Source organism: Impatiens glandulifera, chromosome 7 (assembly GCF_907164915.1).
Source record: "Impatiens glandulifera chromosome 7, dImpGla2.1, whole genome shotgun sequence".
Lineage (NCBI taxonomy): Eukaryota > Viridiplantae > Streptophyta > Magnoliopsida > Ericales > Balsaminaceae > Impatiens > Impatiens glandulifera.
The window spans coordinates 44,659,320-44,731,408 of record NC_061868.1 but is presented as its reverse complement, the minus strand read 5'-3'; the positions used below and the strand labels follow the sequence as shown (position 1 = coordinate 44,731,408).

The following is a 72,089-nucleotide window of genomic DNA, read 5'->3' as shown; positions in this document are numbered from 1 at the left end:
TATTCATTAATTCATTCTATCATTATTCGTTCTAGCCAAATTAGATAAAGAACATAACTAGCCAAATTAGATCAAGAACATAAAAAAATGTCTAATCATATTCTTAAAAATTATTATAAACTTAAATCTCAATAGATTGACATAGAGAAGGCTCTGATACCACTTGTTAGATTCTTTTAATCTAAATCTTTATTCTTTAGTTCTAAAATCTTAACACTCTATGTCGATAAATTGAGATAAATATAAGTTGCGGAAACGTACCTGAATCTGGAATGAAGAACGGTTCATTAAGTCGTTCTTCGTTATTCTCTTCTTCTTGATCTTCTCTTGATCTTGGATCTGGACCTGAATCTGAATGTGGATCTTCTTGTTCTAGATCTGAACCTGGATCGGATTGTCTGATGTGGGTGGGGTTTAAGTCTTCCAACCCTATATCGATATCCCTTTAGGTTCTTGAGAGATGAACCGAAACATTTTGTCTGATGAGAGAAACAAATTGGTAGGTTATTTATATGGGTTGGGGACCTAGCCCTAATATACCCATTTATTATTCGGCACATCAACGAAATAATAAATGGTATTTCTGTTTCTACACAAATATATCCCCATATTTATTACAGATGTCTAAATAAGCTCCATAATCTTTATACTTTAATATATCACTTTAATTGGGCTTTAATCTTTATTATGATAACAACTAATATACAATTATTAAATAATATATGTACCCAAATATTGGAAATAATTTCAACACTCACTAGACCGAGGATCAAACATGTCCTTAACTGTGATATTTTTACATATAGCAATGGAAGCAAACTCATGATACGTCGTAGCTAGACTTTGGATACTACACCAAATGTCGTCCCAAAATCTAATCGAAGGATCATCCCCAATAATGAATTTAGAATGCTCACAAAAACTTTTCCACATATGATAAATTCTCCTCCAAATGTTATACCCCGCTGGATAATTAGACATTTTGGTGAACCAACCAGACCAATCTTTTTCATACTACATCTAATTATCGATGTCCAAAGAATATTCGGTTCCATTGCAAATCTATTACACCATTTTGATAGAAGAGCTTTATTAAGAGAAATAAGATCTCGAATATTTAGACAATCTTGATCTCTAAAATATTTAACTTTATCCCAATTAACTAAATAACAAAATGATTAGTTAGAAGATCCCCATAGAAATTTACGCATTATTCTTTTCATTTTCACCGTCACACTCTTGGGTAGAATGAATAACGACATCATATATGTGGGCATATATGACAACACAATTTTAATGAGGATTAGCCGACCCCTTTTCGAGATTATTTTACTTCTCCATTTAGATAATTTAAATTCCATTTTAGTGATAATTTAAATTCCATTTTAGTGATAAGTGATTAACAGGTCTCAAAGGGACATTGGATTGTAATTTAACAAAAGACATATCATGATAACGAGATATGTTTACGGAAATCTACTAATTCTAAACCCCCACACATTTGATCACTCTCTTCTGTTTTCAAGTCATACACATAATTAACTTTAGCGTGGAATTTTTTGTTTTTAATTTAACCTATAAAATTTTACAATTTTATGATTTTTTAAGTTTGTAAATTACTTCGATATTACGATTTCATAGAAACAAACTTATAAATTCAAAAATAATTTATTTGAATAATCTAATTGATTTTACAATTATGAGATTTTTAAATGTTATTTATTTATTATTTCTTAAATTGATTGTATGGTTAATTATATATAATAAATATTCTTTACAACGATTTTAGGTACTGGATTTGAAGACTCTAAAGAGGAGACTGGACTTGTTTTTTAATGGGCTGAATAAAAATAAAAGGGAAAGAAGAAATGGGCTTCTTAAACTTTTATAATAATGGACTAATGGTCTTTATGAAAGTATTCCATAATAATTTATTATTATTTAGTTGTCAATATGAAAACAATGCTTATAATAATGGCTAAAATAATGTAAAAACGCATTTACGATGGTAATTAAAAAATATTAATATCATTTCATTAGTCACATAGATGGACAAGGTTAGGTTACAACTTGGTCAAATTTGTATTTTAAGGTAAATGAAATTACAATACATATAGTACAATTTTACTACAATATATATTAGCCCACAAATTATAATGAGAACCATATTGAATCATATATATTTTTCTAGTCTAATATCAAATCCTAAATTATACAATAAATTGAAATATTGATTTTTCAACCACATATAGGTTTTTGAAAATTAACGCAAAGAATTTAACACATTTTGTCGCATCATTGCTATCGGCAACCGAGCTAAATATACTTTCCTAAGATATAATAGAATTAGTTATGTCTCATTCTTAAAAAAAAATATAATAAAATTAACTATAAGCTATAAAGATGTTTATCTAAATAAGTAAATAACAACAATTGAAATCTAATATTAAATTAGTTAGTTATAAAATAAATAGAAATTGACATTTTATTGATAAATAAATTGAAATGAAGATCAATAAATAATATATATATATATATTATATTATATTATATTATATGATGCTTAATTTTGAAGTGTTTGGATTGCCGTGTTGAGAGTTGTGGTTAATTTGAATATATATATATGTGAGAGTAAATGGATATTTGGGTCGGATTTTGGGTTAACCCGCCCATAAACGATTAAAAATAAAATAAAAAATGTTATACATATGTTTCAAACTCGCAACCTAATAAAACAATCGCAACCTAATAGAACAAGTACAACTCGTTAACCAATCAGGCTAATAATATTATATATTTTAAATTCAACATCAAATTTATGAACGCGGACATTATAATAATATATTTTTATCCGTGTATGCACAGGGATCTTCCTAATTAATTTAATAATATTTGTAGTTTCATTTCTGATTAATTCTGCATATGATGTATTTTTTTTATTGTTTTATTTATTTATAACGCTGCATTTAAACCCTGTAAATTTATTATCTCATTCAATAAATATTTAATAAAAGTAAACTTATTTTAGAGGAAATCACGAAAAAAAACGACAAATAATTAAATATTTTTGAGGAAATCTTTAGAAAACGACAAATAGTTGAATCGCACTATAAAGAGAAAACGAGATATTAATATTGAATTATTGTATAAAAAACGACAAATTAGTAGTTAAATAGTTGTGTCATAAATAGATTATTCTAAATTAATATTATAATGAAATTATTCTTTTAATATATATATATATATAATTATTGCTAATATATATATAAATTGGTGAACATTTTATTAATAATTATATTACAATATACTTTTGTTATTAAGTTTATATTTATTTATTTAAATTGAACACTTATATTTATTTTTGAATTTTGAAAATGGAAAATCTCTAAAAGTGTGAATTAGTTAATAAACTACTATGAATAAGATGATGTAATCTATTTTCCTTATCCAACCAACCAATATTTGTTATTTATTTGAACTTGATCAAAATATACTAATATAGAAGGAAGAAAATAATTTTAATTAATGACATAATTATTCATGAAAGTTTTTTTTTTTCTATTCAACTATTCTAAAATTCAAAATTTGTTTAAAATTCACAACATTTGTACAAAATTTTGATCTTTCAAAATTCGAACTAATCTTTAAAGAACAAATTATAAAAGTGTTAATTATAATAAATTTTTGTCTTAAAATTTAATGCATAGTTAATAAATTACTATAAATCTCTGTGAATTTGATGGTTTAAATTAAATATTTTAGAGAGTAATTATATCAATAGTAATATAATTATTTAAGTAAATTTTTTTCCATATCCAATCAAACTAAATTTACCATTTATTTGAACGTGATCAAGATACAATGGAAATATTTTTAATTAATGACATAATTTTTTATATAATTTTTTTCTATTCAAACATCATAAATTTACTATTTATTTGAAACTAACAATCTAGAAATTGAATAAATTTAGCAATCATTCATCTCTTTTGGCCTTTATTTATCTCTTTCGGTCTTTGTAAGAAAATTGAAGAAATTCAAGAGTTCAAATTCTCCGTATGACAATGCTGACTAAAGTATAAAGGAGAGATTTATGATAATCTAAAATACGTCACTTTGTATTTATTCTTAATATATAGTATTAATTCTTTTAATCACAATTATACTAGTTGAGATTAGACGAATTAATTTTTGTATATTAAGAACAAACTATTCAAAAAAAATATTTACCTTTATTCATGTTCCTGCTCAAATTATATAATTATTTTAATGTACATTTTTAGAAGAAAAATAAGATTGGTACGAAGACACTCACATTTCATAAATTGAGTCCCACAACAACAATGATATATAATGAACAACTAAATTAAAAGTAAAAACAATATATATAATTTGAGCAGAGCATGAATATAGGTAAATATTTTTACAAACTACTTCTTATTTTCTTTATAATTTGATCACCAAAGAATAGGCATGGAAAATTTCCGGGGTAATCGGATCCGAACTGAACCAGACCCGATTTTGCCCAGAAAAAAACGGGTATTTAAATTACTCGAAATATCGGTTCGGAACAGATGGGTACCCGCCCCGAACCGAACCAGACCCGATTTTTTTAAAAAAATTATTTTTTACTTATTTAACTAATTTTAAACCTTAATGCATTTTTAAATTTTACATAGGTTTTAAACCTAATTTGGATGAAATTGAACCAAATTTTAATATTTTAAAATATTTTAAATTATTTGATGATACATTAAAAAATTAATTCATGTGTTTTTAAGTATTAAAAAATTATTTAATAAAAACAATTATAAATATTATATTAAATAAAATAAACAAACAGTAATATATATTATATAATATATATATAATATTTTAAAAAATATTATTTAAAAAAAATATCATTTTCTCTCATCCATCCCTACCGACCTTTCTTCCTCATCTTCAATTTTCTCACATTTTTTGTTTTTGTCTATATCATTTCCTCGCCTGATAATACTATTCCTCTTTCCTTTAATTCCTGTAGGAATGAAACGATACAAGTTACAGCAGAACCGAGCAGAACCGAATAGTGAAAATAAAAAATAAATTATTTTTGAGTACTCGACCGTCAGTGCTAAAATGCCGTGCTAAAATGCCATGCCTACCAAATAAACGCCAATTACCCATGTATTCTCTCTTAATTATTTGTAAGGAGGAAATGATCGAGTTCAAGAATGTCAATATCTCGCAAATATATATACACAGTAAGTTTTTATCAATTTTCATCATTAAATAACATTTAATTATGTGTTTATAATAACATAATTTAAACAGGAAAGAGATAGAAAATTAAATATGAAAGAGTAAACTCAGGGGAACAAAAATATTGTATATAAACAATTGTTAAAAATAAACTTACATGCAAAAAATGAATGCAGATTTGTTATGGACCGTGAACTAAAATCCGGTATGGACCCTACAAACAAAAAAAAAAAATTGTTACGAGAAACTTCGAAGAGAAACAAGTGTTACTACAAGTTGTCTTTTGTTTTGTTTGTTATTCTAATTAATAGAATATTAGAAAACATTATAACAATATTTAAAAAATCTATTTGAAAGGAAATTTAATAAATATATTAAATGATAATATTTTAATTTAATTTATAAATAAATAAATAAATAAATGTAGATGATAAGGAAAAATATCAACAATTAATATAGAGTTTATAAGAAAGGTGAAATGAATATAACATTTAATTTAGAAAACTGAAAACATCATATAAGTTTAATTATTATTTTTATAATTGGGATTGTAATTATGATAAAAGAAAAATACTTTTTAAAATAATCCATTATAACATATTTTATTTCGAGATTGACATGTTTTTGACAATTAAGAAACATGTTTTCATTTGAAGAAATAGATAAATCTAGACACGGCTCTTCCGTCTCCTATAAGACGACACTCCGATAAAAATGGAAAAACTTATAAAACAAGAACAAGAACAAGAGAGAAGGAAAAGATTCGTTCTTTATTTATTCATTTGAAGAAACATGGGGAATGAAGGCAAAAGGGGAATCGAAATCAAGAGGAAACCAAGGATTCTCTGTCTCCATGGATTTAGAACCAGCGGAGAAATCCTCAAGACACAAATCCACCGTCGATGGCCTGAATCTGTAATCGACAAAATGGACCTCGTATTCCCCGATGCCCCATTCCCTTCCCAAGGAAAGTCAGAGGTCGAAGGAATCTTTGATCCTCCTTATTATGAGTGGTTCCAATTCAACAAGGTCTCTATCTTATCTACTCTACTTTCTTCTTCTGTTCCAATTCATGAATCTCAAATCAAATTGATTACACTGTTCAGGAATTCACTGATTACACCAATTTTGACGAGTGTCTGGCTTACATTGAAGATTACATGATTAATCATGGACCCTTTGATGGACTACTTGGGTTCTCTCAGGTTCCAAGTCATCTACTTTCTTTCTTTGTGTTCTTAACTTCTTAGATGATAAATTTGTTTGAAGTCATAATTGGGCCATACAGGGGGCTATTCTATCAGCTGCATTGCCGGGTCTTCAAGCCAAGGTATGAAAATTGAGATACAGAGTAGAGTGATTTCGTGTTTTTGATGAGAAAAAATGTCAAATATAGGGAATGGCACTTACAAGGGTGGATAAGATGAAGTTCTTGATAATAATAGGAGGGGCGAAGTTACTAAATGCATCTATTGCGGATGTTGCTTATTCATCCCCGATTCAGTGTCCTTCACTTCATTTCTTAGGTGAGAAAGATTACTTGAAGCCGCGTGGGACAGTTCTTCTTGAATCATGCATTGATCCTGTTTTGATTCACCATCCTAAGGGTCACACCATTCCAAGAATTGGTATGTAAAGCTATCTGCTTCAAATCAATTCTTTCTTTTGATAATTTGCTAACAAAAGATCTAATCCTTTGCGTTACAGATGAAGATAATCTGCCTGTAATGCTGAGTTTCATTGATAAAATTCAGAAACTGGTTTCTGAGGATTATCAGGAAGATCTCAATGATCAGCAGCAACAGCAACAGGAGGATGAGGTGGAGGCATCAACTTAAGATTATTTATTTACAAAGCAGATTAATTATCAATTGGGAAGAAAACAAGTATATGTATTAATATGGAACATTATTTTCATAAATGAGATGTATTTACTTCATGCATTCACCTGTTTTGAATAATGAATGAATTAAGTCTTAAGTGATCCTATTATTATTATTATTATTATTAAAAATGTGTTATGATAATTTGCTGTAATATAAGTCAAAGTGATTGACTCCTTCCATGATCTTCTGTAAATTGGTATAAATGAGTATCCTAGAATGAGTTGACAATGAACCTAAGGGATCCTCCCTTTGGGTGGAGCCAACCAATGTATTGAGGGTAAAAAAATGTGATAAATTAGTAAAAAAATAAAATAAAAATTGTTTTCGTTACTCAATACATATCTAGCCCAAATTATTGAATAATATAAGTTTGAGTTTGATAAATTGAATTTAGGTAATACAGATTGGGTTTACCAGTTCGATACTTCGATAGGTGGACAAAACCCTCTAAACCGAATTGTTTAAACGGAACTGAAAATCAACAAAAAACCGAATAATCCACTATTCATAAAGTAGTAAAATGGAACTCAACATTGATCATGTAGCAAAAAACAGAGATTTAGAAATTGTAGGCTTTGAGAATATTTATGTTTTGTAAAAGAAATAAGATTTTCCATATATTTGAACCAGTCCAATAAGAAGTCATTAGCCCAACTGTTGTTCAATCGGGTCTATAATAACAATCTCACCTGATCGTAAAGTATATTGTTTGTAATTCAATTTCTCAACTAACATATTTTGTTTGTTGATTCTCAATTAACTTATTTTTTTTATTTTTTTTAACTCTTATAACTAATTATTAAATATATCATAAATTTAATTATTTATATTTTATATATTTAAATTATTGTATTTTAATATATCAATCTAATTATTTTTATAAATTTAATTATTTATATTTTAATATATTTATTTAAATTATTATTTTTAATTTGATTATATATATCTAAATAATAATTTATTTTATTTTAATATATATTTTATTTTTATATTAATTACATTAATTTATATTTTTAAATTTTTCAAGAATGTCTAGCTATCAGTCCAAATTCCTTTTGTTTCTTTGCACGGTAGTTACCTAACTTTGTAATTTGCCTGCTTATCAACTTGCAACTTATCTAACCTAACATCTGTAATACATAAAATTAGCGAATTCAAGACATTTGTCTTCTTAAAAATTATTCTTAACACTTAGAGACACAATCATAATTAAACAAATTTGAAAAATCTTCTATATTTATATATATAATGTATGTAACACTAATCTTTATAAATATTAAAATTGTTGCTAACATGATTCCCTCATTCTAGAAGTTATTGAATTAATCATCCAATATCTTTTATAAAATTAATAATTATTTAAAATATAATATTTTAACAACAATTGAAACTACTGATATATAAAATTAATAATTAATTAATATACTTTCTATTAAAAAAAATACATATATATTAAAAATGAAAAAAAATCGTTTAAGCACACAATAACAAATAATAACATAAAAAAATATATATACTTAATAAGTTATCGAGCTCGTAGATTCTCGAGACTCTACTGACTTTCCTAAACGAATATGAGAAAGTGTCGTAATAATAACATTATGAATGATCGGATAATCGACTACGATCATTGAAAGTTTGACAATTTATCTTCAACCAAATATTCCACCAAAAAATAATTGTGATGGTAGCCCAAATATGTAGACATGTCATATCAGTCGTATCAATCCAAACTTCTCAGCAACTATTCAAAAACTTGGATATCACATAATTAATCTCAATAATATTCCACAAAATAATTAAAATACTAGTCACACATCCACAATGCAAAAGTAAGTGAGTTGTCGATTCAACTTCTTCATGACACATACGAATAGCCATAGTACAACTTTTTTTCATGCACATATTATTCATAAATTTTTTTATCGTGAATAACACTTCATCTAAATAACGATATCTTAGATGAAATCTTTAACTCAAAAAGTTTTCCCAAAATAAAAAATAAAAAATAAATAGAATCATCTTAGCGAACAACTTATAGCAATTACTCACATTGAAACTATTCATATTTTGTCAATACATAATGTCTTGTTCAGACGGGGACATGGACACTTGCTTGCGTCCTACCAAAAGTAAAACTTTATTATGGAACGAAATCTCTATAATGTTTAACCTTCTTCAATATCTAATTCGGATAGCGAAACCATTAGACCGAGAATCAAACATGTCATTGACTGTGATATTTCTACCTATACCAATGGAAGCAAACTCATGATACGTCGTAACTAGACTGTTGATACTAAATCAAATGTCGTCCCCAAAATTAATCGAGCAACTATCTCCACAATAAATCTAGAATTAAAATACGAGTTTTTAATATTATATTTTCAAGATTTTTAATAAATATATATATTATTTTAATTTGTTTTAATAAATAAATATTTATATATATATATATATATATATATATATTTATATATATATAAATATATATATATATATATTATATCAAGTAATAAATAGTTAGCAAGCTTGAATTGATGTATACTTTATATTTATTTTATTTTAAATTTATATAATCAAATTAAAAATAATAATTTAAATAAATATATTAAAATGTAAATAATCAAATTTACAAAATAATAATTTAAATTGATATATTAAAATATAAATAATCAAATTTAAAAAATATAATATATGTATATATATATAATATAAATTTATGATATGCTTAATTATTAGTTATAAGAGTTAAAAAATAAAATAAAAAATGAAAAACTGAGGTTGAATAAATTAAGTTAATTTGAAGATGAAGGAATAAAATAGGTTATTTTAGAAACTGAAATCCAAACAAGAACTCATCCCTAGTTGTGGCATGTCATTTACTTGAAAATACTTTGCATTTAAAACCTTCATGCGGTAATCGAATAAATTGATGCAATTTTTTCCGCTTTCACCTGGGATCGAGAAATTTAAAATATGTTAATCGGGCTATTTTATTTTTGATGCCAATAATTAAGAATTGTTTTTCCCTACTTATTCAAAAACCAAATTACAAGCTTACCATAAAAAAATGAGTCGTTGGAATAAGATTTCTAATATGAATATTTGTACGCTTTGCAGATATATATAGTGTCATTCTAGTGTTCCATTTCTTAGTACCATGACCAAAATAACTCTCGACAACGTCATTTCTTCCAAATTGATGTTCCAATATCTTCTTGTCATTTTTCTCCACACTTACCCAAATACAAACTTCACTTTTTTGACGGGCTAACTAAAACCTACTTTTTTTTCCCTTTTATCCTGCTATCTTTGCTTGGGCGGAATGATATTTATATGTTCTGTACCGATTCTCAAATCGAACCAAAAATTTACAATTTTCTTTAATGATGGTTGTTCAAGATAATTAATATATATACTTATTTAATTAATTATTATTTTTTTCAATAAAAAAATTTCTTAATCTTCTCTTATTTAATTAATGCAATAATTAGAATCATTGATTCTAAATGATTGATATTTTGATAATTATAATTATAGAAATTATTTTATTATTTATATTTTAAATTTAAATTTAAATTATTTTATAATTTATATTTTAAATTTAAATTTAAATTATTTTTCGGTTTCAGTGTACTGCAAGAAAATTCATTCCCAATTGGGACATGAATGGTTTATATTTAAAATCCTTGTCGGGATTGGGGCAGGGATGATAATGCGATTTCCCGAACCGAACCGGCACATTGTCATCTATAGGTATAAGGGTTAGTTAATATAATATATTTTAATTTTTTTATTAATACTTTATAACATATCGAAAGTTTTTTATAGAAAAATTCATACATTTGTCTTACATTCATTTTGATATACTTTAATTTCGGTACGGTATCAATATTATACATTTAATACCTAAAATACATATTAACTTAAACAAAAAAAAATAATTTAATATGATTACAACATAAACATTACACAAAACTAAAAATTGTATATATTTCTCATAAAATAAAATATTCATTTTAAAATCTAACATTCTTAAAAACTATCGGTTACAAAATTGAAGTCAACAAAAATAGATATAAATATAATTTTCAAGTTAGACTAAATTGGAGGCAAGAAAATAAGATTTAGAACGATTTTAAATCTTTTTGCATATATAATTTTTTTTTATATAAATTGATAATTTACTTCCCGTTAGATAATAATAATAATAATAAATTTCAATCATGTTTTTATTTGAGATCAACTTCACAAAATATTAATCTTCGTTAGAACAATTTTGAAAAAACATTTTATAGTAAAATAAAATTAATTTTATATCTTATAAAATATAATATTTAAAAATTACATATATATTGAATAAAAATTATATATGTAATAATATTATAATATAAATATATTTTTGTTTGATTTTTAATAATTATATTTTTTAATTAAATTAATATAAATTTATTTATTTTGTTATAAATATTATATAATATATTTTTTAATTTATAAATATTATTTTCGTATTCCTGATATACAAATTTTTTTAAAATTTTATATTTTTACCGTAATAATAATTTTAGTATCCGTATTATATCTTATATAATTTTTTGGTATACTGAAAAAATTTAATATTTTTTTATATATTGCAATACAATATTTTTTATTATACAAGTGACTATTCATTATTCATTATTCAATATTAATTATTTATTTTAATTTAAAGACACCATGTCATCATACCGTACACGTGGACCACCCAATTAAGGTGCGAATGAGCTGTCTGACTCTGACATGGTTCTAGTAGTAGGTTCAAGACCTCAGGTCAATGACGGATGGCATTTTGATCAAAAGAAAGGAACGGTCAGGATTAAAAGATGCTGGGGGTGATCGTTTATGCCCTTATTTCCCTTTCCATCCTATATTATGGGTCAAAAATTAAATAAATACAGCCTTCAACTTTCTCATATTATTCAAATATACATCTCAACTTCTAAAAGTTAGGGAAATTGACCTTAATTTAGCTCTACAAGCATCCCCACCCCACCACCAAGGGCTATCTTATCTTGTGGCTTCAAAATCTTTCATCACTTATTTGCAGATTGAACTATTCCTTGAGATCTAGAAGAGAGGAAGAAGAAATTAAAGCAAGAAACCATTGAGTGATGATTTGCAGGCAGAGTCAGATTCCACTTAGAACATTAAAGAATTGGAAAAGGGCAGGGTCCTTATCTATAAAAATATATGTCAAATGGTGGGAAAGAAAGATAAAGAGGAAAGAGGGGTCATTGGTTTTGTACTTGTACAACACTTTCCAAACATCATTAATGGGGTCAAATTTATCAAATTCAAGACCACAAAAAAGGGCACATGCATTTTTGGCATTTATTACCCAATCCCCCCAACATTTCATTTCCTAAATATTATTATTATTATTAATTAAAAAAAAAACATCTTCTTCTTCATCAAGAACAACAACATCAACAACAAAAAAACAACAACAACAATTCATCTGAAAATAAAACCCACCCACCCAAATTCTAGCTAGAGAGACGTGTCATTTTGGACATCACCAATTTCAAACCCCACCCCAAAAAAACTCATACATTTTGAGCAATTTACCCACCCACCTTTGTTAAGAGAATCTGATCCATCTCTGATTTAAAATGAATAAATTCCTAAAACCAAATCTCCAGTTTCATCTCAAACAGAATTTCACAGGATAGTGACAAATCTAGGAGCGTCCGACCTAGGTTGTGGCTCGAGAGAGCGATACATGTACAATATGTCTACATTGTCCCCCGCAGGCTGATCTACTCCATTCTCATTCATGATCTCCACAACTAACTCTGGCAATCGTCGTGCCAACTCCTGACAACCCTCGCGGGTTAACCTACAAGACGACATCCACAGAAACCTCATGTTATAATAATGATGCAAACCCGATAGCAAAGCAGCATTCCCAAACGGGCTATCTCTAATCTCCAGCTTCTGCAATCTAGGGCACCCTTCAAGTACATACTTCAGTCCCATATCGCTATCACCCGCGAATGCAACTGACAGTGTCTTTATCAGTTTCCCGTATTCGCCAATGTAGCTGAATGCCCTGTCGGTTAGTAAACCGGAGATGGCAAGCCGGGTAAGCTTCTTACAGTTCTTGACTATGGCTCCGAACCCTTCGTCCATTGGTTGACCTGTAATATGGTCGGGTCTATGTCGACCCATTATACAGAGACGGAAAACAACTAGATCAGGGCAGTTGTTGGACATTGCTATTACAGCTGCGTTTGTCATTCGCTGGCAGAAATATAAAATTGATTGCAGTTTTCGACAACCCTCGGAAATTGCACGGAGGCCGATGTCCGAAACAGGGCCTTCGCTATCTTCTCGTGCATCGATTGGGAATACCCGGAGCTCGCGAAGATCTTTACATGTTGCAGCCACTTCCTGAAGCCCCTCGTCGCACACTGAATCAAGAACCTAAAAAACCCAAAAATAAAGGAAATAAATTTACTTTGAAGAAGAATGAAACAACTAATTTGAAACAACTCTGTAATTACCCAAAAGATCTCAAGTCTATGGCAATGTCGAATAACCGGCTTAAGTTGCTCTGCTGTAATGTTGGCGTAACTAAGATTCAGCACGGTGAGGCTAGCACAGACCGGATAGATGGCCGGAAGATAGTCCGGCAAGACTTCCCGGAATCCTGAGAGACAAACTAGCGACTTGCAAGCTGCAAAGGCGGAGGCATAGTCCGGTTCCTGTTCGACATGTGCAATGATCTCAGATGGGCTAAACGAACCAGTACCAAGATGTGTGAGCTGCGGTGCTCGTGTAATTATCCGATAAAGCTGACCAATCGAAACGTATCTATTCATCCGAAGTTTCTTTAAGGAAGGAGATCTGGCAACTAGTTGCTCGAGTGCTTCGAAATTTATAGGGCATTCAATGCAATCAAAGATTAGAGACTCCAAACAAGTTTCACCTTCCGGGAAACAAGAAATCCAATCAAATTCATCATCAGCAACCTCAACTTCAATTAGATCAAGCACTCTGAGTAGCCTATATATATGAATTCAACATTTGAACTAATTCAAGATCCATTCAAGAACATGACAATTAGATCTATGAAAACGAAATCAAACCGAAATTGGGTATATACCTGCATTTACTGGTGATGAAAGAAAGCCCATAAGTTCCAAATCCTTCACAGCAGATAAGCACAAGCTCTTTGAAAGAAGGGAAGGAAGTAGCAATCATTTCCAGATCTTTATCTTTAAGATACATACGCTTAAGACAGATCTTCTCCAACCCACGATACGAATTTCCCATTGCTTTAACCCAAGGCATGAAGTACGCTCCCCAATCGTGAGGCATGAGATTGAAATCGGCAAACCTAGGTTTTCCCTTAATCGTCACCGCCCGTACGCGGCGGAACCTGTCGGTAACGCGGCTGGGTGATACTGCATAACAGTTACCAATAAAGAGTTCCGATCTGGTAAGAGCCTCCGCTCGGTACCATGATTTGCAGACGAGGGACGCCGTGTTTCGGTCTCGTCGCGAATTGAGGAAGTGGAGGACGTTTTCTAGAACGTTCTCGAGCACCTGATCTGGAAAAGGCGGCGCGTACTCTCCGCCGCAGAGGGTTAGGGATTTATTGTTGCCGGCGATTGATGATAGATCGGAGAGCGAGGGACTCTCGTCGTCTTCTTCGGACATTTCTGAGAGATCCTCCTCTTCTCTCATGTGGGTAGTCGTGAATAAGCTCTGAACTGGAATTAAGCTTGTGGGTATTGTTGAGATACAAAAAAATGATCGAATCTAGGTTGTTTCAGATCATAGCAGGAAAAGATTTGAGCTTTTGGAGAGAGAATCAAATGGGGGAAGAAGAAGAATATTAAATTCGTGTGTACAGGGTGGAGAGAGAGAAAGGCAAATGGGGGAAAGAGATGTAGAAGAAGAAGAAAGGCCTTTGTTTAATTTCTGCACAGAGTCCACACTCACTCACTCACTCACTCACTCACACACTCTCTCTCCAAAATCTCCATCTCTGCTCCATAACGGGATTCTCCATGCCCATCTGCAAATTCCAATGGCCATCCACAACTCAACCTCCATTATTTGAAGGGTTTTCTCCACAATCTTTGTCTTCTTCCCTGAGTTTTCTTATTCTCCCCCTCTCTTCCTTTCATGTCTTTTACCATCTCAATTCAATTTCACTTGTTTTTTTTAATTAGGAAAACTAGTAAGGGTTAACAAACTATTTAACCACCTAAATTATTTTAATTTTTTAAAAATATTATAAATTTTTTATATTTATTTAATAAAACATAAATTATAATTAGTTTAACAAAAAAAAATAATAATAATATATATATATATAAAAGAATAACTTTTTGTTTGTTTAGTGCATCCAATTTTTATCCAATTATACTCACTTTAAATTTTTGTTTTCGTTGTAGAGTGAGAATCGAACCGGTAACATTTACGGATCTCGATTTTTTTCACTAAAGCATTCTCGGTTGGTTGAGGTTAATTATTATTTTTAATTTTCTCATTATTTAAAATAAAAATTATTTATCAACCCAATAAAAAATTAATAATTTACAATATATATATATATATATATATATATATATATATATATATATATATAAAATGGTTATAAAAAAAAGATTAAAATGAAATAGTGGCTCATGAGGTTGACAATTGACATCCTTTTGTCTTGTATATCTTGGATGGAATTCCTCACCTCTCACTTTCACTTATCCTTGTACCATCCTACTATATATATATTTATATTTTTTTTTATGAATAACTTTAGTTTGAGTTGTATGATTGAGGCTTTCTACTATTCACTAATTACTTATAAAGTAAGATAAGATTTTAAAGTTTGAGCTAATTATTATTTTATGTTTGCAAATTCAGTCTATTCACAAAGACTAAATTGATAATAATGTGTTTGATTTAAGCTTGAATGTTTATTTTGATCTTTAGTTAAATGTTTACATTTATAATATTTTGTTTTTGTCATTGGATGACAGACACACATAAAAAAAAAAAAAAGAGTAAAAAGCTATTTTGTATTCAATTGTTTATTGTCAAAGAAGGTGCTAACTTATCTCATCATCCAATATTAAAGAAAATCATGGACATATAATATATTTTATTAATTAAAAGGTCCCTAATATACACTCCATCAATCATATCAACCAAACTAAAAAAAAAAGGAATGATAATTTCCTTGGCTGAAAAAGATATTACTTTTATTCTCAACCTTTTTTTTCTTTCATCAAAATTTATTGTCACAATTTTTTTTTTTTTTTAAAAAAATTGCTTGTAAATTAACAAATAAATAAAAGCAAATTAGACAGTTGGATTGTTGTAGGACATGCTCATAATTTATTATGAATCAAATGGATTATGTTGCAAATGGTGGCTAAAATTTGGTCTTATGATGCAATTATTTAAAGATTATAACTATATAGATAATTTAGAAAAATGTACTCATAATCATCTAGTGATTTATTTAAGTTGAGAAAGCTTATCAAATAGTAAACATCTTTATAGTTTAACAATAATTTAAATTTATTACTAGCTAAAATATATAAAATCATTTTTTTTCATCATCTTCTTGCATAAGTACTCCATATCCTGATATTGTTTAACCTGTTTGTACTAAATAAAAGTTGTAAAGACAATTGATTACATTTCCTAACTTTCTATTAATACAAACATTAAGGTTTAAAAAGTATGGCTATATTTTTCAAGTCATACACATAATTAACTTTAGAATGCAATCTTTTATTTTTGTGTTAACCTTAAAATTCTACAATTTTATGATTTTACAGAAGGATAATAAATTAGTTACACTTTTCCAATCCTAATTTTAAGATCTTAAGACTTTAAAAGTTTGTAAATTACTTCGATATTAGGATTTTATAGAAATAAAGTTATAAATTCAAAAATAATTTATTTAAATAGATGAACTAATCTAATTGATTTTATAATTATGAGATTTTTAATGTTATTTATTTATTAGTTCTTAAATTGATTATATAGTTAATTATATACTGTATATAATAAATATTCTTTAAAAGATATTCTTTAAAAGTAAATTCTTACCAAAATTAAACTCTTAATTTTACAACGATTTTAGGTCCGGATTTGAAGACTCTAAAGAGGAGACTGGAATTGTTTTTTAATGGGCTAGTTTATTGGAAAAAAAGAATTAATGGGCTGAATAAAAATAAAAGGAAAAGAAGCAATGGGCTTCTTAAACTATTATAATAATGGACTAATGGTCTTTATGAAAGTATTCCATAATAATTTATTATTATTTAGTTGTCAATATGAAAACAATGCTAATAATGATGGTTAAAATAATGTAAAAAACGCTTTTATGATGGTAATTAAAAAATATTAATATCATTTCATTATTCAAGTTTATATTTATTTATTTAAATTGAACACTTATATTTATTTTAGAGTTTTAAAAATTCAAAATTTGTTTAAAATTCAAAAATTTCTACACAATTTTAGATTTTCAAAATTCAAACTAATCTTTCAAGGAAAGTCTCTAAAAGTGTTAACTAGTTAATAAATTACTATAAATATTTGCTAATCTATTTTCCTTATCCATCCAACCAATATTTGCTATTTATTTGAACGTGATCAAGATATAGAAGGAAGAAAATAATTTTAATTAATAACATAATTATTCATGTAATATTATTTTTTCTATTCAACTATTCTAAAATTCACAACATTTTTACACAATTTTGATTTTTCAAAATTCAAATTAATCTTTCAAGGACAATCTAGAAAAGTGTTAATTTGTATGAGCATAGTTAATTAATTACTATAAATCTCTATGAATTTGATGGTGTAAATTCAATATTTTGGAGGGTGATTATATCAATAGTAATATAATTATTTATGTAGATTTTTTTCCATATCGAACCAAACTAAATTTGTCATTTATTCAAAGTGATCAAGATATAGTAGGAAGGAAATCATTTTAATTAATGACATAATTATTTATGTAATATTTTTTTTATTCAACCATACTAAATTTACTATTTATTTGAAACTAGCAATCAAGAAATTGAATAAATTTAGCAATCATTCATCCCTTTCGGTCTTGGTAAGAAAATTGAAATAATTCGAGAGTTCAAAATCTCTGTATGACAATACTGAAAAAGTATAAAGGAGAGATCTACGATTAATCTAAAATACGTCGATAGGGTTGACACTTTGTATTTTTTCTTAATATATAATATTAATTCTTTTAATCACAACTATACTAGTTGAGATTAGACGAATTAATGTTGTATATTAAAAACAAACACTAAGTGTAAAGTCTATCGACATATTTTGGATTCATCCTATGGTTTTCCTCTATATTCCAACCCAATGATGGTATGTGTTCGTCATATGAAGAATTTGAAGAAACATATCAATATGGCAGCACACACTAGCCCGCGTAAGCTGTATCGAATAATTTGAATCTTATTAAAGAATTTGAACCTTCAAATTTAAATCAAGTTATTAGAGTATGGAAGGAAGGTAACTAGTATGAATTAACTAATTTGTTGTTTTTCTTTAAATTGTTACAAAAATAAAATTTAATAATTTTTTAAACTAAGTTAATTACATTATTGATGAAGGAAAAAGTTTATCTCACAACATGAACAACTAAACGAAGACAAGTTTTTTTTCTTCTAAAATACATTTACTTTAACTTCTCTTGAAAAAGTAAACAACCAAAATAATTTATGGGGTCAAATAGTTGAATTATTATGAAGAGAGAAAACGACAAATTAAAAATTCATTTGATATGCTTTATAATTATTATGAATTAATGAATTGATCAATTAAAACAATGAATATCATAATCTCGTTAGAGTTTATGAACAAACGACAATACAATTAAATTGTAACATTACGAAAAAAACAACAAAATTATATTATTTTGTTTTTAAACCTATGTATATAGGGCTTTGGAAAAAAACTGAAAAATTGGTAACTCAATCGAACAAATAGTTAATCGGTTTTATTTTAACGATTTATTGGTTAATCGGTTATAACGGTTTCGGTTAACCGGTTTTTTACCGGTTAAATGGTTCGATTTTCGGTTTACCTGTTTTTTTAACGGTTTAATCGGTAATAATTTAATTATATATTTCTATATTTTATAATTTGTATTAGTTATTTTATAAATAATATTTAATAATTTATAATTTTTTTTATTTTTAAATTATAATTTTTATTGAATTATTTTTTAAAATACTATAATTTATATAAAAATATTTACAAAAATAAATTAAAAACAGACTGAAATAATTTTATTAAAATATGTAAAAAAATTTTTATAACGATACAATAACTAAGAATTATAAGTTAACAAAATCAAAATAGTTAAACAAAATAGCTATAAAATATATTATATTGTTACAATAAAATAATATATTATAACATATTTTTAAATATATCAATACAATATATTATAATATAAAAAAAATGAAAAACAATATAATAGGAAAGTGTCAACAATAATTAAAAAAAAATCATTTTAAAATTAATTACTTAATTTAAAAAATTGAATTACGGTTCCTGGTTAAACCCGATTAACTAACTGGAACCGACCAAAACCGGTAGAACCAGAACCAGTCAAACCGATGGCATTAACGGTCGGTTAATCAATTTGTAAAATAAAAGACAAAACCGGTCTTAATCGGAACCGTTTAACCAGTTAACCGGTTAACCGACCGGTTGAACTCTTACCTATGTAGTTATTATAAAGGAATTGAATTATTATATAAACTAGCATTTAGCCTGTGCATTTGCACGAGTAATAATATAAAAACCGTGAAAAAATTACGGATAACATTTTTAATTTTATTTTTAACCGTTTTAAGTTTATGGGTGGGTCAACCCACAATCCGACCCAAGTATCCATTTACTCAACATCGTTATATATTAGTTAGTTAAAAAGTTGAACTTATATTAATATTAAAACGTCTCGCGTTTATCAAATTTGGTGTTGAATTTAAAATATAGTCTTTGTAGCCTAGTCGGTTAAAGAGTTGTACTTGTTTTGTAAGATTGCAAGTTCGAAACATACCTCTAGCATTTTTAATTTTATTTTTAACTGTTTTAAGTTTATGGGTGGGTCAACCCACAATCCGACCCAAGTATCCATTTATTCAACATCATTATATATTAGTTAGTTAAAAAGTTGAACTTATATTAATATTAAAACGTCCCGCGTTTATCAAATTTGGTGTTAATTTAAGATATAAAGTATTTGTAGCCTAGTTGGTTAAAGAGTTGTACTTGTTTTGTTAGGTTGTAAGTTCGAAACATACTTCTAACATTTTTAATTTTATTTTTAACCGTTTTAAATTTAAAAACGGGTCAACCCACAATCCGACCCAAGTATCCAAATTAACCACGGCTCTCGACCCGGCAATCCGGACACTTTAAAAATTAAGCATCATTATATATATATATATATATATATATATATAGATTAGTTAGTTAAAAAGTTGAACTTATATTAATATTAAAACGTCCCGCGTTTATCAAATTTGGTATTGAATTTAAAATATAAAGTCTTTGTAGCCTAGTTGGTTAAAGAGTTGTATTTGTTTTGTTAGGTTGCAAGTTCGAAACATACCTCTAGCATTTTTAATTTTATTTTTAACCGTTTTAAATTTAAAAACGGGTCAACACACAATCCGACCCAAGTATCCAAATTAACCACAGCTCTCAACCCGGCAATCCGGACACTTTAAAAATTAAGCATCATTATATATATATATATATAGATTAGTTAGTTAAAAAGTTGAACTTATATTAATATTAAAACGTCCCGGGTTTATCAAATTTAGTGTTGAATTTAAAATATAGTCTTTGTAGTCTAGTTGGTTAAAGAGTTGTACTTGTTTTGTTAGGTTGCAAGTTCGAAACATACCTCTAGCATTTTTAATTTTATTTTTAACCGTTTTAAATTTAAAAACGGGTCAACCCACAATCCGACCCAAGTATCCAAATTAACCACAGCTCTCGACCTGACAATCCGGACACTTTAAAAATTAAGCATCATTATATATATATATATATATATATATATAGATTAGTTAATTAAAAAGTTGAACTTATATTAATATTAAAACGTCCCGCGTTTATCAAATTTGGCGTTGAATTTAAAATATAAAGTCTTTGTAACTTAGTTGGTTAAAGAGTTTTACTTGTTTTGTTAGGTTGCAAGTTCGAAACATACCTCTAGCATTTTTAATTTCATTTTTAACCGTTTTAAATTTAAAAGCGGGTCAACCCACAATTCGACCCAAATATCCAAATTAACCACAGCTCTCAACTCGGCAATCCGGAAACTTTAAAAATTAAGCATAATTATATATATATATATAGATTAGTTAGTTAAAAAGTTGAACTTATATTAATATTAAAACATCCCGTGTTTATCAAATTTGGTGTTGAATTTAAAATATAAAGTCTTTGTAGCCTAGTTGGTTAAAAAGTTATACTTGTTTTGTTATGTTGCAAGTTCGAAACATACCTCTAGCATTTTTAATTTTATTTTTAACCGTTTTAAATTTAAAAACGGGTCAACCCACAATCCGACCCAAGTATCCAAATTAACCACCGCTCTCGACCCGACAATTCGGACACTTTAAAAATTAAGCATCATTATATATATATAGTCGTTGTAGAATGTGTCATAAAGAGGTGGAGTCGCGCCTCACTTGCTATTACACTGTGATGGAGTGATTGCGATTTGAAGCTTATTATGAAACATGACTGATATTGAGCGGGTTATGCCGGAATCCATTATTAATTGTTGGGAAGTGTGGATATAGACGGTGAGTTTAGTTGGTGTGAGTCGTTGGGCCCATATCTCGCTTATCTTCTAATGGACCATTTGTCTTGAAAGAAACTGTATAACGTTCAGTGATCGTTATCGACCAATGCGTTTAATTCATAATTATATTATTATGACAATCGGGAAAGTTTCATTGGGTAAACCACTTAAGGTAGTTAGAGAACTCATTGATCTTAGTGAAGATTTTTCGTGCTCGTTAAAATTTGTTCTTTTTGTTTGATCATTGGTGAACTACTTTGTGTTGTGTTTTTTTTAAATGTTTTTCTTTTCATTTTATAATGTTTTTGTTATTGAGTTTTAAGCGACTCTCATTTATATAATTTGCATGGAACACTTTCAATATATACATATTAATCCTGATCTATTGAACCTTTTATTAATAATTAGATTACAATCGGTTTAAATTTATTTATTTAAATTGAACCCTTATATTTATTAATTTAAAATTTGAAAATTCAAAATTTGTTTAAAATTCAAAACTTTATACACAATTTTGGATTTTCAAAATTCTAACTTATCTTTATAGGACAATAATAAAAGTGTTAATTACAATGAATCTTTTGTCTTAAAATTTGAAGTAGAGTTAATAAATTACTATAAATCTCTTTGAATTAGATGGTGTAATCTAAATTTTTTGGACTAAACATAAGAATTAAAATAAAATTGGACCCGGATGATTATATCAATAGTGACATAATTGTTTAAGTAATCTCTTCTTTTCCATATTCAACCAACCTAAATTTGCTATTTATTTGTACCTAATTTGCTATTTATTTGAACGTTATCATGATATAGTAGGAAGCAAATAATCTTAATTAATGAAATAATTATTCATACAAATTTTTTTTTCTATTCAACCATTCTAAATTTATTATTTATTTGAAGCTATCCAACTAAAAAATAAATAAATTTATCAATTATTCATCTCATTCAAAGTCTTTGTAAAAAAATTGAAGGAATTCAAGAGTTCAAATACTTCATATGACAAAGACGGGCTAGAGTATAGAGAATACATCTATGATGAATTTAAAATACGGTCGACAAAGTTGACACTATATATTTATTCTTAATATATAGTATTAGTTCTTTTAATCACAACTATACTTGTTGAGAGTAGACGAATTAATGTTATATATTAAGAATAAATACGTAGTGTAAACTTTATCGACATACTTTGGATTCATCCTGAATTTTTTCTTTATATACCAATCCGTTGGTGGTAGGCATTCGTCGTATGAAAAATTTGAAGGAATATATATATATCAACTTGGCGGCACACCCTAGATGACATAAGTTCATTATACGAAGTATTTGAATGTTCAAATTCTTTCCATGAAATTTGAATGTTCAAATTTAAGTCACCTTATGGAGTGGAGGTAATTAATATGAATTTAACTAATATTCTGCTTTCTTTTAAATTTTATAAAAAAAAAGGTTGTCCAAGTTAATTTCACTAATGAAGTAAAAAGTGAATCTCACCATAGAAACAATTAAACCAGGTAAATTTGTTTTTATAAAATACATTAATATAACTTGTCTGAAAAGAATAACAATCAAAATTTATGAGATAACGTTAAATATTTATTGTGTTTAGAGAAAATGACAAATTGAGGAATATTCATTTGACACATGAGAATGAATATCACAATCTCGTTAGAGTTTATGAACAAACGACAAAACAATTGAACCGTAACAATACGAGAAAACGACAAAAAAATATATTTTGTTTTTAAACGTTATTATAAATGAATTGAATTATTATATAAATAGTTATTTCTATCTAGTAACAAATTTAGTGCTCTAATTTGTTATTGTTCTAATAAGTTGTTGCTCTAATTTGTTATTTTTCTATTATGGGGTAATGGTGTAACGAATGAGAATGTTTTAATAAATTTGTTTGAATTAATGTTTATGGATTTTGCTGGTTGAATTTTAAGTAGAAAATTGTAATAAATTGCTTTCGGATATAGGGAAGCTTTTTATTAAAATGTAAGTAAATTATTCGAATACTTATAACTCTTGAATTATTATTTTTTTATATATATTAAAGAGTAAAATAGGATTATTGCTAATCTGTCAAAGAGAAACAAGTGTTATTATTTCTGGTCACTCTCCTGCTGTACGTTTTGACTTCTCCCAAGGCAAGTTCGATTGTTATCCTAATATCTAATAAATTTTTATATTAAAAACCCTTATTAAATTAAACTAGTTAGAAAGATTTTTGTGTGATGCAAACGAATAAAAATATATTTTTACAACGTCTCGCGTTTATCAAATTTGGTGTTGAATTTAAAATATAATGTGTTATTAGCCTAGTTGGTTAAAGAGTTGTACTTATTTTTTAGGTTGCGAGTTCAAAACATACCTATATAATTTTAATTTTATTTTTAACTGTTTTAAGTCTATAGATGGTCCACCCAGAATCCGACCCAAATATTCATTTACTCTCATATAAATATCTAAATTAACTAAAGCTCTCGACCCGACAATTCGAACACTTTCAATACACCTAAGTTTTTTAAAATGTACACAAAGATTCTAACACACTTTAACACACTTTGAAACATTGCTATCCCAATTCATAACTAAATAAGATTACCTAATACATTATTTAAGTCTCATTTTTTTAAAAACAATAAAATTAGTTATAAACTATAAAGATGTATACAAAATTAAAAAAATATATTGATTGAACATAAATAATTTTGATATTAATTGCATAATAATTATAATTATATTTTTAATTAATTATGCTTATAATCTAATTTTTTATTCATAGCGATTAAACGCCTGTAATTTTATTTATCTCATTCTACGAAATGACAAATTAGTAGTTTGAAAGGAAACTTAATTTGGAGAAATCATGAGAAACGACAAATAGTTAAATAGTTGTGTATATAGAAAACGACAAATTAAAAATTGAGTCGTTGTATCAAGATAAAACGACAAATTAGTAGTTGAATAGTTCTGCTATGAGTAAATCATAAAATGTGCCTATTTCATTTAAAAAACGTATAATTATTTGACAAGTTTTGTAGTTATTGCGAATTAATAAATTGATATGTTATAATAAAAATCACAACTAATTGAGAATAAAATTATTAAATTATGGTGAAACGATAAACATATATTCCTTAATGTTTAAAGAATTGTAATTGTTATAAGTCTTTTAAAGAATTGTAATTATTATGTCAATTGAATTATTATATAAATAAAGTATTATTATTTAGTAACAATAGATTATATTGTGCAGAGGATCTTATTTCTCATAAAAGAGCTCCTACATTGTGCAATTCTACATATTGAATACCTAGCTAGCTAGTTAATGAAATTATTATATAACAATGTAGCTGCATTTTTAGTGGTTTGAAGAATCTTGTTGGATTTATTTTAGATAATAAAACCAATATAATGATATCCTAGACCCCTAAAATTGAACAAATCAAGTAACAAAGTAAGTTGATAATTAAGTCTAGGCCAAACTTGATTGTAGTCATTCTAATTTGTAATTTGTTGATTTATTGTTAGGTGATGTTTGAATGTGTAAGAATGTTTTGGATATGATTGTTTAGATTTTTTTTGTTTTAATATTTTTAGACTTAAGGATTGAAACTTTATTCGAAATTCAATTAACTAACTTTTGTATCGATAAATATAGATTTATGTTGTATGCTTAAACGATGAATTATTAATAATTAAATAGATCATTCATGTAGTTGATCGTATAATTATGAAATTATTCTATTATATATATATATTTAATTATTGCTAATCTATGTATGAATTGTTCAACCTTATATCAATAATTAGATTACAATACTTTTTGTTATTCAAGTTTATATTTATTTATTTAAAATGAATCCTTAAATTTAAATTTGAATTTTGAAAATTCAAAATTTTGTTTAAAATTCAATACTTTTTTACACAATTTTGAATTTTCAAAATCCAGACATTCTATAAAAGTGTTAATTATTACGAATGAATATTTTGTCTTAAAATTGAATGTAGATTTAATAAATTACTATAAATATCTATGAATTAGATGGTGTAGATTAAATATTATGGACTAGACATAAGAATTAAAATAAAATTTGAGCCGAGTGATTATATAATTAATAGTGACATAATTATTTAAGTATTCTTTTCCATATCCAATTCCCAACCTAAATTTTCTATTTATTTGAACGTGATCAAGATATAGTGGGAAGAAAATAATTTTATTAATGACATAATTATTCATGTAATATTTTTTTCTTTTTATTCAACCATTCTAAATTTACTATTTATTTGAAGTTAACCAGTTAAAAATTTATCAATCATCTATCTTTTAGAATCTTTGTAAGAAAATTGAAGAAATTCAAGAGTTCAAATACTTTATACGATGAACGATTGCCACATTCTAAAGAAAAGACCCCTGATTAATCTAAAATACGTGGACAAAGTTGACACTATATATTTATTCTTAATATATAGTATTAATTATTTTAATCACAACTATACTAGTTGAGATTAGACGAATTAATGTTATATATTAAGAACAAATATATAGTGTAAATTTTACCCACATATTTTGGATTCATCCGGGGTCTTTCCTCTATATACCAACCCGATAGTGGCACACGTTCATCATATGAAGAATTTGAAGGAATGTATCAACTTTGCAGCACGCCCTAGATGACATAACACTAGTAGAAAATAAATCTTCTGTAACGACTACTAGTAACGGCGCTCGAACGCCCTTACTAATATTTTTTATCAGTAACGGTTTAAAATAACGGTTATATAAACCGTTACAGATATGACTTAATTTCCAGTTCTTTTGTTTGATATCAGTAACGGTTTTAGTAGAAAACCGTTACTATTATTACATCTGTAACGGCTGAGGAAGAACCGTTACAGATATGGCTTTATTTACCGTTCTTTGTGATTGATATCAGTAACGGTTTTAGTGGAAAACCGTTACTACTAGGGCATCTGTAACGGTTATTCATAAACCGTTACAGATAATGAGCCGTCTTTGCTAGTATCTGTAACGGTTTTATGAATAACCGTTACAGATATGGCTTTATTTACAGTTCTTAGTGTTTGATATCAGTAACGGTTTTAGTGGAAAACCGTTATTACTAGGGCATCTGTAACGGTTCTTCATAAACCGTTACAGATACTAAGCCGTCTTTTTAACTTCTCTGCTCTTATCTGTAACGGTTTTATGAATAACCGTTACAGATATGACTTTATTTACAGTTCTTTGTGATTGATATCAGTAACGGTTCTTCATAAACCGTTACAGATACTTGGCCGTCTTTTTAACTTCTCTGCTCTTATTTGTAACGGTTTATGAAGAACCGTTACAGATAGCCATTAATAATCCGCGCTTCTTTCCTTTTTTCTTTTTTCCTTCTTCCTTTCTTGCTTTTCCTTTCTTCCGCGCGCGACCGTTTTCTCCTTCTTCTTCCACCGATCTTCTTCTACCGCCGATCTTCCGCCGATCAGATCAGGTAAGTTCTTCTATTCTCTTCTTCTTCCACTCTTCTCTTCTTCATCCCCTCTTCTTTGTTCCTGCCCTGTCCGCCGCCAACAACGTACTGTCCGATCAGGTAAGTTCTTCATTCTTCATATCATCTTCAATTCTTCAATCAACAAATTTAACTATTTCAATCTATGTGTATAATAGGTCATTTGTTCATATATCATCTTCAATTCTCGGGGGTTTATTCAAGGCAAAACCTCTCCATTCTTCATTCTTCCAGCTCTCAGTAAGTTCATCTCTCAACCTCTCCATTTCCATCTAAATGATTTATTATTGTTCTTATCTATGCTCAGTGACATATCTAGTGTTTTCTAAAGCCAGATATGTGCTTCTAGGGTTTTTTTTGTGAGTATTAAGCTGAAAATAGATATCTTTGCACCTTTCTTCGTGGGTATTTCAGAATTAGGGTTTAGTGATCATTTTGATATCCTCTAGTCAATTATCATAGATTTGGATTAAGTTCTCTGAGTGAATTCATGAATTTGAAGATTATTCTATTAGGGTTCTCTGAAAAAAAAAACTATTAGGGTTTAGTAACGGTTAAATAATTTCAAAAATCGTTACTATAAATCTAACTGTAACGGTTTAACAAATAAAAAACCGTCACAGAAACAACACGAGTATCTGTAACGGTTTTCGAAAACCGTTACAGATAATACAGTCTTTCAGTAACGGTTTTTAGCCGGCTAAAACCGTTACTGTTGTTCCATTACTATCTGTAACGGTTTTCGAAAACCGTTACAGATGCTCGTGTTGTTTCTGTGACGGTTTTTAGACGGCTAGAACCGTTACTATTATTCCATGACTATCAGTAACGGTTTTCGAACGCCGTTATTGATACCTGTGAAGTTTCTGTAACGTAATTTTTAGTAACGATTGGTAACGGTTTTATTTGCCGTTACAAATAAGTTTCAGTAACGGTTTTAGCCCTTACTAATACCCCTTTTTCTACTAGTGTAAGTTCAATGTACGGAGAATTTGAATTTTCAAATTTAAGTCTCCTTATTGAAGAATGAAAGGAAGGTAACTGATATGAATTTAACTAATTTGTTTTTTTTTTTTTTAAATTAAAATTTAAACTAAGTTAATTTCATTGATAAAGGAAAACGTGAATCTCACCGCATGAACAATTAAACTAATATGTATTGTTTTTAAAAAAATATATTAATTTAACTTGTTTTTGAAAGAGTAACAATCAAAATTTAGGAAGGAACGTTAAATAATATTTGAATCATTGTGTATAGAGAAAACTACAAATTAAAGATTCATTTAACCTGCTTTATAGTTATTATGAATTAATGAATTGATCACTAACTAGTGAGTAAATATTACAATCTGGTTAGAGTTTACGAACAAACGACAAAACCATTGAACCGTTACAATAAAACGACATAAATATATTATTTTGTTTATAAACCTATGTAATTATTATAAATTAATTGAATTATTATATAAATAGTTATTTATGTTTAGTAATAGTTGTTAGTGCTCTAATTTGTTATTGTTCTATTGTTTTTTTTGGGGGAAAATTATTGTTCTATTGTTGGGTAATGCTGTAATGTATGTAGTAGGATACGTTTGTTAAGTTGAATTATTATTTATGGATTTAAATATTGAAACTATACAGTACATTTAATATATTTTCAAACTAATTAATTGATTGAATTATAAATGTCGATTAATCTCATTTTTTACACTGTTAACGTCGTCCACTCACCAACATTAACACTTTTATGATTATTTGCACTATTGAAATCAGTAATCATGTTTAATACATGCCTATAAATAGTTGACAGTAAAACTAATCGAAAGACCAAGTCTATAGTTAACCAAAATACGCTTGACAAAGTAAGCGAATGTTTACAAGATTTTTTTAAATAAATCCAAAACAATAATAATAATTTTTTTTTTTTATGTATGACAACATTCAATTTATCAATTAAAGTAGTTTATATTTCATTTTTCATTGTCTTAAGAATCTTCCATGTAGTATATATGTTTTTCCTCAATATGTTGTAATATTCCTTAAAAACTATATCTTTTAATATTTCAACATATAAGTCTTTGAAAAATCTTTAGATATATGACACACATAATCTAATTTTTGAACTAATCAAAATATTATGTTCATACATTTGGATATATATTTGAATATATCATATTTTGTTGGAATTTTAAACTAATTTAATTAGTTAAATGGAAATGTGAATTTGAATAAATAAAAATCAAAAAATAATTAATTTTGTAGCATAAGAGTTTTATATGAAAAAAAAATTATTTGCTTATTGATTCAAACTTCACCAAAAATATTTTTTTTAACTAAAATTAAAACATTAATTTTTTCCACGTTTTTCTACCTGCAATGAAACAGCCCAATTTTTGGGAACCGTAACACTGATTTGATTTCTTAACTTTAAGAAAAATTATTATTTTAAAAAAGCATAAGCAAATAGTTTCATCTCGAAATAGATGAAAATACTAATGTTTAATTTTGCTTAAATGGACCTAGCTAGATCCTCTAAAGAGAAAGTTAGGCTTGACTTGAGCATAGATTTGGAATATCAAAGGAATATATATGTTGAGACTAAAATTAAATAATTATTCAAAAGAACATGAAAATTTTGTAAAATGAAATAGTGGCTCATGAGAGGTTGACATTGACATCCTTTTGTCTTGTATATCTTGGATGGAATTCCCTCACCTCTCACTTTCACTTATCCTTGTACCATCCTACTATATATATATATTTATATTTTTTTTATGAATAACTTTAGTTTGAGTTGTATGATTGAGGCTTTCTACTATTCACTAATTACTTATAAAGTAAGATAAGATTTTAAAGTTTGAACTAATTATTATTTTATATGCAATTCAGTCTATTCACAAACACTAAATTGATAATAATGTGTTTGATTTAAGCTTGAATGTTTGTTTTGATCTTTAGTTAAATGTTTACATTTATAATATTTTGTTTTTTGTCATTGGATGACAGATACACATAAAAAAGAGTTATTTTGTATTCAATTGATTATGTTCAAAGAAGGTGCTAACTTATCCCATCATCCAATATTAAAGAAAATCAATGGGCATATAATATATTTTATTAATTAAGAGGTCCCTAATATACACTCCATCAATCATATCAACCAAACTAAAAGAAAAAATGAATAATTTCCTTGGTTGAAAAAGATATTACTTTTATTCTCAACCTTATTTTTCTATCATCAAAATTTATTGTCACAATGAAAAAGTTTTTTTTTTAAATTGCTTGTAAATGAACATATAAATAAAAGCAAATTAGACAGGTTGTTGTAGGACAAACTCATAATTTTTTATGAATCAAATGGAGTATGTTGCAAATGGTGGCTAAAATTTGGTCTTATGATGCAATTATTTAAAGATTATAACTATATAGATAATTTAGAAAAATGTACTCATAATCATGCAGTGATTTATTTAAGTCGAGAAAGCTTATCAAAGAGTAAGAATCTTTATAGTTTAACAAAACTTTAAATTTTGCTAGCTAAAATAAATAAAAACAAATTTTTTTCCCATCATTTTCTCACATATGTACTCGATGTCTTGATAGTTGTTTAGCTTGTTTGTACTAAATAAAAATCATAAAAACGATTAATTACATTTCTCGACAGTTCTATTAATACAAACATTAAGGTTTAAAAAGTTTGGCTATATTTTTCAAGCCATACACATAATTAACTTTAGCATGCAATCTTTTATTTTTGAGTTAATCTACAATTTTATGATCTTACAAAAGGATAATTAATAAATCTGATTTAAATAAAATTTAAATTAGTTATATTTTTCCAATACTAATTTTACGATTTTAAGACTTTACAAGTTTTTAAATTATTTTGATATTACGATTATAGAAATAAAGTTATAAATTCAAAAATAATTTATTTGAATAGATAACTAATCTATTTGATTTTATAATTATGAGATTTTTTAATATTATTTATTTATTATTTCTTAAATTGATTATATAGTTAATTATATTTAATAAATATTCTTTAAATTTTACAACAATTTTAGGCATAAGATTTGAAGTATGGGTGTTCAATATTTGGTCTGAACTGAATATCCGACTAAATTCGAATTCACCGAATTCGAATTTCATTTTCGGTTTTTGAATCGAATTTCAAACAATTCGAATTCAAATACGGTTTTCAAGTTTTAGTTTCAACTCGAAACCGAACCGAAAACCGAATTCATTTTTTTTAATTATTTATATTTCCAAACTTAGCTTAAGAAAAAGTTTAAAATAAACAAATTAGAATATTTTGAATTCAATATTAAAAAAAAAAAGAATAGTACTAGTGGTAGAACAGTACCTTGTTACATTAAACACCCGAGTTCAATTCTCAGCAATTTATTTTGAGAAACTCGATGACCCTAATTTGAAGACTCTAAAGAGGAGACTGAACTTGTTTTTAATGGTCTGAATAAAAATAAAAGGAAAAGAAGCAATGGGCTTCTTAAACTTTATAATAATGGACTAATGATCTTTATGAGTATTCCATAATAATTTATTATTATTTAGTTGTCAATATGAAAACAATGCTTATAATAATGGTTAAAATAATGTATAAAGCGCTTTTATGATGGTAATTAAAAAATATTAATATCATTTCATTAGTCACATAGATGGCCAAGGTTAGGTCACAACTTGGTCAAATTTGTATTTTAAGGTAAATGAAATTACAATACATAAATATATATTAGCCCACAAATTATAAAAAGAACTATATTGAATAAGATTGTAACCATATATATTTTTCTGGTCTAATATCAAATACTAAATTCCATACAATAAATTGAAATATTGTTTTTTCAATACATTACATAAGTTTTTGAAAATGTACACAAAGATTCTAATACACCAATCGAGCTAAATAGACTTTCTAAATAAAAATATAATAAAACTAGTTATGTCAAGTTCTTAAGAAAAAACATATAATAAAATTATTTATAAACTATAAAGATGTTTGTCTAAATAAAAACAATTAAAACCTATATTAAATCAGTTAGTTAGAATGTCATTCAGAAAAATAATTAGAATATTCTTATAGATAAACAAATTGAAATGAAGATCAATAAATAACTTTTTTATTAATTTCATAATATTTGTAATTCTATTTCTAATTAATTCTGCATATGATCTCATTTTTATTTTTATTATTTTATTTGTTTATAGCATTGCATTTAAACACATGTCATTTTATTTATCATATTCCATGAATATTTAATAAAAATAAATTTATTTTTGAGGAAATAACGAAGAAACGACAAATAGTTGAATTGTTGTATCAAGAAAAACGATAAATTAGTAGTTAAATAGTTGTGTCACAAATAAATCAAATAATATGCATATTTCATTTAATTATTTATGATTTATTTTGTCTGCTTAAACAATTAATTAATAATTAAATAGATTATTCTAGATTAAAATTTATGAAAATTTTCTTTTAATATATATATATATATGATTATTGCTAATCTATATATAAAATGTTGAACCTTTTATTAATAATTATATTACAATATATTTTGTTATTCAAGTTTATATTTGTTTATTTAAATTGAACACTTATATTTATTTTTGAATTTTGAAATTTCAAAATTTGTTTAAAATTCAAAACTTTTCTACACAATTTTAGATTTTCAAAATTCAAATTAAAATAATCTTTCAAGGAAAGTCTCTAAGAGTGTTAATTTATTAATAAATTACTATATATAAATAAATGATGTAATCTCTTTTCCATATACAACCAACCTAAATTTGCTATTTATTTGAACGTGATCAAGATATAGTAGGAAGAAAATAATTTTAATTAATGACATAATTATTCATGTAATATTCTTTTTTTCTATTCAACTATTCTAAAATTCAAATTTTGTTTAAAATTCACTACATTTCTACACAATTTTGATTTTTCAAAATTCAAACTAATCTTTCAATCTCAATCTATAAAAGTGTTAATTACAATGATTTTTTGTCTTGAAATTTAATGCAGAGTCAATTAATTACTATAAATCTCTTTGAATTTGATGGAGATCAGAATTAAAATAAAATAAAATTGAACCGGGTGAAAATATCAATAGTAATATAATTATTTAAGTAGATTATTTTCCATATCCAACCAATCTAAATTTGCCATTTATTGAACGTGATCTAGATATATTAGGAAGAAAATCATTTTAATTAATGACATAATTATTTATGTAATCTTTTTTTTTTTCATTCTAAATTTACTATTTATTTGAACCATCTAGATATTGAATAAATTTATCAATCATTCATCTCTTCCAGTCTTTGTACAAAATTGAAGGATTCAAGTTTGAATTCTCCTTATGACGACGACCCTTTCTAAAGTATAAAGGAGAGATCTATGATTAATCTAAATTATGTTGATAGAGTTGACACTTAGTGTTTATTCTTACTATATATTATTAGTTCTTTTAATCACAACTATACTAATTGAGATTAGACAAATTAATGTTGTATATTAAGAAAAAACACTAAGTGTAAACTCTATTGACATATTTTAGATTCATCCTACGTCTTACCTTTATATAACAACCTGGTTGTGGTATTTGTTCGTCATAGGAAGTATTTGAAGAAACATACCAACATGGCGGCACACCCTAACCGACATAAGCTGTAAATCAAGTTATTGAAGCTTGGAAGGAAGGTAACTAGTATGAATTAACTAATTTGTTGTTTTTTCTCAAATTGTTATCAAAACTAAAATTTAACAATCTTTTAAACTAAGTTAATTACATTGATGAAGGAAAAGTAAATCTCACCACGTGAACAACTAAACCAAGACAAATTTTTTTACAAAAAATATATTTATTTTAACTTCTGATCTTGAAAAAATAAACAATCAAAATTTATGGAAATAGTCCAATAGTTGAATCGTTGTGTAGAATTAAGATTCATTTGGCCTGCTTTATAATTATTATGAATTACTGAATTGATCAATTAACACGTGAACAAACGTCAAAACAATTGAATTGTAATTAACGTTACGAAGAAAGCGACAAATTTAATATATTATTTTGTTTTTAAGCCTAGTTATTCTAAAGGAATTGAATTATTATATAAATAATTATTTTAATTAGGAATTAGTGCTCTAATTTCTTATTGTTATTGTTGTAATTTGTTAGTGCTCTATTTTATTTTTATTTTTATTTTTATATTGTTGGGTACTTGGGGATCATGTTGTAATATATGAGAATGGTTTGGATAGCTTTGTTTGAATTAATGTTTATGGATTTAAATATTGAAACTATATAGTACATTTAATAGATTTTGAGAGTTCTTGTTAAATTTTAAGTAAAAACATGTAGTAGATTGTTTTAGATTGTTTTTTCGAATTAGATTTTTGTTGGGATGTGATTAAACAATGAATTATATTAATATGTAAATAAAATTTTCAATACCTATAACTTTTGAATTATTCTTTTTTCCATTTATTAAAAAACAAAATAAGATTATTGCTATCATTCAAGGAAAGGTTTAACTTTTATTAATAATTAAATTACAAATAGTTTTTGTTATACTAGTTTATATTTACTTATTTTAAATGAATGCATACTCGATCAGATTATTTATTAATTTAAAATTTGAAAATTCAATTTTTTTTAGAAATTCAAAATTCAAATTATTCCCTCTTAGACTATCTTTAACCCATAACCCATTCTCAAACTCAAAATGCAGTAAACATCTTATCATACATTAATTCATCTCCAACTCAAAAACTCATTCTCAAACCCAAAAAAATATTCTTAGAATATTTCTTTCTTACACTAACTTTTTAACCTTATTAATATTATCTATATATTTATCAATTTTACATATTTAATCCCAACCTTTTATCTTTCATTTAATAAAATTAAAATAAAATTAATTATATATCAATAATTCATAAACAACAAAATAATTCTAATACATTTAAATAAACAAACATATTATATTTAAATAAACATTGTTAACATATTATAAGATAATTTATAAAATTATAATTATAAAATATAAGTTAAAAATATAAAGTAAATTATAAAATATAAAATAAATTAGATTAAATTTCAAATATAATAAATTTAATGATTTAATTATATATTTAGAAAACAATTAAAATTTTTATTTTAAAAATAAAAAAATATAAGTTAAAAAATTAATTTAAATGTAAAAAAATTAAAAGTTATAAAAAAAATATAACCTAAGGACCAATTTTTTTAAATAGCAAAAAATGAAGGATGTACCGTCCAAACGCTTATATGCGTTTAGTTAGAAGAGAGGTTACAAAAACTAATTTTGAGTTTTTTTTAAGTATGGTTGGAGAAAAAGTATTTATGGGTGTCCGTTACATGGTGTCAGGACAATAGGTACAAACGGTTAAATTAATATATATTCTTTAAAAAATTGCTTCAAATTAATAAATTACTATTAATCTATTGAATTAAATTGTGTACATTAAATACTTTGAATTAGAGAAAAGAATTAGATAAAAGGTGAGATTAGTGACCAAGATATAATATGAAGACATTATAACATTTCGTCAGATGTTGAATCAAAGGAACCACATATTATTTTTCTGGATCGACTTACATCGACAAAACATACAGGTTAACAAACAGCGGAGATCAATTGACAATAGACGAAGCAATCGGATCTTCGGGTAGATCTTCTTTTGTTTGTAAAATGAATCCAAAGAAGAACCGCTCGGATCCTGAAACTATCAAAGGTTACCAAATATTAATTTCTGTTTTTTAATGATCCAAAGTTGTTGAAAATATCTATAGAATTTTAGGGTTGAGTCCATGTATTTAATTGGTCTATAAGCCTCCAGAGTTCTATCCATTGTAAAAAGTTTGACAAGGCAATTGAAAATAATATATTAATAAAGATATATAAGAGTAGCAATGCCTTTTTAAGGTTTTGTAATAACCATATAATAAATCTAGTCATGTCTCAATCTTAAAAAAAATATAATAAAATTAATTATAAACTAAAATGATGTTTAACTAAATAAAAACCATTGAAACATTATATTAAAACAGTTAGTTAGAATTTTGCTCTATTTTAGAGAGAAATTGACATTCTTATTGACAAACAAATTGAATCGAACGTGAATAAACAATTTTGATATTATTTTTAAAATATTTATATTTCTAATTCTATTTCTAAATAATTTCATATATATAAGTTTTATTTGTCTTACTTATTTGTTGCGTTGCATTTAAACACCTCTACTTTTATTTATCTGATTTTATGAATATTTAATAAAAAAAATTAATTTTGAAGAAACGGAAAATAGTTGAATGATCGTGTCGAGAAAACGATAAATAAGCAATTGAATCGTTGTATCAAGAAAAAACGATAACAATAAATTCGTAGTTGAATAGTACGTGTCACGAGTATATTATAAATAAGCATATTTCATTTAAAAAACTGTATAATCATTATTTGACATTTTTTTAGTTATTGCGAATTAATAAATTTACAAGTTGTGGTAATTAAAATCACAACTGACTGTGAGTAAAATTATGCGAAACTGACAAATATATATTACAACAGATTGTTTTTTTCAGTAATGTAAATGAAATAAACAGAATAATTTAGATATTCATGTTCTTCATTATTTAGAGTAATAGAAATATTATATAAAAATGAGGGTTCATGAAAGAGCTCCTATATTGTGCAATTAATTCTACATATTGAAAACCTAGCTAGCTAGTTAATGAAATTATTATATAACAATGTAGCTGCATTTTTAGTGGTTTGAAGAATCCTGTTGGATTTATTTTAGATAATAAAACCATTATAATGATATCCTAGACCCCCATAAAATTGAGCAAATCAAGTAACAAAGTAAGTTGATAATTAAGTTTAATTTGTAATTTGTTGATTTATTGTTAGGTGATGTTTGAATGTGTGAATGTTTTGGATATGTTTGTTTAGATTTTTTTTGTTTTAATATTTTTGGACTTAAGGATTGAAACTATATTCGAAATTTAATTATCTTTTGTACCGATAAATTTAGATTTATGTTGTATGCTAGCTTAAACGATGAATTATTAATAATTAAATAGATTATTCATCTAGACGTATAATTATGAAATTATTCTATTATATATATAATTATTGCAAATCTATGTATGAAATGTTGAACCTTTTATCAATAATTAGATTACAATATTTTTTGTTATTCAAGTTTATATTTATTTATTTAAATTGAATCCTTAAATTTATTAATTTGAATTTTGAAAATTCAAAATTTTGTTTAAAATTCAATAATTTTCTACACAATTTTGAATTTTCAAAATCCAAACAAATCTTGTAAAGACAATCTATAAGTATTAATTATAACAATATTTTGTCTTAAAATTGAATGCAGGGTTAATAAATTACTATAAATATCTATGAATTAGATGGTGTAGATTAAATATTGTGGACTAGACATAAGAATTAAAATAAAATTTGACCCGAGTGATTATATAATTAATAGTGACATAATTATTTAAGTATTCTTTTCCATATCCAATTCCCAACCTAAATTTGCTATTTATTTGAACGTCATCAAGATATAGTGGGAAGAAAATAATTTTAATTAATGACATAATTATTCTGGTAATCTTTTTTTCTTTTTATTCAACCATTCTAAATTTACTATTTATTTGAAGCCAACTAATTAAAAAATTATCAATCATCTCTCTTTTAAAATCTTTGTAAGAAAATTGAAGGAGTTTAAAAGTTCAAATACTTTATATGATGAACGATTGCCTCTAGATAAAAGACTCCCCGATTAATCTAAAATACGTCGACAAAGTTAACACTATATATTTATTCTTAATATATAGTATTAACTCTTTTAATCACAACTATACTAGTTGAGATTAGACGAATTAATATTATATATTAAGAACAAACACATAGTGTAAATTTTACCGACATATTTTGAATTCATCCGGGGTCTTTCCTCTATATACCAACCCGATGGTGGTACACGTTCGTCATATGAAGATTTTGAAGGAATATATCAGCTTTGCAGCACGCCCTGGATGACATAAGTTCAATGTACGGAGAATTTGAATCTTCAAATTTAAGATACCTTATTGAAGAATGGAATCGAAGGTAACTAGTATGAATTTAACTAATTTATTATTTTCTTTGAAATTGTTTTAAAATTAAAATTTAAACTAAGTTAATTTCATTGAAGTAAAAATTGAATCTCATTGCATGAATAATTAAACCAATACGAATTAAAGATTCATTTGAGATGCTTTATAATTATTATGAATTAATGAATTGATCACTAACAAGTGAATAAATATTACAATAGTTAGAGTTTATGAACAAACGACAAAATAATTGAACCGTTATAATAAAACGACAAAAATATATTATTTTGTTTATAAACCCATAAATGAATCAAATTATTATACGAATAGTTATTTATGTTTAGTAATAGTTGTTAGTGCTCTAACTTGTTATTGTTTTATTGTTGGGTAATACTGTAATGTATGTAGAATGTTTTGGATATGTTTGATTGAATTAATATTTATGGATTTAAATATTGAAAATGTACATTACATTTAAATATTTAATTGATTAAATTATAATTGTCCCTCGATTAATCTCATTTTAATCTCATTTTAATTTACACATTGATAACTCGTCCACTCACCAACATTAACAATTTTATGATTATCTACACTAATGAAATTAGTAATCATGTTTAATACAAGCTTATAAATGGTTGACCTTTATAACCCAGAAAAAAAATATTATTAACTAAATAAATATTAAAAAGTAAAACTAATCAAAAGACCAAGTCTATGGTTAACAAAAAGACGCTTAAGTAAGCAATGTTTGACCAGATTTTTTTAAATAAATCCAAAACAATATTAATAATAGATATATATATATATATATATTTTATGTATGACAACATTCAATTTATCAATTAAAATAGTTTATATTTCATTTTTACAAATGACAAAAAATATTACATATAAAAGATAAAAATTTTGAATTTAATTATCACTAAAAAAATGTACTAAGTTAAAGGGTGTATATGAGGAATCACAATAAAAAAAACAATAATAAAGTTTTGCTAATATGTATGCTAGCTATATATAAAGAAGATAAGCCACATGTATTTTTGTTGGATATCACAACCTAGATTCATTTAAATTTTATAATTTACAATTCAATACAAATACATTCACAATAAAAACAAAATCATACAAATGATGATTATTATTCAACTCATTAGAAATACTAGAAAATGTCCATCCAAATGTCACGAACTAGCTAGTCGGATAAACAACGATAGGACTCCTCGCTTGATTCACACCATTATCCCACACCAAAGAAGCCGACAATCTTGATCTAGCCATCACTCCTTCCACCTTCAATACAAATGATAACTTCTGGCCTTGAGAACTAAACGATAATTCACTCGGCTCAACTTGTATTTTAAGCCCTTGTGGAGCCGTGATCTTGGATTTGTACGTGGATGAAGGGTTCCCCACATTCGTGACGGTCCTTGTGAAACTTTGGTTAAAAGGTTTAAATGGCACACCACCAATTCCAAAAGAAGGTAGGTTTAGATCCCACACGGCATCTTTAGTGACATTTGAGCATGAGCTACTATTATCGCTAGTGATCAGTCGCAACAACTTGTCAGCGTAGCCTTGCCCACACAAGAACTCTATATAATCTAATTCACCAATATCATAAACTAGACCGGGATTGACAGCTTTAAGAGGATTAATGTGGCCTGCCCCATATGCAAGTTCTCCTTCGGGGTTGGAATCAACACTCATGGGAAAGGCTAGAAATGATCAAAGAACACGCACAAAAATTAACAACATTGTCTCGAGTAATCGTTATATATGTTTCGAGGAATTGCATTTAATTAATTACCTGTGGTCATAAGAGCCGACTTGAGCGCACCAGGTGTCCACGAAGGATGAAAAGATTTCACATAAGCAGCTGTAGCAGTAGCGTGTGGACAAGCCATTGATGTACCCGATATGATGTGGTAAGGTGATCGTCTAGTGTCCTCCTCTACGGTTGTAAGCCATGTTTGTGACCAAGCTGCTAAAATGTCTACCCCCGGAGCCGATATGTCCGGCTAGGTTTCAATACGATCAGATTTTTTTAATCATCAAAATCAAATTTAAAATTATAAACATATAAGTTGTATAATGATCATTTGATTAAAAAATACTAAATAAAAGTTATAGCCTAGAATTATATATTTGTTATAGCCTTACCGAGAGAAGGTGATTTGTAATGGGATTGGGACCTCTGGATGAGAATGATGCCACATAAGGTGCAAATGTATCATTTCCTTCATTGCTTTTGAATATTCTTGCAATTGGGTTGCTAAAAATTTGTAAATAAGAGATTCAAAATTAACAATTAGAGGCCACCAAGAATTAAAATTGTGGTAATCTTATCAAATATATCTTTACCTTGTCGTGTTAACATATTCGAAAATAGTGGTTCCATCGGTCAAGCCAAAATGAGCAGCCGGCAGGGGAAATGTTGAGGCCATATCGGTGTATCGACTATCCCTCATCAATGTTCCAACCGCGCCAGCCAAAAACGGTGCTTTCCCATTACTTAGGAGTTCACAAAATACGATTTTTCCTTTTAACAACTCCGCATCTAATGTACCCGGGGTACAATACCTTCATTTGTAGCACACAAATCATAAAACTAAGACCATATATAACATATATACATGCATGGTTAAGCAAATATTCAAGTACCTTGGGTCCAAATAGCTTATGTTTAATGTTCTGTTTTTCACATTTCCGGCATAAACAAGTGGATAGAAATCCGTAAGATTGTTAAACGTGTTTATAGAAACACCCTATATTCCATACGTTTAATTAGTTCCACGTGCGAACAAAATAGATATTCGAAAAAAAAGTACAAATGAATTAGTTTTAAAAGTGTTACCTCATAAACTTGATTGTTTCCTAATTGCACCTTAGTTGAGAATTTTCTATCTATGGTGCTAGCAGCAACAGATAAGGACCAAGGTGAATAATTCGAGACCGATAAAAGAGAAGGGCCGTTATTTCCAGCTGAATTCGACGTCAAAATACCCTTTCTCATGGCATGAAAGGCTCCGATAGCAATGGAATCTTCAAAATAATCACGGGGAAATCTCCCTCCAACCGAAAGCGAGATAATATCTACTCCATCCGCGATGGCATCGTCAAATGCGGCTAGAATATCCACATCGTAACATCCATCGTCCCAGCATATTTTATAAACCGCTATTCGGGCCGATGGAACCCCTCCTCGAGCAATTCCTCGACCTGCCCCAAATAGACTAGCATTGCTCACTATGTTTCCAGCTGCGGTCGATGCTGTATGTGTTCCATGACCTCTGGAGTCTCTTGGAGATTGAACATCGAATTCGTTAAACCAGCCGTTTTTTCTATAATACTTTGCTCCAATGATTTTCCTACATTATAACAATTAGTGTGACACAATAATTATTGTACTAAAAGTGTGTATATTATAGATCTCTAATAACTCACTTGTTGCAAGTGAAATTGGCCGATGATTGACAAGTTCCCTTCCATTTTGCGGGTGGAGGACCAAATGTTGGGAATTTTGAAATGAAGATTACTTTTATACTGTAATCTAGCAATGTGAGATGGGTAAATGCACAGATTATCCAAGTCTAAAAACAGAAGATCAAACACAGAACAAAACAACACCAGATTTACGTGGAAAACCCTCTCAACCTGAAGGTGAAAATGTAAGAGATCCACTGCCTCCTTCTCTTCTTCTTCCTCTGTTTCTTCTTCTCTGTTTCTTCTCTTCTTTGCAGAATAGCTTCTCTCTCTAGAAATGATGGAATAAGCAGCATTCTTAGGGTTTTGCTTATTTTATTAGATGCCTAATTGGGCTGGACCCAAAGGCCCAACAATCTCCCCCTCCAGCCCACGGAGAGAGGTACACCGATCTTCAAGTCATCACTTGGTATTCATGCCGACAAGCCGACAACAGAGCTCGAGCTTGTCTTTTGGAACAATCTTCGTAAACATGTCTGACGGGTTCTTATCCGTGTGGATTTTCTTCAACTTCATCTGCTGGTTTTCTATTACATCTCTTAACCAATGAAACCTCACATCAATATGCTTAGTTCTGGAATGATATGTAGCATTCTTGCTCAAATCTATGGCACTCTGGCTATCACAGAAAACAACTGCATCTTCTTGTTGCATACCAAGCTCCAAGAGAAATCTAATCAACCACAATAGCTCTTTACCAGCTTCAGTGGCTGCAATGTATTCTGCTTCTGTGGTTGACAAAGCCACACATTTCTGCAGTTTGGATTGCCATGACACGGCTCCCCCTGCAAAAGTAAACACATAACCTGAAGTGGATTTTCTGTGATCCAGATCTCCAGCCATATCAGAATCAGTGTAACCTTCTAGCACATGTTCACCATTTCCAAAACTCAAACACAAATTGGAAGTGCCTCTTAGATATCTAAGAATCCATTTCACTGCTTCCCAATGTTGTTTTCCTGGATTAGAAAGGAATCTGCTTACCACACCGACTGCATAAGCTATATCTGGCCTAGTGCAAACCATTGCATACATCAAACTCCCTACAGCTGAGGAGTATGGCACACTTGACATTTCATCCTTTTCTTTTTCTGTTGATGGACACAACTTCTTGCTCAATTTCAAATGGCTAGGAAGTGGACAACTTACTTTCTTTGCTCCTTGCATGTTGAATCTTTCAAGCACCCTTTCAATGTACTTCTCTTGTGACAACCAAAGTCTCTTAGCCTTTCTGTCACGAGTAATCTTCATGCCCAATATCTGGCGTGCTTGACCCATGTCTTTCATTTCAAATGTCTTGGACATCTCTTTCTTCAACATAGCTATAAACAGAGCATCCTGTCCTGCAATCAACATATCATCAACATAAAGTAAAAGGATTATAAATTTTCCATTAGGAAATCTTTTGAAGAAAACACATGGATCTGCCTTGGTTTTCTGGTACCCATGACTCATCATAAAGGAGTCAAATTTCTTGTACCACTGTCTCGGGGCTTGTTTCAAACCATATAGACTCTTCTTCAATTTGCAAACCATGTTTTCTTTTTCTTTCACTTCAAATCCCTCTGGTTGCACCATATAGATCTCTTCTTCAAGGTTACCATGAAGGAATGCAGTTTTTACATCAAGTTGTTCAAGTTCAAGATCTAGGCCAGATACTAGACCTAACACTGCACGAATGGAAGTCATCTTTACCACTGGTGAGAAAATTTCCCCAAAGTCGATGCCCTGTTTCTGTCCAAAACCCTTTACGACCAGTCGGGCTTTGTACTTCATAAGTTCTCCATTTTCATCTCTCTTTAGCTTGAACACCCATTTATTTCTCAAGGCCTTTCTGCCCTTAGGAAGCTCCACAAGCTCATATGTGTCATTTTCTTGCAATGACTTCATCTCGTCTTTCATTGCATCATGCCACTTAACTTTGTCTTTATGAGCTTGTGCCTCCTGAAAACTTTCTGGCTCTCCTTCTTCTGTCAACAGGATATACTCTGAAGAAGGGTATCTTTTAGAAGGTTGGTGCTCTCTCTCAGACCTTCTTAATGGGGGCTCTTCTGGCTCCTCTTGACGATGTTGCTCCCCCTGCTCAGGAACACCATAAACAGTCTCATCATCATTACTACCATTCATGTCAGAGGTTTCCTCAGTGGCTTCTTCATTTTGTTCATCTTCATCCGTTACTGTTGACTGTACATGTGAAGGAATTGGTATGAGTTCTATGGACTCATCAACCCTCTCTGACTTCTCAATGATTTCTGGACTTATCCCTGTCTGACCTTCAAAGAACACAACATCTCTGCACCTGACAATTCTCTTCTTTTCTGAGTCCCATAACCTGTACCCAAATTCTTCATTTCCATATCCAAGGAAAATACATGGAGTTGCTTTATCATCCAACTTGGATCTTTGTTCCTTTGGAATATGCACATATGCTTTGCATCCAAACACCCTTAGATGTGAGTATGAAACATTCTTCTTAGACCATACTGTTTCTGGTATCTCGAATTTCAAAGGAACAGATGGCGACCTGTTTATGAGATAGCAGGCTGTGCGAACTGCTTCTCCCCAAAACTGCTTTGGCAACTTTGCCATCTTCAGCATGCATCTCACCTTTTCTACAATGGTGCGATTCATTCTCTCAGCCACACCATTGTGCTGCGGAGTTCCAGGCACTGTCTTCTCATGTCGAATACCATATTTGGTACAATATGTTTTAAATTCCTTGGAGGTATACTCTCCCCCGTTATCAGAGCGAAGACATTTCAGCTTACTGTCTGTCTCTCTTTCTACCATGACATGGAACTCTTGAAAGTAATTGAATACCTGGTCTTTTGTTCTCATAAAATAAACCCACACCTTTCTAGACGCATCATCAATAAATGTTAAAAAATATCGATTGCCACCCAATGACTCCACTTCAAAAGGACCACACACATCAGAATAAATCAAGTCTAACACATTATGTTTTCTTTCTGATGTCTGACTAAAAGAGACTCGATGTTGCTTACCAAATGGGCAGTAGTCGCATAGATCCAGAACCTCATCTTTGGTTGAGGGGATGTGCAGCTTCCTCACCAGAATTCGCAGCCCTTTCTCACTCATGTGGCCAAGGCGTTGATGCCACAGATTTAGAGAGCTTTCAGCTTGTACTGCATTCAGATCATCTTTGAGTACCTTCACATGTGTTCTGTACAATGAATGCCACGACTTCCCTTTTGCTACAATCATTGATCCTTTGCTGAGTTTCCATTCACCACCACCAAGATAATGCTTGAATCCATCTTTGTCCAATGCATCACCTGATATCAAATTTAGACGTAAATCAGGAATATGCCGCACATCTTTCAGTGTTAACCGATGCCCCTGTTCTGTCTGCAAATAAATGTCACCAATACCCACAATGCTTGAGTGACTAGTATTACCCATCTTCACTGTACCAAGATCTCCAGCCTTGTACGTGGTGAAGAACTCTTTATTCGGTGTAGCATGATAGCAAGCACCTGTATCAACTATCCACTCAACTCCTTGGTGATCTTCTACATGTAGATATTGTTCATTTTCACAAGAAAGAATAACTACATCCTCTGCAGTTACTGTGGCTGTGGTATTTCTGTTTTCATCATCTTTCTTCTGATTTTTGCCTTCATTCTGTAGTCTTTTCCAGGCTCTACAATTTTTCTTCATGTGACCTTCTTTACCACAGTGATAACATTCTCTTCCCTTAGATTTTGATCTGCCTCTTGACTTGCTATGACCTCTTGATTGTTGTCGGTGTTCAGCTCTTCCCCTGTTCTCTGTGACTAGGGCCTGTGCACTATTTGTATTAGTTGACTTCCTTCTTGTCTCCTCATTGAACAAGCTGCTAGTAACTATACTCATAGTAAGCACACCATTCGGAGCTGCATTACTAACAGTCACAACCAATGTCTCCCAACTGTCAGGCAATGATCCCAATAGCAATAAGGCTTGTAACTCATCTTCTAAGGTCATCTCCATCACTGATAATTGATTAATCAAACTCTGGAACTCGTTTAAATGCTCAGCAACACCTGTGCCTTCTCTGAATTTCAGATTTACCAACTTTCGGATCAGAAACGCTTTGTTGCCTGCGGTTTTCTGCTCATACAATGACTCTAGCTTCTTCCATAGCTCATGAGCACTTTTCTCACTTGCTACATGGTGATAAACACTATCATCAAGCCATTGTCTGATTGTGCCGACTGCTTTCCGGTTCAGTTTTATCCAATCAGCTTCAACCATCTCTTTTGGCTTTGCACTATCTCCTTCAACTGGCTCATACAGATCCTTACAATAAAGGATGTCCTCCATTTTGGATTTCCAAATCTGCCAGTTATTGTTTGTCAACCTGATCATTGTGCTATTGCCTTCCATCTCAACCTACAAAAGCACTCTTCAAAATAAACCTAACAGCTCTGATACCACTTGTTGGGAATTTTGAAATGAAGATTACTTTTATACTGTAATCTAGCAATGTGAGATGGGTAAATGCACAGATTATCCAAGTCTAAAAACAGAAGATCAAACACAGAACAAAACAACACCAGATTTACGTGGAAAACCCTCTCAACCTGAAGGTGAAAATGTAAGAGATCCACTGCCTCCTTCTCTTCTTCTTCCTCTGTTTCTTCTTCTCTGTTTCTTCTCTTCTTTGCAGAATAGCTTCTCTCTCTAGAAATGATGGAATAAGCAGCATTCTTAGGGTTTTGCTTATTTTATTAGATGCCTAATTGGGCTGGACCCAAAGGCCCAACACCAAAACCATCATCCTTGAAACTATCGGACTCGGGCCATATACCCGAGTCCAGCACTCCAATAATTATGTCACTTTCGACGGGTAATGCCCGGTTAACTTGTTGAGAAAATCCCATAAAATCCCATGATCTCGTTGTGTGCAGTTCTTTCTTTTCATTAGGAAAGACAGACACAACATCGTCCATTTCTATAAATAAGTTTTTTTTTGTGATATTAATTAATTAGGATAATGGAGAAAAAAAAGAAAAAATATATATATTTAAGATGAAAACCGGAGAGTCTTGTCATTTCTTCTTTTGTCAATTTCGCAACAAATCCATTAAAACTTCGTTTATAACTGTGAATGATCAAATCCATCACATTGTCCCTAACCAAAAAAAAAAAATTATTATAATCAGATGAATGTATAATCTGTATTTAAGAAAAATAAACTATTTATATTATGCCCATTTTGTTAATACATGCAATCATATATTCAAAAGGAAGATCAAATTCATCTAAATTTTAAAGATTAAAATTATTGTGAAATAGAAGTTGTTTCTCAAAGATTAAAATAACCCTATTGGTTTGGTTAAGTGATGATATTTAAAATATTTGTAATGTGGAACCATATAATTAATTAATATTTAATATAAGAGAGAAGAAAAAATGGCAAAAGAAATTAATTTATCTACAAACTTTGCATCAATTTACAAGTAACATAAATATAATAATTGTGTGAAGTCAACCAACCAAACCAATTATATATATATATATATATATATATATATTATTAATAATCTAAATAAGATAATTAACCTGCCAAGGGCTGTTTGGAGCAAATTCGTATGCAACGACAATAACGATGCGCCATTTTTAGGAAGGTCGCCCAAGTACACAATATATTTCTGCGCAGATTTTATAAGACAATTGTGTTTGAGATTTGAATAAGCGTAACGTTTTGACATAACATGCCCGAGGAATTATTCGCAAATTAGTACTACTAACCTGTTGAGGGATTTGATTAGTTGCTTCAACAGTAATGCTAATAAGAAGGTAGCATAATAGGCTTAAAGCTGTCTTCATGAGTTGGCTGTTGCTTTAATTTGCTTGCTTAATGTTCTTACACAGCCAATATCTATAAGGTTTTTATAGACATGGGGGGATTATTTGAAATGTTCAATTTTCTATATGGTTTTATTTTATTAAAATTGAATTTTCACAACCAAGTCTTCTTCTTTGCATATTTTAAAAAATAAATGGCTTCGTCTTAGTTGACATTTATGTAACTAATTAATCACTTTTATCTCCATCTATATCACTTGTAATAGAAAATATATAATGTTTAGCCTATTACAATTTCTTGATTTTTCTTTACTAAGTTTCAGATTCCTTACATTTGTTCAATTAAAAATGTTATATTTTGTAGAAGAATTTGTCAGTATCTTATTGTAGAGTATTTATTAATTTAATTGTATTCAATTCGCTGATTCAATCACTTAAAGAATTAATCAAAATTAATTCAATATCCTCTATTCGAAATGTCTGTTTCAATCAATAACAAAGAAATAATAATTTGTTTTTTTCTTATATTCATCGTCATCTCCATTAAAAAAAATGATTTGATGTGCATAGATTACTATGTAGTATATATTAATATATATAAACTGAGTTTGATAATTGATGAGAAGCATTCTTTTGATTTTTTGAAAAAAAAAAATGTTTAATTCACAGAGCTATCATTTATGGAGTTGTCTATGATTTTTCATTTTGAAATGTAGGTGTCACGTTGACCTAAATCCGACCCATATTATTTTTTTTTTTTAAAATTGTTCACGATTTTATTGATAAACTCTCTAAAACTTGGTGTAAGTTACACGTAATGAACAAGTCAATTAATTAACTTAAGCCATAAAGATCTTATCTAAAAATGAAAAATTTTGAATTCGATTTCAAGAATTCTAAATTTGAACATTACTCTTAATAACTTAAAAAGATGGTCAAACAATCAAACATTTTGGCTTTATCTATTATTCTGCATTGGATAATCCCTTAATTAAAATATGTACAATAATTATGGACTTTGTGTATTAATTAGTTATCTGTTGAAGCATTCGTGAAGAATGCTCCTTGAAATATTTTTCATTGTCTTAAGAATCTTCCATGTAGTATATATGTTTTTCCTCAATATGTTGTAATATTCCTTAAAAAATATATTTTTTAATATTTCAACATATAATTCTTTGAAAAATCTTTTGATATGTGACACACGTAAACTAATTTTTGAACTAATCAAAATATTATGTTCATACATTTGGATATATATCTATATTTTAAAAACCAAGTACATGTCTGAATAGTTCATATTTTCCTCGTGTACTTGTTCATGGGCTTTTTAGAACATCATAATTAGTACTCCATTTATAAATCCATATTAAGGTGACTTATAAATTTTAATATTAAATATGGTAATACAAGAATCATTCTATTTGAGAGAGTGTCTATATATTCTGTAAAATATAATATATCTGTAAGATATTATCAAAATTTATCATATTGTTTATGATAATATTTTATATAATTAAACTTATAAGAAAATTAATATAATAATATAATATAATATAATATTGATATTATCACAATTTATTATATTGTGATAATATCTTACCGATATATTATATTATATTCTACCAAAAAAAAAATAGCTTCATCTCAAAATATAAATGAAAATACTAAGGTTTAAAAAATTTGTCTACATTTTTCAAGTCACACATAATTAACTTTAGCATGCAATTTTTTATTTTTGAGTTAATCAACAATTTTATGATCTTGCAAAAGGATAATTAATAAATTTGATTTAAATAAAATTTTAAATTAGTTACATTTTTTCAATACTAATTTTATGATCTTAAAACTTTACACGTTTTTAATTATTTTGATATTATGATTTGATAGAAATAAAGTTATAAACTCAAAAATAATTTATTTGAATATATGAACTAATCTAATTGATTTTATAATTATGAGATTTTTTAATGTTATTTATTTATTATTTCTTAAATTGATTATATAGTTAATTTTATTTAATAAATATTCTTTAAATTTTACAACCATTTTAGGTACAGGATCTGAATACTCTAAAGAGTGGACTGGACTTGTTTTTTAATGGGCTGAATAAAAATAAAAGGAAGAGAAGCAATGGGCTTCTTAAACTCTTATAATAATGGACTAATGGTCTTTTTATGAAAGTATTCCATAATAACTTATTATTATTTAATTGTCAATAATCAATATGAAAAGTGAAAACAATGCTTATAATAATGGTTAAAATAATGTAAAGAGCGCTTTTATGATGATAACTAAAATATATTAATATCAATAATATATAGATGGCCAAGGTTAGGTCACAACTTGGTCAAATTTGTATTCTAAGGTAAATTAAATTATAATTCATATCAATATATATTAGCCCACAAATTATAAAGATATTCATATTGAATAAGATTGTAACCATATATACTTTTCTGGTCTAATATCAAATCCTAAATTCAATACAATAAATTGAAACATTTATTTTTCAATAGACTAATTATACGTTTTTTTAAATGAACGCCAAGATTCTATTTGCTATCGCAAACCGATCTAAATAGGTTTTCCTAATAAAAATATAATAAAACCAGTTATGTTCATTCTTAACAAAAATATATAATAAAATTAATTATAAACTATAAAGATGTTTGTCTAAATAAAAACAATTCAAACCTAATGTTAAATCAGTTAGTTAAGGTGTCCCTCAGCAAAATAAAGAAGAATTGACATTTTTATTGATAAACAAATTGAAATGAAAAGATCAATAAATAATTTTGACATTAATTTCATTGTAATTCTATTTCTATTTAATTCTGCATATGATCTAATTTTTTATTTCTATTGTTTTATTTGTTTATAGTGTTTTATTTAAACATATGTAATTTGATATTTGATACATCTCATTCCATGAATATTTAATAAAAATACACTTATTTTTTAGGAAATAAACGACAAATAATTGAATTGTTCTATCAAGAGAAAACGAGAAATTAATAATTGAATTATTGTATCAAGAAAAAAAGACAAATGATCAGTAGTTAACTTAAATAATACTGTCAAGAGTAAATCATAAAATATGCATATTTCATTTAATTATTTGTGATTTATGTTGTATGATTAATTAATAACTAAATAGATTAAAATTATGAAATTATTCTTTTAATATATATATATATATATATATATATATATATATATATATATATATATATATATATATTTATATATATATATATATATATAATTGTTAATCTATATATAAAATGTTGAACCTTTTATTAATATATTTTTTGTTATTCAAGTTTATATTTATTTATTTAAATTGGACACTTATATTTATTTTAAATTTTGAAAATTCAAAATTTGTTTAAAATTCAAAAAATTCTACACAATTTTAGATTTTCAACTCAAACTAATCTTTCAAGGAAAGTCTCTAAAAGTGTTAATCAGTTAATAAATTACTATAAATAAGATGATTGTAATCTATTTTCCTTATCCATCCAACAAATATTTGCTATTTATTTGAATGTGATCAAGATATAGAAGGAAGAAAATATTTTTAATTAATTAATGACATAATTATTCAGGTAATATTCTTTTTTCTATTCAATTATTCTAAAATTCAAAATTTGTTTAATATTCACAACATTTGTACACAATTTTGATTTTGCAAATTCAAACTAATCTTTCAAGGACAATCTAGAAAAGTGTTAATTAATTACTATAAATCTATGTGAATTTGATGGTGTAAATTAAATATTTTGGATTAGAGATAAGAATTAAAATAAAATTGGACCTGGTGATTATATCAATTATCAATAGCAATATATTTATTTAAGTAGATTTTTTTCCATATCCAACCAAATTAAATTTGCCATTTATTTGAATGTGATCAAGATAGATTAGGAAGGAAATCATTTTAATTAATGACACAATTATTTATGTAATCCTTTTTCTTTCTTTCTATTCAACCATTCTAAATTTACTATTTATTTGAAACTATCAATCAAATAATTGAATAAATTTATCAATCATCCATCTCTGTCGGTCTTTGTAAGAAAATTGAAGTAATTCAAGAGTTTGAATTCTTCGTATACAAAGCTGACTAAAATATAAAGGGGATCTATGATTAATTTAAAATACGTCGATGGAGTTCACACTTTGTATTTATTCTTAATATATAATATTAATTCTTTTAATCACAACTATATTAATTGAGATTAGACGAATTAATATTGTATATTAAGAACAAACACTAAGTGTAAACTCTATCGACATATTTTGAATTTATCCTAGGTCTTTCTTCTCTATACCAAACCGATGGTGGTATACGTTCGTCATAAGAAGAATTTGAAGAAACATATAAACATGGCGCGCAGCACATCCTAGCCGGCATAAGCTGTACCGAAGAATTTGAATCTTATTTAAGAATTTGAACCTTCAAATTCAAATCAAGTTTTTGAAGTATAGAAAGAAGGTAACTAATATGAATTAATTAATTTGTTGTTTTTTCTCAAATTGTTATCAAAAACAAAAAATTTAATAATCTTTTAAACTAAGTTAATTACATTGATGATGAAAAAAGTTTCTCACAACATAACATGAACAATTAAACCAAGACAAGTTGTTTTTTTAAATACATTTACTTTAACTTTTCTTGAAAAAGTAAACAACCAAAATTTGTGGGAATCGTCCAATAATTGAATTGTTGTGTATAAAGATAACGATCCATTAAAGATTCATTTGACATGCTTTATAATTATTATGAATTAATGAATTGATCAATTAAAACGTAATAATGAATATCACAATCTCGTTAGAGTTTATGAATAAACGACAAAACAATTGAATTGTAACATTACGAGACAACGACACAAATATATTATTTTGATTTTAATCATATGTAGTTATTATAAAGGATTTGAATTAATTATTATATATAAATAAGTATTTCTATTTAGTTATTAGTAATTAGTGCTCTAATTTGTTATTGCTCTAAATTTTTTTTATATTGTTGGGTCATGCTGTAATATATGAGAATGTTTTGGATAGGTTTGTTTGAATTAATGTTTATGGATTTAAATATTGAAACTATATAGTACATTTAGATTTTGATCGAGATAATGCTTGTTAAATTTTAAGTAGAAACATGTAATAGATTATTTTTTGTTGGGTTGTTATTAAACAATGAATTATATTAATATGTAAATAAAACTTTTGATACTTATAACTCTTGAATTGTTTTTTTTTCTATTTATTAATTAAAAAACAAAATTTCATTCAAGGAAAGGTTTAACTTTTTATTAATAATTAAATTACAAATAGTTTTTGTTATACAAGTTTATATTTATCTATTTTAAATGAATACATTCTCAGATTTATTAATTTGAATTTTGAAAATTCAAATTTTTTGAGAAATTCTAAATTCAAATTATTCCTTCTCTTAGGACAAAAGGTACAAACGGTTAATTATAATGAATATATTTTCTTAAAAATTCTGATTCAAATTAATAAATTACTATTAATTTATTGAATTAAATTGTGTACATTAAATATTTTGAATTAGAGAAAAAAAATAAGAAAGAACGCTGATGTTGAAAATATAAAAGGAACCACGTATTGATTTCCGAATTGACTTATAGCGGACAAAGCATATATGTTAACAAACAGCAGGCATCGTTGCAAATTAATAAATTGACGAATTTTAGTAAAGATCACACCTAATTGAGAATAAAATTATTAAATTATGGAGAAACTATATATATATATATATATATATATGAATAAATATTATATAAATATTATTTCAATTTAAACAATTGAAGTTAATTTAAGTCAATTGAATTATTATATGAATAAATGATTACTATTTAGTAACATTAATAGATTATTTTGTGCAGTAATGTAAATGAAATAAACATAATAATTTAGATATTCATGTTGTTCATTATTTAGAGTAATAGAAATATTATATAAAAGTGAAGGTTCATGAAAGAGTTCCTACTATATTGTGCAATTCTATATATTGAATACCTAGCTAGTTAATTAAATTATTATATAACAATGTAGCTGCATTTTTTTTTAGTGGTTTTAAGAATTTTGTTGAATTGTTTTAGATAATCAAACCAATATAATGATATCCTTGGCCTATAAAATTAAACAAAGTAAGTTGATAATTAAGTTTAAGGCCACACTTTATTGTAGTCATTGTTCTAATTTGTTATTTGAATGTGTGAGAATGTTTTGGATATATATATATTTATTTAGATATTTTTGTTTGAATATTTTTGAACTTAATGATTGAAACTATATGGAAGATTTAATAGGTCCTTATATTGATAAATATAGATTTATGTTTTTCGTTAAACGATGAATTATTAATAACTAAATAGATTATTGTAGACATATAATTATGAATTATTCTTTTAAATATATATATTAGGATTATTGCTAATCTATGTATGAAATGTTGAACCTTTAATTAATAAATTAATAATTAGAATACAATATTTTTTTTTGTTATTCAAGTTTAAATTTATATATATTTAGAAATTTTTTGAATTTTAAAAAAATTTTGAATTATTTATATTTATTTAAATTGAACCCTTATATTTATTAATTTGAATTTTGAAAATTCAAAATTTGTGTAAAATTCAAAACTTTTCTACACAATTTTGGATTTTTAAAATTCAAACTAATCTCTTTAGGACAATCTATAAAAGTGTTAATTACAATGAATATTTTGTCTTAAATTTGATGCAGAGATAATAAATTACTATAAATCTCTGTGAATTAGATGGTGTAGATTCAATATTTTGGGCTAAAGATAGAATTAAAATAAAAATGGACCGGGTGATTATATAATTATTTAAGTAATCTCTTTTCCATTTCCAACCAATCTAAATTTGCCATTTATTTGTACCTAATTTGCTATTTATTTGAACGTTAATCATGATATAGTAGGAAGAAAATAATTTTAATTAATGACATAATTATTTATACAATCTTTTTTTTTCTATTCAACCATTCTAAATTTATTATTTATTTGAAGCTAGCCAACTAAAAAATAAATAAATTTACCAGTCATTCTGCTTTTTTCAAAGTCTTTGTAAGAAAATTGAAGAAATTAAGAGTTCAAATATTTTATATGTCGAATGTTGGCTAGAGTGTAGAGAAAAGATCCAGATTAGTCTAAAATACGTCGATATAATTTATGCTATATATTTGTTCTTAATATATAGTATTAATTCTTTTAATCACAACTATACTAGTTGAGAGTAGACGAATTAATGTTATATATTAAGAACAAATATATAGTATAAACTTTATCGACATATTTTGGATTCAGCCTGGATTTTTCCTCTATATACCAGCCCGATCCGATGGTGGTACGCGTTCGTCATATGAATAATTTGAAGGAATATATCAACATGGCGGCACACCCTGGATGGCTTAAGTTCACTATAGGAGTATTTGAATCGCCTTATTGAAGATGGAAGAGAGGTAACTAGTATGAATTTAATTAATTTGTTGTATTTTTTTCCATTATTTTATAAAAAATGGTTAACCAAGTTAATTTCACTAACAAAGAAAGAAGTGAATCTCACCTTATGAACAATTAAATCAAGCAAATTATTTTTATAAAATACATTAATATAATTTGTCTTGAAAGAGTAACAACTAAAATTTATGAGAAAACGTTAAATAGTTAAATCATTGTGTTTAGAGAAAATGACAAATTAATGATTCATTTGACACGTGAGAATGAATATCATAATTTCGTTGGAGTTTATGAACAAAGGACAAAACAATTGAACTAACATTACGAGTAAACGATAAAAATATATTATTTTGTTTTGCAAAGTTATTATAAATGAATTGAATTATTATATAAATATTTATTTCTATTTAGTAACAAATTTAGTGCTCTAATTTGTTATTGTTCTAATTAGTTATTGTTTTAATTTGTTTTTTTTTTTATTGTTGGGTCATGTTGTAACGAATAAGAATATTTTTATACGAGTTTGACTTAATGTTTATGGATTTATATATTGAAACTATAGTACATTTAATTTAATATATTTTGAAAGAATGCCTTACTGAATTTTAAGTATAAAATTGTAATAGTTTATTTTCTGATATATGGATTTAGAGATGCAACAATAATGAAACAACAATAAAAAAAAAATTGTACAACATATATAATCCAAACAAGCATCTCTTTCTAAAATATTCAAAAACTTATTGTAACTAGATTTTCAAACTAATTAATTGTCCCTCTGATTAATCTCAATTTTCAAACACTTTTATGATTATTTGCACTATTCAAAGTAATCATGTTTAATACAAGTGTATAAATGGTTGACTTCTATACCCCAATTTTTTTTTATTATTAACTAAATATATACTGAAAAGTAAAACTAATCAAAATACCAAGTCTATGATTAACCAAAAGACGCTTTAAAAGTAAGCAATGTTTGACAAGATTTTTTAAAATAAATCTAAAATATTAATAATTAATTATTATTATTATTTATGTATTATATCATTTAATTTATCAATTAAAATAATTTATATTTTATTTGTTACAAATGATTAAAAGTAAAGATAAAAATTTTGAATTTAATTATCACTAAAATAAAATCCTAAGTTAAACTGTGTATACGTGGAATCAAAATTAAAATAACAATAATAGAGTTTTGCTAATATGATATGTAGTATTGATAATTTGTTGCTAGGTATATATAAAGAAGATAAATCACAAGAATTTTTTAAATATCACAACCTAACCTAAATTCATTTTAATTTTATAATTTGCAATTCAATACAAATACATTCACAATAAAACCCAAATCATACAAATGATGATATACATTATTTAAACCATTAGAAGTACTAGAAAATGTCCATCCCAATGTCACGAACTAGCTAGTCGGATAAACAACGATAGGGCTCCTCGCTTGATTCACACCATTATCCCACACCAAAGAAGCCGACAATCTTGATCTCGCCATCACTCCTTCCACCTTCAATACAAATGATAACTTCTGGCCTTGAGAACTAAACGATAATTCGCTCGGTTCAACTTGTATTTTAAGCCCTTGTGGAGCCGTGATCTTGGATTTGTACGTGGATGAAGGGTTCCCCACATTGGTGACGGTTCTTGTGAAACTTTGGGTAAAAGGTTTAAATGGCACACCACCAATTCCAAAAGAAGGTAGGTTTAGATCCCACACGGCTTCTTTAGTGACATTTGAGCATGAGCTACTATTATCGCTAGTGATCAGTCGCAACAACTTGTCAGCGTAGCCTTCCCCACACAAGAACTCTATGTAATCTAATTCACCAATATCATAAACTAGACCGGGATCGACAGCTTTAAGAGGATTAATGTGGCCTGCCCCATATGCAAGTTCTCCTTCGGGGTTGGAATCAACACTCATGGGAAAGGCTAGAAATGATCAAAGAACACACACAAAAATCAACAACATTGTCTCGAGTAATCGTTATATATGTTACGAGGAATTGAGTTTAACTAATTACCTGTGGTCATAAGAGCCGACTTGAGCGCACCAGGTGTCCACGAAGGATGAAAAGATTTCACATAAGCCGCTGCAGCAGTAGCGTGTGGACAAGCCATTGATGTACCCGATATGATGTGGTAAGGTGATCGTCTAGTGTCCTCCTCTATGCTTGTAAGTCCCGCTGTTTGTGACCAAGCTGCTAGAATGTCTACCCCCGGAGCCGATATGTCCGGCTAGGTTTCAATAAGATCAGATGTTTTTTAAACATCAAATTATAAACATATAATTAAGTTGTATAATGATCATTTGATTAAAAAAAATTAAGTAAAAGTTATAGCCTAGAACTATATTTTTGTTATAGCCTTACCGAGAGAAGATGGTTTGTAATGGGATTGGGACCCCTTGATGAGAATGATGCGACATAAGGTGCAAATGTATCATTTCCTTCATTGCTTTTCAATATTCTTGCAATTGGATTGCTGTAAAATTTCAAAATAACAAACAATTAGAGGCCACCAAAAATTAAAATAGTGCTCATCTTATCAAATATTTGTTTACCTAGTAGTGTTAACATATTCGAAAATAGTGGTTCCATCGGTCAAGCCAAAATGAGCAGCCGGCAGGGGATACGATCGGGCAACATCGGTGCTTCGACTATCCCTCATTACTGTCCCAACCGCACCAGCCAGAAATGGTGCTTCTCCAATATTACTTATGAGTTCGCAAAATACGATTTTTCCTTTTACCAACTCCGCATCCAGTGTACCCGGGTCGCAATAACTTCATTTGTAGCACACAAATCATAAAACTAAGACCATAACATATATACATGCATGATTAATTATGCAAATATTCAAGTACCTTGGGTCCAAATAGCTTATGTTTAATGTCCTGTTTTTCACATTTCCACCATAAACAAGTGGATAGAAATCCGTAAGATCGCTAAACGTGTTTATAGAAACACCCTATATTACATACATTTAATTAATTCCCGCTCGAACAAAATAGATATTCTAAAAGAAAAGGAACAAATGAATTAATTTAATAAAAGTGTTACCTCGTAAACTTTATTGTTTCCTAATTGCACCTTAGTTAAGAATTTTCTATCTATGGTGCTAGCAGCAACCGATAAGGACCAAGGTGAATAGTTCGAGACCGATAAAAGAGAAGGCCCGTTATTTCCAGCTGAATTCGACGTCAAAATACCCTTCCTCATGGCATGAAAGGCTGCGATAGCAATGGGATCTTCAAAGTAATTACGGGGAAATCTCCCTCCAACCGAAAGTGAGATAATATCCACTCCATCCGCGATGGCATCGTCAAATGCGGCTAGAATATCTGCATAGGGACATCCACCTTCCCAACATACTTTGTAAACCGCTATTCGGGCTGATGGAACCCCTCCTCGAGCAATTCCTCGACCTGCCCCATATAGACTTGCATTGCTCACTATGTTTCCAGCTGCGGTCGATGCAGTGTGTGTTCCATGACCATTGGTGTCTCTTGGAGATTGTACATCTAATTTGTCAAAGATACCACTATTTTTATAATACTTTGCTCCAATGATTTTCCTACATTATAACAATTATTCGTCATTGGTTAATTAGTGTTACACGATATTCACCATACAAAAGCCATGCATATATATTGGTCTCTAATAACTACTCACTTGTTGCAAGTGAAATTGGCCGATGATTGACAAGTTCCCTTCCATTTTGCGGGTGGAGGACCGAAACCGTCATCCTTGAAACTATCAGACTCAGGCCATATACCCGTGTCGAGCACTCCAATAATTAAGTCACTTTCAACCGGTAATGCTCGATTAACTTGTTGAGAAAATCCCATAAAGTCCCATGATCTCGTTGTGTGTAGTTCTGTATTTCCATTAGGAAAGACAGACACAACATCGTCCATTTCTATAAATAAATTTTTTGTGTCCTATTAATTAAATATGATAAACTGAAGAAAAAAAAAAGGGAAAAAAAACAAATATTTGAGATGAAAACCAGAAAGTCTTGTCATTTCTTCTTTTGTCAATTTCGCAACAAATCCATTGAAACTTCTTTTATAACTGTGAATTATTGAATCCAGTACGTTGCTCCTAATCAAAAAAATATTATAATTAGATAAATTAATTATCAGTATTTAAGAAAAAAATAAATTATAATGCCCATTTTGTTAGTACAATCATAGATTCAAATGGCAGATCGAATTCATCTAAATTTTAAAGATTAAAATTATTGTGAAATAGAGGTTGTTTCTCAAAGATTAAAACATAATATATCTTTTTGTTTAATTATAAAATAACCCTATTGGCTGAGTGATGATAACAAATTTAAGATATTTTTAACATCGAACCATATAATTAATTCATATTTAATATAGGATAGAAGAACAAATGGCAAAAGAAACTATTAATTTATCTACAAACTTTGCATCAATTTACAAGTACCATAAATATTAAAAAAAAATGTGTGAAGTCAACGAACCAATTATATATATATAATTCTATTAATTGAGTATATATATTTTATTAATAATTTTAATAAGATAAATTAACCTGCCAAGTGCTACTTGGAGCAAATTCGTATGCAACGACGATAGCGGTACGCCATTTTTAGGAAGGTCGCCCAAGTATACAATATATTCCTGCCCAGATTTAAGATAATTGTGTTTGAGATTTGAATAAGCGTAATGTTTTTGCGTAACGTTTTTGCGTAACGTTTTGACATAACGTGTCTAAGGAATTATGCACAAATTAGTACTACTAACCTGTTGAGGGATTTGATTAGTTGCTTCAACAGTAATGCAAATAAGAAGGTAGCATAATAGGCCTAAAGTTGTCTTCATGAGTTGGCTGTTGCTTTAATTTGCTTGCTTAATGTTTTCTTACACAGACAATATCAATAAGCTTTTTATAGACATGTTGGGGGATTATTTGAAATTGTCAGTCTTCTATATGGTTTTATTTTATTAAAATTGAATTTTCTATGTCTTCTTCTTTCGCATATTTATATAAATAAAAAAAAATGACTTCGTCTTAGTTGACATTTATGTAACAAATCACTTTTATCTCCATATACAGTACATCACTTGTAATAGAAAATATATCATATTTAATCAGCCTACTACAATTTCTTGATTTTTCTGTAGTAAGTTTCAGATTCATTACATTTGTTCAATTAAAAATGTTCGATTTTGTAGAAGAATTTGTCTGTTTTTCAGTTTTTTGTATGATTTCATATTAATAAAAATGGGATATCTTGTTGTAGAGTATTATATTCAATTTGGCTGATCCAATCACTTAAGGATTTAATCAAAATTAATTCAATATATTCTATTCAAAATGACTGTTTCAACAAAGAAAAAAAAAAGCATTAGCTTAGCTCATAATCTTCTCCATTAAAAAACAGATTTGATGTGGAGATGAATAACAATTTTAACAACTTGCATAGATTACTATATGTAGTATAAACTGAGGTTGATCATTGATGAGAATCATTCTTTTGATCTTTTGAAAATAAATTTTCAATTCACAGACTTTAACTTAAAACTATCGTTTATGGAGTTGTCTATGATTTTTCATTTTGGAATGTAGGTGTCTCGTAGACCTAAAACCAACCCATATTGATTTTTTTTAATTGTTCACGGTTTTATTAATAAACTCTCTAAAACTTGTTATACGTAATGAATGAGTCAATAATGTATTATGGCAATTAATTAACTTAAACGGTAAAGATCTTATCTAAAAATGAAAAGTCTTGAATTCGATTTCAATTAAGAATTCTAAATTGGAACATTACTCTTATATATAACTTAAATACTTAATAACTTAAAGATGTCAAACAATCAAACATTTTGGCTTTATCTCTTTTTCTGCAGACTGCATTGGATAATCCCTTAATTAAAATATGTACATTAATTATGGTCTGTGTGTATTAATTAGTCATATGTTGAAGCATTCGTGAAAATGTTCTTTGAAATATTTTTTATTGTCTTAAGAATCTTCCATGTAGTATATATGTTTTTCCTCAATATGTTGTAATATTCCTTAAAAAATATATTTTTTAATATTTCAACATATAATTCTTTGAAAAATCTTTTGATATATGACACACGTAAACTAATTTTTGAACTAATCAAAATATTATGTTCATACATTTGGATATATATCTATATTTTAAAAACAAAGTACATGTCTGAATATTTCATATTTTCCTCATGTACTTGTTCATGGGCTTGTAGAACATCACACAATTAGCATTAAGGTGACTTATAAATGTTTAATATTAAATATGGTAATGCAAGACTAATGACTCATTCATTGCTATTAAAAAAAATTGACTTTTAAGGCTTATTGTATATAGTGAATAACAAAGTTAGTTAATTCCTCTGAAAAAGTAATTTAGAAATATTCATATTTTAACCCCGACTTTGTTTCACTCCCCCAACTTAGCACATTTATAGGTGTCTTCGTTTCTCGAAAACAAATGTGAGCGATAATGGTATATCTAAAGGCGGTCGAGAGAGTGTATATATATATATTCCTTCTCAAACCATCGAGATATATGCGGGAGTTTGGATTTCGTGGGTCTCTTTTCGTGTTTTGGTTTAATGATGTTTTGTGTTTAGAGCCAGATAACCTTCCACACAAACAAAAATTGAAGTACTAAGTATGCAAATGGAGTAAAAATAAATTAAAGGTGTAAACTGTTGTTTATTATTATTTTTATAAATGCATATTAAAACTTTCTACATAGGATTTCCTAAATCTCAAAAGTTAATTGGTTGCAATTTATGAATCAGTTCAGATTGATCTAGATTAAAAAAATGTTGTTATACATTTATAGTTTACATAACTAACTAATACTAATTATAAGAATATGGGATTGTGACTTTACCTTACAATATATGAAATTCAGTCTCTCAATTATCTAAAATATTATTATTAGACTTATACTAAAAATTGTCAAATCGCAACATATAGTTGCAATAAAAAAAATTTAATGCAAGTTTTGAAGAACTGCAATCCACGTTGCAATAAAAATTTTGAAACAATGCAAATCTTTCAACTATATTTTCAAACAAAACCTAATTTTACGAAAAATATAATCTGGAAATTTTTTAATGCAAAATATATCACTAGTAATGAAAATTTTTAATTTATATATCCTTGCAATTAAATTAGTAATTAAGTAACCACATAATAATCTATATATATATATATAATGATGCTTAATTTTTAAAGTGTCCGGATTGCCGGTTCGAGAGTTGTGGTTAATTTAGATATATATGTGAGAGTAAATAGATACTTGGGTCGGATTGTGGGTTGACCCGCTCATAAACTTAAAACGGTTAAAAATAAAACTAAAAATGTTATTTGTATGTTTGAACTTGCAACTTAATAGAATAAGTACAACCCTTTAACCAACTAGGCTAACAACACTTTATATTTATAATTCAACTCCAAATTTGATGAACAAGAGACATTTTAACAATAAAAGTTCAAAATTTTAACTAACTAATCTATATATATATATATATATAATGATGCTTAATTTTTAAAGTGTTCGGATTGCCGGGTCAAGAACTGTGGTTAATTTGAATATATTTGAGAAAGTAAATTGATACTTGAGTCAGATTGTGGGTTGACCCGCCCATAAACTTAAAACAGTTAAAAATAAAATTAAAAATGTTATTTGTATGTTTCGAACTTGCAACCTAACAAAACAAGTACAACATTTTACCAAGTGTGATTGAGATGTGGTTTGCGGATGGATAATAGACCGGTATCATTTGAAAGTGGTTAAACAAATATGAATCAATTATTTGATTGACCAAAGTGTGAGTTCACGATACCAATTATTAAAAATATGAATTAAATGTTTGATTGACAAAGTGAAAGTGTAAAGTCACGAGAAAAGAGATTCATTCGGAAAAAAATGTAAGAAAATAAGTTGTTTTACCGAAATGAATAAAATGTGAAATGAGAGCGTTATATTTTTATTTTAATATTTTATTCGTGATTTAATAAAAACTTTTAACATTGAATAGATATTATTATAATTTTTAATTTAATTTATTTTTATTCTTATCCGTGTGCATCGCACGAAAATTTTGCTAGTGTTGATAATATCACTAACATATATTCACGTCAATATTTGTAAAATATTTTGTAATAAAATATTTTTTTATTAACTATTATAATAAATATTATATAAATAAGATTGTAATCATTGTAAATTAAAATCTAAAATAACTGGGATAACATTGATAAATTAAAATCTCAAATAACTGGGATAATATTGATAGGTAAATTTACAATAAAAATTGTATTAACATAAATAAATAATATATTCACAATAGGTACTCTAATTCTATTATAATATATTACTGTAAACTATATTACAATGTTATATAATTATTTTATAAATATTTTTCGAAATATTCATAATATAATAGTATTAAGTTATACATTAACTATTATATATAATCTCTTTGCAACTAGTTTTGTAATGGTATGAAATATTATTATTGCAAACTACATTGCATATATATTTATTAGTTTTAAAATTTTCGTTTGACATATTTGTAATATACCAACATTACGTTTCGCAATGAAAATTATATATAATCTTTTGATAAAAAGTTCTACAATATATCATATTTAATAATTTTAAAAACATTTATTAGTAATCTATTAGCATTAGCCGTAAGTATCGCATTAAAAATTATAAATAATCTCTTAATATTAAAATGTGCATTAATTTATATAAATTTTCACATAAAACATAATTTTAAAATATTAATAAATATTCAATGCAAAAGTAGTTGCGAGTCTTATTAAATTAAGACTCCTTAAACTCTCTTCATTTCATCTTTTCATCCGTATATTCCAATTTCTTCAACATATAATTTACATCTCTTCATCTATTTTTTTTTCTTCAACTCTTTTCTCTCTCGATAAACTCTTTCTTTCTTCATTTCATCATGGTTTTAATAAGATTTTCTCGCAAACAATTTCTTTCAAGCACGCCAAGCTCATCCACTCATTGCTACGACATAAGCGACGAAGATGAGAAGGAAACGACATCGGGGATAGCATATACTGAGGTCGAAACCTTGAAAACGGAGGTTGCAGTTTCTAAATAAAAAATGACACACTTAGAAGCTAATATGAAGGCTACGAATCAAGTTATATATTATGTCCTTGTTGATATACGAAAAATAAATAATACAACTATCAATGTTGTCAATGACACGACGAAGAATTAGGTATGTCATATTTTGTAGATTCTTTGATTTTTATTATGATGTTCATTTTTTGAGTTTTGATACTTATTTTGTTGTTTATATTCATTAGATCAAAGATGTTTTGTCGGTGAAAATTAATTTGATTGAATATGTGTTGAGTGCCATGGACGTAAAAAATATGGAAAGAAGGGAACAAAATGAAGAAAATTTAATTTCTGAACTTTATTTCTTTTGGATGGTTTGTATGAAGTTTTTGAACAATGATTTTGTAGTTTTGGTTATGAATGATTTTTTTGTTTATGAAAAATTATATTTTTGATTATTGAATACTTGTTTGGTTGTTGGTTTTTAATGCTTAATAATATTTATGATTTTTGGTTATATGATTATTTATATTTGACATGTCATGGTTAAATAATCACATAACCAAAAATCATAAATATTAATAAACATTAAAACCAACAATCAAACAAGTGTTCAATAACCAAAAATATAAGTATTCATAAACAAAAAAAATATTCACAACCAAAACTATCAAACTATTGTTCAAAAACTTCATACAAACCATTCAAAAAAAAATAAAAATTCAAAAATAACATTTTCTTCCTTTTGTTCCCTTCCAAATTTTTGTTAGAAATTCTTGTCTTGAAAAATAACAGAAAAATATATATACATACGATGTTACAAATAAATAAAAATAAAATAAGATATACGAAGAACAATATCACCGTATTTGATGGTTGATTCGAGGCATGTGTTACACATTTCCCTTAAAACAGTTCCACCGTCTCCCCGTGTGCTAGAGCTTGTCACAGATGGCTGTCTCCCAGGGTACAACGAATCTAGTAGTGATTCAACACCGGAATCACTACACAACGAGCTTGATAAAGTACCTGAACTATCACCGGGTTTCAACGGAAAATATCGAGCGAAGAACTCGAAGAACACTCACAAAACAAGTAGAAGGCTTTTAGAATTCTAGAGTGAGAAAGATGAAGGATGAAGTATGTTTTTGATTAGAGATGAGAGGTCTTATATTGTTGAAAAGTTAAACCATTAAATAAAATCATCATTTGATCCAATGGTTGACATTGTTTGCCTCTTCATTACCTTAACGTTTTTCTCTTCATTATAGAGTAATTGTTTGCCAAAACAATTAAGGCATTTACAATTCAATACTAACGTTACATGGTTTTCCAATTTGTTAATAATAATATTAATTATCATAACAAATAATAATAATAATAACAAACTCATGTAATTTACACTACAAATTAACAACATTTTGTTAATTGGTCATCAATGCATTTTAGATCAATTAATTTAAATTAATTGATTTAAATTATACATTTGGATCAAATTTCACCATTTAATTCACGTTTGAATTTCATGTGAATTTGATTTGATTTTATTACCCACATTCTAATTTCCATTCATTAATGGAATTTATAGAATTAGTTTAAAAATTCCAACAATTTTTTCTATTGAATTATTAGATTAAATTTTCTTCCTTTTGTTCCCTTCAAAACTTTTTCTTTACATCCATGGCACACAACACATATTCAATCAAATTATTTTCTATTGACAAAACTTCTTTGATCTAATAAATATAAACAACAAAATAAGTATCAAAATGTAACATTTTAATAAAAAACAAAACATTTATAAAATATGACATACTTTTTTCGTCGTATCATTGACCACCTCGATAGTTGTATTAATTATTTTTCGTATATCAAAATGACATTATATATACCTTGATTCGTAACCTTCATATTAGCTCTTAAGCGTGCCATTCTTGAGTTAGAGGTTGCAAGCTCCGTTTTCTAGGTTTTGACCTCAGTAAATTGCTATTTCCGGTATCGTTTCCTTCTCATCTTCGGAACTTATGTCGTAACAAAGAATGGATGAGCTTGGCGCACTTGAAAAAAGTTGTTTACGAGACGATTTTGTTAAAATCATGATGAAATAATGAAAAAAATGATTTATAAAGAGAGAAATGGGTTAAAGAAAAATTTTGATGAAGAAATGAAAATATGTCGGAAAAATTGGAAGATGGGGATGAAATAATGAAATGAAGAGAGTTTAATGATGACGTGTGGAAGTGAAAAAAACGTTTATGATTAGCCGAATTGAGAACCGAATAGACTTAATTTAATAAGACTCACAATTCTTTTTTGCATTTAATATTTATTAAAAAAGAAAAATAACATGTGTGTCCAACTATTATAAAAGGAATTGTGCTCTCTATTTATTTATTCAAGTTAATAATAAAATAGTTTTTCAAATCTTTGTATATTCAACTCTAATTTGTTTGGTTTGGTCACGAGTTATTTGTTCTTTTTTTAAGTTTTTCTGATTAAAAAAATATTTAAATATCATATTTTATCAATAAAAATATTATTATTTTACTTTTATTAAATTTAAATTTTAAATATAAAAACACATTTTAATAATTTATCTTAAACAAATCTCAAATAACTCCTAATTTATCAAACAAGATTTTTTAAATTAAATCCTAAAATATCCAAGATCAAACTATCTTAAAAGTTCAATGTAGTTTTTCCTGTTTACCCAAAAAAAAAAATTATCAATCAATCTTATTATTTTTAATGATTCGTTCACTCAATTTATCAAATTAAATATATTAATATTTTATTTTAAATTTTAAATACAAAATAATATTATAATAATTTAATACATTAAAAACTCAAATAACTTTCTTTTTCATCAAATAGATTATTTTTTCTTTTAACTCCCAATAACATTGAACATCAAACAACCTCTAAATCCCTAGTTCTTCCTATTATTTTGTTGTTCTTCTCAAATCAGCTGATTTCTTCTTTTAAGTCTTAAGTTTCAGATCAAAAGTCATTAATTAAAGTGATCAAATTCCTTTATATTGGCCATATTTTCAATCAGAAATATGAGGGCATGAAATAAATTTTGTGAATTTTGTTACAAATTCTCAATATCAATTAATATTTATAAGATTATCTATGTTTAATAGGAGGTGCCCAATTATATGACATATCAATTTTACAGTTGTTCGATATCTCATAATAATTCAAAAATGTTAAAGAATTTTTTTAAATAGAAAAACTTGTGCTCTGAAGTCAAAAAATTTAACTGGATGTAAACATATAAAAGGCTGTACAGGTTAAATTTGACAGAAAATTAATTTTTATTTGAATATCTAATTATAAAAGAACACAGGATAAAATAAATAATAATAAAAATGTGAAAGGTGGGGTGTGAGAGAGGAAAGCTGCTGCAAAATGTGGATTCTGGAATTGAAAGAAAGAAAGAAAGAGGGTCTGATCGAGAAGCCCACCACCAATCCTTTCTCCCGTCCTGTCAAAATCAAACTCTTCTCTCTTTCACACACAACACATCTAAAATAACTAATGACTTTTTTTCAAATAATTTTGTTCTTTTGAATTTATAAATATGTCATTTCAATTTGAATCTCAATAGTATATAGGGTTGAGAGAAAAAATATATAAATATTAAGGGAATTTTTATTTTAAATAAAGAAATTAAATTCTTGTTTAGGGTTTGAATTATTTCAATAATTAAAATTAAAAAAAAATATCATTTCATTACTCTCATTTGTCCCATCACTTAAATTATTAATAAAAAAAATTAAAATATATTTTATTTTAAAATTATTGATTTTTATTTGATCATTATATATTAAAGGATTGATAAAGAAAGAAAATGTGGAGAGCTCACTGGAAAATGATAGAGGGTGAAAAGGGAGAAGAAAAATAAATTTTGTTATTTTTTCAGCTAATTAGATTACGCCACGTCATTCTTTTTAAAATTTCATTTCCCAAATTACGATTAATTTGATGCTATCAGTACATGCACTACTTGTATCTCACTCATGAATAGACATATACACAAAAGTGAAGCATTACTTTCCTCATTTGTTGATTTTTTTCTCTTTATACATGTGGCACTTTCTACATTTACTTATAGCATCCAACTAACCCCCAAATTACCTCCCCAATTATTTTTATATATTAATATCATTTAATTTTTTATAAAAAAAAAAATTAGTTTCTCAAAATTATTAACAATCATTTTATTTTAAATAAATAACCTCGTTCGAACAAAGTTGAGTATATGTTATGCATGTTTTTTTAATTTAAAAATATATATATAATGATTTTAAATTATCTGGTTAAAAAAATCATAAGATTAGTATATATTTTATATTGTTTTTGAATAACCTAAAACAAACTAAGTTAGTATTAAAAAAGGTTTGCTACAATTTTGATGTGTTGTTAAATTAGTTGGAAAGTATTTGCGCAAATTAAGTTGTAAGTTGCAATTGAATTAACTATGGATTGATGATTTTATTGGAATTCTTTTTTGTAAAATAGTTTTTAAATTATTGCTCAAGTCATTTTTGGACACACCTTAACATGATTCCACTTCAAATATAAATTTAAGACTCAAGAATTAAGATAGCAAGGGATATTTGAATTTAAGACTCAAAAATCAGGTCAATCAAATTGAGTCACGTCATTTTGATTTATTATTATTCTATTTTTTCTTAAATTTAATTATAAAATTAATGAGGTTATTTGAAACAATACACGTTATTTCTTTAATTCTCGACAATATGAATCAGAACATAATTTAGTTTTAGAATAATTAAAAAAAATATATAATAATATTAAAATTGGTCTTTATATTAATTTGTATTTATATACATAAAATAATTAAAATAAGGATAAAATAATATTATAATAAGTTCTTAATTGAAATTTTATAAACTATTTATTTAATTATATATTTTAATATTTAACTAAATATTTTTTAACACAAAAAAAAAATATATTATACAAAATAAAGTAAATAAGAATTAGCCACCTAGCTTTCTATAGTTAATAATTAATATAAAGATTTAAAATCTTAAAAAGTTTATTTATAGATATGACTTGAAATATATAGATATATATTAAAAAATCAACTAACTACTTTATTTATGTCTTTAAAATTTATTCAATCATTATTATCTTCATGAATGATATTTTAATAAAATATAATATTTATCATAAATAAAAATTATTTAAATACACTTAATTCTATAAAAATAGTAATAATAAAGTTAAAATTATTACAAATATAAATTAGACAAATATTATGAAACATTTAAAATATATACATAATTAAATAAAATACTTCATCTCATCTTCTTTTTATTTAAAAATATCCTTCAAAAAAAAAAAAAAATTCTACAAGATTTGAACTTACAATATTAAGTTGTTACTATATCCTTTAAATAACTTAATTAATTAGACTAGACATAATACTTTTGTCAATTAAATAGAAAACTAGGATAATGAAGTAAGATATGTGTTATAATACTTATAATAACCATTAATATAATATATTATTTCTCTTGTTCCATGATTTTTAACTTGCAAAATACAAAATAAAAAGTTTGGAGGTTGATGGTTGGTCTTCCTATAATTTTCTAGGTCTATCATTTAATTATAAACAAAATAATAAAATTTGAAGGTGACCAGGGTTATTTAAAAGTTACATGATCTATTATACCTATAACGTCTTTAAATGGAAATAAGAGTCATGAATATATAGTGTCAAGTTAATTTTCTATATTAAAAAATATATATATATATATATATATATATATTAATATATATTTTAATGTTATATTTTCCTCTTACTTATATTTATTTTATTTAAAATTTTAAAAATAATGAAAAAAGATTATTGAGTTATCAAGATATTAAGTCCGGCTTTATGACAAGGGAGCTAGACAGCCGCTAAACAAAAAACAAACATAAAAAGTTATTCTACAAGATTTGAATAAATTTTAATATTAATAAAAAATAATAATAATTTTTTCGCACAGAGCACTCAAAACTTTTGGCCGACCTGAATATAATACATTATTATTATTACAATATAAAATTTCAATACATTGAATTGTTTGTAAATATAATAGGCATTCTCTTTGTTAAGAATATATATTTTTAAGTAGACATTAGATCACATTTACAAACAAAATGGGTCCCGAGTAACTCCATCAATATCTATCAATAATAAACAAATAAATGAATCAAAATGTCCATCTTTAATTTAACATAGATGATGATGATGCTTATCATGTTTTTTTTTATTTAAATTTTGTATTAAAACTCAACCTTTTTTTTACTTTAAATCAATCTCAATGTTGTCAAGAATCAATTAATAATATCATTTTTTAAATGGTGATATGTCAAGTCTCGCACTCATGTGAGCAATTGATGTGATAAAAAAATAAAACATAGGATTAAGTACTTTCAAATTAATCTCATATAATTTAATATATTATATATAATTTAAGATATTATTTTATTTTGTAATTAATCAAATCATACAAAAAAAATTAAGCACTATTTTTTAAAATTATTATATATTTATACTTTTAATATCTTTTTAGACAAATAAATATCTCAAACCAACTGAACAAATTTACAACTATTGGATTGTTTTGGCATTAATTTAAATTTTATTTGGATTATGATTATAAAAAAAACTATATATTTCTAAACTATAATTTCAAATGAACTAAAAAGTCACGTGATAATAATTCAGATATATATTCACAATTTTCTTAACCTTGATAATTTTGTTATATTAATTTGTGATATAAATAATGAGAAAGTTATTGTTTTGAAATAGGACTAAATAAATATTATTGATTGATTGATGATATAAGTGAATTATTTTAAGCAGTTAAATAAAGAAGAAAAGAAAAAAAAAGAAGGGAGGTTTAGTTATTAGGGTTCCAGTCCCAAGACACCACTCCTTTTGGCAGAGTCCTCTTACGTCAATTTTATTGACCAAACAGGCCACAAAATGTTTCCTTTCTCGTGCTCACTGAAAAGCAAAATTTCATCACATCCCTCATCTTTTGTCCTTTAACTAAAATAAGAACAATTTCAATCTCAAAATTAAATTATAATAATAGACTATTGAACTTTCACTTTAAAACTAAAATAGAATCCTAAACTTCAAAGTTATATATAAATTGACCTTAAAGTTTTTATAAATGAAAAAGATATAATAAGTCACCCTATTTTATGACAAACAAACAAATCCACCTGTCAACCACTTATAGTGTTTTGTTTTTTTTTTAAATTAGCACAATTTCACACTTAAATAATTTCTTTATTCTATATTGTTAAGTCATTGAATTGATTTTATTTTTTTATTTTTTTGGTGTGTAACAAGGTTGACTTCCAACCATAGTTAATGTG

General features: G+C 27.1%; 4 protein-coding genes across 5 annotated transcripts; 1 reads left to right on the top strand and 3 right to left on the bottom strand.

The window, feature by feature from the left end:
* The first annotated feature begins 5,981 nt into the window (after nucleotides 1–5,981).
* On the top strand, nucleotides 5,982–7,187 carry LOC124910428 (uncharacterized hydrolase C22A12.06c-like). Of its 2 annotated transcripts, none has more exons than XM_047451068.1 (5): nucleotides 5,982–6,273; nucleotides 6,351–6,449; nucleotides 6,533–6,574; nucleotides 6,641–6,872; nucleotides 6,999–7,187. In XM_047451068.1, exons 1-5 carry the CDS (start codon nucleotides 6,037–6,039, stop codon nucleotides 7,010–7,012), a joined length of 624 nt encoding a protein of 207 aa, XP_047307024.1. In that variant the 5' UTR covers nucleotides 5,982–6,036; the 3' UTR covers nucleotides 7,013–7,187. The 2 variants fall into 2 exon arrangements, with proteins under 2 accessions (XP_047307024.1, XP_047307023.1); XM_047451067.1 differs by having other exon boundaries at nucleotides 6,952–7,187.
* Nucleotides 7,188–12,585: 5,398 nt separating this feature from the next.
* LOC124944823 (transport inhibitor response 1-like protein) lies at nucleotides 12,586–15,325 on the bottom strand. The gene is made up of 3 exons (XM_047485171.1): nucleotides 14,281–15,325; nucleotides 13,679–14,180; nucleotides 12,586–13,598 (listed from the first exon to the last, which is right to left on the bottom strand). Exons 1-3 carry the CDS (start codon nucleotides 14,862–14,864, stop codon nucleotides 12,834–12,836), a joined length of 1,851 nt encoding a protein of 616 aa, XP_047341127.1. The 5' UTR covers nucleotides 14,865–15,325; the 3' UTR covers nucleotides 12,586–12,833.
* A 24,570-nt stretch (nucleotides 15,326–39,895) lies between these two features.
* LOC124910027 (cucumisin-like) lies at nucleotides 39,896–48,025 on the bottom strand. Its single transcript, XM_047450652.1, has 11 exons — nucleotides 47,948–48,025; nucleotides 47,759–47,847; nucleotides 47,233–47,327; nucleotides 46,967–47,147; nucleotides 42,152–42,217; nucleotides 41,562–42,075; nucleotides 41,369–41,472; nucleotides 41,069–41,287; nucleotides 40,868–40,979; nucleotides 40,515–40,725; nucleotides 39,896–40,422 (listed from the first exon to the last, which is right to left on the bottom strand). The coding sequence occupies exons 1-11, from the start codon at nucleotides 48,023–48,025 to the stop codon at nucleotides 39,896–39,898; spliced, it is 2,196 nt and encodes a 731-aa protein (XP_047306608.1).
* An 8,927-nt stretch (nucleotides 48,026–56,952) lies between these two features.
* LOC124910026 (cucumisin-like) lies at nucleotides 56,953–60,402 on the bottom strand. The gene is made up of 10 exons (XM_047450651.1): nucleotides 60,325–60,402; nucleotides 60,113–60,201; nucleotides 59,559–59,650; nucleotides 59,222–59,468; nucleotides 58,610–59,123; nucleotides 58,414–58,517; nucleotides 58,111–58,332; nucleotides 57,920–58,031; nucleotides 57,572–57,785; nucleotides 56,953–57,479 (listed from the first exon to the last, which is right to left on the bottom strand). The coding sequence occupies exons 1-10, from the start codon at nucleotides 60,400–60,402 to the stop codon at nucleotides 56,953–56,955; spliced, it is 2,199 nt and encodes a 732-aa protein (XP_047306607.1).
* Between the last annotated feature and the right edge of the window lie 11,687 nt (nucleotides 60,403–72,089).

Coding starts and splice junctions, on each gene's coding strand:
- LOC124910026 (XM_047450651.1), bottom strand. CDS start 60,402: ATGAAGACAACTTTAGGCCTATTATGCTACCTTCTTATTTGCATTACT. Junction 58,333..58,413: donor ATAAGCTATTTGGACCCAAG/GTACTTGAATAT, acceptor CTACAAATGAAG/TTATTGCGACCCGGGTACAC. Junction 57,786..57,919: donor TTACAAACCATCTTCTCTCG/GTAAGGCTATAA, acceptor ATTGAAACCTAG/CCGGACATATCGGCTCCGGG.
- LOC124910428 (XM_047451067.1), top strand. CDS start 6,037: ATGGGGAATGAAGGCAAAAGGGGAATCGAAATCAAGAGGAAACCAAGG. Junction 6,450..6,532: donor GACTACTTGGGTTCTCTCAG/GTTCCAAGTCAT, acceptor TGGGCCATACAG/GGGGCTATTCTATCAGCTGC. Junction 6,873..6,951: donor TCACACCATTCCAAGAATTG/GTATGTAAAGCT, acceptor TTTGCGTTACAG/ATGAAGATAATCTGCCTGTA.
- LOC124944823 (XM_047485171.1), bottom strand. CDS start 14,864: ATGAGAGAAGAGGAGGATCTCTCAGAAATGTCCGAAGAAGACGACGAG. Junction 14,181..14,280: donor TTCATCACCAGTAAATGCAG/GTATATACCCAA, acceptor TCATATATATAG/GCTACTCAGAGTGCTTGATC. Junction 13,599..13,678: donor ATAGACTTGAGATCTTTTGG/GTAATTACAGAG, acceptor TGGGTTTTTTAG/GTTCTTGATTCAGTGTGCGA.
- LOC124910027 (XM_047450652.1), bottom strand. CDS start 48,025: ATGAAGACAGCTTTAAGCCTATTATGCTACCTTCTTATTAGCATTACT. Junction 41,473..41,561: donor GAAACAATCAAGTTTATGAG/GTAACACTTTTA, acceptor TATGGAATATAG/GGTGTTTCTATAAACACGTT. Junction 40,980..41,068: donor GAATATGTTAACACGACAAG/GTAAAGATATAT, acceptor ACAAATTTTTAG/CAACCCAATTGCAAGAATAT.